Source organism: Ipomoea nil, unplaced genomic scaffold (assembly GCF_001879475.1).
Source record: "Ipomoea nil cultivar Tokyo-kokei standard unplaced genomic scaffold, Asagao_1.1 scaffold0202, whole genome shotgun sequence".
NCBI lineage: Eukaryota > Viridiplantae > Streptophyta > Magnoliopsida > Solanales > Convolvulaceae > Ipomoea > Ipomoea nil.
Genome location: NW_017616630.1, coordinates 1930952 through 2003040, shown reverse-complemented (window position 1 = coordinate 2003040; position 72089 = coordinate 1930952). Strand labels below are relative to the sequence as shown.

At 39.4% G+C, this 72089-nt stretch overlaps 2 protein-coding genes and 1 non-coding gene across 3 annotated transcripts; 1 reads left to right on the top strand and 2 right to left on the bottom strand.

The window, feature by feature from the left end:
• Nucleotides 1–50610: 50610 nt before the first annotated feature.
• On the bottom strand, nucleotides 50611–50684 carry TRNAI-UAU. The gene has a single exon. It is a non-coding gene; the product is annotated as a tRNA-Ile (tRNA).
• A 9135-nt stretch (nucleotides 50685–59819) lies between these two features.
• On the top strand, nucleotides 59820–62732 carry LOC109189477 (protein SYS1 homolog). Its single transcript, XM_019340118.1, has 3 exons — nucleotides 59820–60346; nucleotides 61289–61515; nucleotides 62341–62732. The coding sequence occupies exons 1-3, from the start codon at nucleotides 60123–60125 to the stop codon at nucleotides 62346–62348; spliced, it is 459 nt and encodes a 152-aa protein (XP_019195663.1). The 5' UTR covers nucleotides 59820–60122; the 3' UTR covers nucleotides 62349–62732.
• Nucleotides 62670–65856, bottom strand: LOC109189461 (probable sulfate transporter 3.4). Its single transcript, XM_019340117.1, has 9 exons — nucleotides 65373–65856; nucleotides 65088–65298; nucleotides 64613–64784; nucleotides 64454–64519; nucleotides 64217–64330; nucleotides 63865–64108; nucleotides 63495–63781; nucleotides 63231–63421; nucleotides 62670–63143 (listed from the first exon to the last, which is right to left on the bottom strand). The coding sequence occupies exons 1-9, from the start codon at nucleotides 65794–65796 to the stop codon at nucleotides 62840–62842; spliced, it is 2013 nt and encodes a 670-aa protein (XP_019195662.1). The 5' UTR covers nucleotides 65797–65856; the 3' UTR covers nucleotides 62670–62839.
• Between the last annotated feature and the right edge of the window lie 6233 nt (nucleotides 65857–72089).

Sequence of the window (72089 nt, the reverse complement as noted above, 5' to 3'; positions counted from 1 at the left end):
TAATGAGCAGTAAGTAAAGAGAGAGAGAGAGATTTATAGTGGTTCGGAGATGGTGTAATTCTCCTATTCCACTCTTCCCCTTTCACTCCAAGGAGGGAATTCACTATTCTTCGATCACCCAGATACAATAGTGAATCAGTGCCCGCCGACACTGCCCCGAGTGTTTCGCACAAAGCTACACTCCACCAAGGTTTTTCACAAGCTCCTCTTGTTACTCCGCCTTCCCGAGTACTTCGCACCAAGCGGTACTCCTACACCACGAGAACTACGCACAAAGCTACGCTCTCACAGGGTTTTCACAAGCTCCTCTTGTTACTCTTCCCTTTACAACGAGTGCTACGCTCAAAGCTACACTCTCACAGGGTTTTTCACTCTCACTAGTTACTCTACCCTCTTTCTACACTCAGTAGAAATGTTTACAAGGAAATTACAAAGATTTCTCTCTCAAACTTGAATATTTCTAATTAAGATCTATTTTCCCCCTTTTCTGGCTAATAAAAATATAGCTTGCTTTTCTCGATTAGCCGTTCTTGCTTATTGATTCATGAATCTCTGTTATTAGCCGTCGTGCTTGCCTTCAAGTCTGCTTGGACAATTTATAGCCAATGAAAGTTATTTGTCCGTTGGTCAACTTTCGATCTCGATCGTCCATTTTGAATTGTAGTTGATCAAATAATTGTATCAACTTGATCTGTAACTTTAGGTAGAAGTCATTTCGCTGTTTGTCAGAAGATTTTAATAATCTTGCCATTGCTCTTCATTGATCTGACAAAAGCTTTTCTTGAAATGTGTAGCCTCCAAATTTGAATAATCTCAGGCTTGACTTTTGTTGCATTATTGATCTGATATGCCAAGTTGATCAAATAATTAGCCTGCTGATTCTTTCTTGAGTAATAAAAAGATCTCCTTCGTGAATCAGCTTCTTCGACTCCTTCGGGTTTCTTGGCGCTTAGACTTAGTGCATTGCCTCAGCATGTCTAAAGACATCCTGTCTAAGAATGATGATGATGTCATATCCTGTATCATGTCTAAAGCTTTGCATCCCGTCTAACTTGTAACATGTCTAACCTTGTAGCATGTCTAATCATCATCCTGTCTAACTTCAAAAATTACTTCAAGTATGAGTTAAACCATGTATCATTTGGTTGCTTTACAAGACTTCTTCCAACTCTGCCAGTTAACCCTTTCATAAATCTCATGATTTTAATTCATTTTGTCTCTTCTCTTCGACTTCACATGGACTCCATAACCCGTCTAAAGACATATCATGTCTAATAGTGAAGCTTTGGCTTGATAACACTTCATGTCTAACACCAAAGCTTGATATCACTTCCCGTCTAACACTTCATGTCTAAGAACTTGGCTTGATATCACTTCATGTCTAACACCATAGTTCCCAAAATGCTCTTAATGGAAATCAAACCATAGTTCGTCTGGTATGCTTCTCTTTTCATGTCGTCCATCTTAACCTTTGATGACTCTAATGCTTCAATAATGTGTTAAGCTGTGATCCCGCTTACTTTTATTCTTCCATCAATAAGGTGTTCACGTAGGCTTCATGGCAATGGTGCACCATACTTTGTGAACCAGAACTGACTCAAACAAAATAAAATTTGGGACTACAAAAATACATTTTGGCTCATCAAAACTTTACAATTTATTCCTAACAATTTCCCCATTTTTTATGATGCCGAAACTTATACCCAAGTCAATTGGCTATGTCAAATTTTGAAAAATAAACTTTTGGTCCAATTTTATTACGACTAGCCATTTGATGGGTTTAACACATTTTAAGACTTAGAGATTTTAATTTTGTACGGTCCTAAACGTATATTGAGACTAAGACGCGGGGTTTGCGTATTTATTTTTATCTTTGAATTTTTCTTCCCCCTTAATTTTTATCTTCTCAATTATACGTAGTACATACATTTGCTAAGTCCAATTTTAAAATCTTGAGACACAAAGCAAATAAACAAACAAACTAGACAATTAAGCATAGATAAGCCGTGAGCTAGCAAATATAATACGTACCAAAAGATAGTTTGATCATGCTAGCTAAATTTATACAAACCAAATGAGAATAAAGAGACCATATTTTACCTCTTGCCTATCAAAGCATTCACGTGTGCCCTTAGCTTCTTGAAGTCATGTTCACACTCCTTGAGTTGGTATGGTGCGGTGACTTGCTTGGTTACATAATTTCCATACGCCTCTTGGATATTGTCACCCCGCAACACTCCGGCTTGGTACCATGCAACGCATTCCTCGAATGATCTACCATCAATCATTCCGTTACTTGTGTGCCCAAAAAATGTCTCCAACTCATGTACCAACTTCATTTTAGCTCCATCATAAATTGATCTCGAAGGTGATGATCTTGGGCATTCTTGTGGACTTGGTCCTTCTTGACGTGAACTTCCACCTTGAGAAGCCGTGAGGTACTCCATGATCTTTCCTCCTTGACCTCGACCTTGACTCCTTGGCATAAGAGAGACTCCTCGTGATACTCCTTGAGAACCTGGAGGTCGAATAAGCTCAGCAATTGGACGTTGTGATGATGGTCCAATTAGATGGTTTACCAAATGACTTGGAGCTCCTCTAGCCCTTTCCCCATTTTCGGCAGCAGCAACATAACTTTGAAAACTTGCCGAGGCATTGTTTTGGCTATCGCGAACTCCAACAAGAAGATCGTTATTGTAACACCCCGAAATTTTGAAACTTTTAAAGCTTATATAATAGAGGTGAATTCTCATTAAATCCCAAAATTAACATAAGAGTCCGGGGTGCTATGCCACATCTGAGCTGGAAAACTCAGATGCACAGGCTAAACTAACTAAAGAACCTCAAAGTAATGTCAATACATAATCATGGCACGCAGGCCGAAAGAGAAACTAACTAATCTACGCTCCGGATCTCTAGCGCGCTCCGGTGTCTACTCATCTGTGCCTGAAAGCCAAATATATCTGTTCAGCGAATGATGCTGGTAACCCACTCCAACGCGTTGAAATACAATATAGGTAGATATATATATATATATATATATATATATATATATATATATATATATATATATATATATATATATATATATATATATATATATATATATATATATATATATATATATATATATATATATATATATATGTGTGTGTATTCAAATGAGGACAAGTATATTATAGAGGACTGTGAGGACAGATGTAGTGTGTGCCATTAGCCGGTATGTTGTGTGCATGGCCGAATGTAGTCGTGTGCCACAGTTTGTATGTCGCGTGCTATATTTGTTAATTTATAGAGCCTAGGTTCGAAACCTGATGTTTACATTTATTCTTGTGTGCCATTATGTATTAAGTTGTGTGCTTGGTACTAATTTGTTGTGTGTCCATTATTTGTCCTCACAGTCCTCTATATATTGTTGTCCTCATTTGAACTCAACCCTATATATATATATATATATATATATATATATATATATATATATATATATATATATATATATATATATATATATATACGAAAACCATTTTGAAGCAGGAAGAGATATACTTAGGGGACTCTAGCTTTAAAATCAGGGATTGACTCAGCAAGTAGGGGTAAGCACATTCAATCATGATAAACAGTTATATAGAGACAACATCATAAAGAACATGTATCTAAGGTCACAGTTTACTTTCAAATCATCCACATCATCATTCAATCATCATTCATTCGTCATTCAAGTCATTATTCAAATCATCATCATTCAAATCACACAAGCACATCTTGGTGGCGCCACGGGACCAATCACATGCCCCGAACATGCGGGTTAGTGCTATAGAACTAACATGGCCCCGCAGCACCCTACCTCATACCGCAGCATGAAGGGGTTGATCGCAACTAACCGTACAGACCGCCGAAAGCTCGACGGTGGATCACAACCCTACACACCGCTGACGCTCTCAGTCGGTGGACTGTGATCCTCTTTTGGGGACTACGACCCTACACACTGTTGACGAGCACAGTCGGTGGATCGTAGTGGATCAAGCCCTACACACCGCTGAGGGACTCAGTCGGTGGGCGAAGATCCTCGGAGACTACGACCCTACACACCGCTGACCCTTCACTCGGTGGATCGTAGCCGACCATAGCCCTACACACCGCCTGATCACTCATTCGGTGGGCTATGGTCTTCCTCAGGCTGGTGGCCCTATACACCGCTGGCGCGTCTAGTCGGTGGACCATCCGCACACGAGGCCCGTGGGCTGTAGCCCAAGAAGTGAATCACTGACCGCAGCCAGGAAAATGAACTGCAGCTCATGTAAAACATTTGATCGCAACCAAACAGTGGACCGCAGCCCTATATAATATTTATATACCTGACCGATCGCAACCGGCCTGGTTAACAGTTGGTATGGTTCTCAACCCATCCAACTGCCCGTATAGCCAATTTGATCGCAACCAAATTGGGGAATCATGCATCACATAACACATCGTAACACATATTAGCACATTGGGAAGGGGGAGGTGTATAAATAAACTTATGTGTGATCATTCACATACTAAGAGTAGCCCTAAGGGGTTCATGCATTCTTCTCCTAGGCCAACGGGTTACCGATTCACTAGCATGCAATTCCTAAGACTCTTTTATCCTACGAATGGCACCCGAAACATCAAACTAGACTCAGGCACGACAAACGGGGTCCGTTGGGACACCACGGGGAATGGGGAACATCAAACGGGGAAGCCGAGGACCCGGGGTGGGTAATAGACCAGCGGGTAGCCGGTGGGTGGGGGTCACCCGCCGGCGATGGCCTTCCGGGCAGCGGGTGGCCGGCGGGCAGACCGCTGCCTGGCGGTGATTCTCGGGCAGCGGGTAGGTGGCGGGTACCCCTACCCCCACCTACCCCCCACTGACTCTTTTATCGAGTACGCGTCCTGGGATCCTTTGTGGAACCCGAAACCATGCTTAGACACTTTTAAACGTAAATAACGACACCACGTAGGCAATTAACGGATCAAAACAAGGATCATATTGAATACATCCTAACATGACTTCTAAAAATAAATAACACCCGAACATGCGAATTCCCACCCAAATATAAATCAGGAACATCACAATACAAATTCCCAATCCATCCTAGGGCTCTAATCCCACCCAAATCATTAAAATCATATTTTATCTCTATCATCAAGAAACATCAAGATTTATCAAGAATCATCACATAAATATCAAGAACCTCTTTTTAACATCAAGATCATTAAGATCACACATAAAATCATCACATCAATCAACAAGATTATATCACGAATATCATAAAGAAATTCATCAAGACACAAGTATATAGAGGGAGCCAAAGAAGGAGAATATAGCAAGGAAAATAGGTTTTGTTGAGACATGGGTTACCTCTTAGCCTTAATTAATTTCTTTGGCTATGAAAGGTCTTTCTTTAAGATTTCTTCTTTCTTGATTTCTCCTATGGGAATTCTTGTGTGGTGAGAGTTTATTGTGGTGTGAGTTCTAAATGGCATGGGTTTGCTAATTCTATTTCCTATAGGACTAAGGGATTGGTTTTAGGGATAAGGGCCCATGGGCTTATGGTGGACTCTTCCTAATTAATTAATGAAATTTAATTCTTTCTTTTGGGTAAATGATTAAATAATTAATTGGTTTAGGGGTCGTAACACGGGGTGTTACAGTTATTCACACCGGTTTGATGAAGTAAGGCCTTCAATTGGTTTTCAACTAACCGTAGTCGACTCACAATCGGTTCCTTTCTTTCCCAATTCAAGGAACATCTTCAAGACTTCACGGTTATGTTCTTCTTGCTTATTTGTCATCATGGGCATATCTCCTTTCATTGAGCCTTGTCCTAGAAGCAATGATTCAGCCCTTTCAAATAAACCTTTGTGAAAATCATCCAATTTGGTATCAAGATTGCCAATTCGGTGATTAACATTTCCAAATTCATGAGAAACACTTCCTCTCATTTCTTGAATTTCCCTGCGTACATCCCCGACAATATTTTGCCTCAAAGTCTCACCATCAATAGGATAGGAATGTACCTCGGTGTGTGCCGTAGGTAGTGGTCTCGGCAGTGTAGAATGTACCGGCTCCGATGCATCCACTTGAGGTGTTGCAACAAATTGTAGTGGCTCGGAAACGGTAGTACAAATTGGCTCGGCATAACACAAAAGTAGAGGAGTAGGCGGCAAAACTTGTGTCACTTCTTCTTGAGCATTCTCACAGGTTTCACGAACATTCACACCACCTATCATATCTTCATTGACCAAAGATGTAGGATTACTCAAATTAAGTGTGACTTGATTGCTATTCAAACTTCCTCCATGCACTGAGTTTGTAACCTCTGTGGCTGTGTGTGGATAAGTGCATCAAAACTAAGATTATCTCCTCTGAAATTCGAAGGAAATGCATCCAAATCATTTAAGCTTCCAACATTAGCTTCCCTCAAGATTGATGATTTTCCTGGTGGTCTATGAACTTCCATTCTCCAAACATGCATAGCATGAGAAATATCATCATGAGCAAAACCATCAACGATCTCAACGACATCGGTAGTATCCTGTGCAACTTCCTTTCCTCGACTATTGGCAACTTTCCTCATAAAACACTGATTAATATCCGATAGCCTTGTAGCAATAGAAAGGTCACGTGTACCCAACCAAGCAAGAGCAAATTCCTCTAACTCAAGTGTATTCGGTCCTATAGACGTAGCAATCGAATGATGATCACTCAACCTCCATGACCTCCAAAACTTGACACGGTCAAGCTCCTTCAACAAAACACCGTCTGCTCCGTAAGTTGGAATTCATCAACGCTCCCTATATCATTTTGAACAGCCAATTCGGTTGTGTTTGGGTTCATAGAATTGATGATGGGTGCGGGTAGGGTGACTAAGGGATGGCTACAAGCATCGTCACTAGCTCTCCCGAGATTATTTGATCCTTCAAGACTAGGCTCTCAAATAACAAGGGATTTCTTGGTTAAGGATGCTTTGGGTGGGTTTGATGGTTTTCGCTTTTGGGTGGCTTTTTGTATTGGTTCGGCTGGGGCAAGTGTTCTAAAGATGTAATTTTGGTTTTGGATGGGTCTTGATTTAGACAAGGCAACCCTCTTGGTTTTTAATAGCTCTCCAACAACAAAGCCATAACCGAGATCATGAGGAAACCATCCATTAATTAACGGTTTTGCACTTCCAACCTGTTCAATTAATCTCCCAAGAAGAAAAAATCCCCTGTAAAAAGGGTTTAAAATTGGTTAGGATTCCCTTCAATTAATTAGTATGGTCTACAATCGACCATGGACCCTTATCCTTAAACCAAATCCTTAAATCCTATAAGAAATAAGATTAGTGGACCCTCACCATTCAGACCCTAGTTGGGACTCCTAAATCTATATATAGGGACTTAGGAAGCATTTAGAAACCCTACCACAGTTAATTCTACCACACACCTACAAAGGGACCCCCTGCCACCAAACATAGAGGAATCCACTGGAGGAAAATCTTAGAAAGAAGAACCTTAGTAGCCAAGGATATCGATTAGGGCTAAGAGGTAACCCATGTCTCGATAAAACTTAGTTTCCTTGTTATATCTTATTCATTGGCTACTTTGATATATGATTCTGTGTTTGAGTCTTGATAGAGCTTTGCCTAGGAATGATATCATGTTTGTAACACCCCCCCAAACAAGACCTATATAAAAGCCTTAACACATGCAGATTAAGCGACAAAACTAGCACAGCGGAAGATAAAAACGAAACTGGATAAAAAGAAATCCAACGGGGTGTCACGCCACGTCTACCAAACACGGTAAACGCTACGGCAAACAATCTGCAAGTGTGTACATCTATCCCAAAACATCAGTCTAACTACATCGGCGCACAGGCCACAAAAGCAAGGATAAAGGTGCTAAGCTACCAGGCTCTAAACATCGCGCTCGTCTAAACATCACCTGAAAGATACAAAGATAAACATTGGGACGACGCCCGGTCAGCGAATAATGCTGGTAACCCACCAATACCGTTAAGTATCATAAATAGATAGATATAAGTCATAAAAACCATTTTCGAAACGGAATACATATATATAAGTCAAAACCAAGATCAACTGTCAACACAAGACTCATCGCTCTCAAGGATAACACGGGAACACATCCCAAACCACAAAGGTTAACCACACGCAAGGATAAAGACTCACCCAACGGCAACACATGCCAAAACAACACAAGCCTCCGTGATTACACACGTCACGAGAGAAGATCACACAATGCCGGATTTACAAGCCCTCGCAACATCACCCATCACGAGTTGGTATGCCTTCCTTATGCCCTGTTCCAACCTTATAGCTACCCCCAACCTTGTACCTTCTTTCCAACCATTACCTCCAGGACCCCTGTACTTCTTAGTCCAACCTTATTCCCCCAGGACCGTCGTCCCCCACCAACAACAACCAACGAAAACCACCAATCACGGCAACACATGCCCGGATAACACATGTTATCCCCCAAAAACGTGGACCCATCACTCAGGCCACAACTCCATAATCACGTGCAATCTAGGTAAAGCCACACACGCACCACAACTCAAAAGGAGTCAAACAACGGATCACAACGAAGGTATGAAACATACTCAATCAAGGAACGGGTCACAGCCCAACGACAACAACGATGAATAACACAAGTTATCATCAACCAAACGGAAGGTACAAACAACACACACGCTAGCATTAAGACAACAAACTAGCATGCTTATCAACGGGGAAACTCAAGATAGTTCCGAGGAACACACAAGACACCTCTTGGTCCAACGAAACACAATGTTGAACACTTAGCACGATTCAAGACACCAAAGCCCTACATGGGTACCTACCATATAGTTCTAGACGTACGAAACATCAAGAAGACACTCAAATAGTTCCACAAAAGAACAACGGGAAGCCAAAAGACCAAATACCGAGTCAAACAAATCACGGGGAACAAATCACATCTCAACGCCATCGTGTTCCCCGCGGGTGGACCCACGGGTAGGCTCCCACCCGTGGTTCCGCCCGCGGGTACACTACCCACGAGGCTTATGTTCCCCGCGGGTGGGCGGCGGGTGGAACTCGACCCGTCGTTCCGCCCGCGGGTACATCTACCTGTGCAAAATAATCCCTTCGAGGATTTTCTTCTCCAAACACAAGTTCAAGTCCAAAACATGCCAAATCTCACCAAACACAACAAAATGACTTGAACCATGGAAAATGCCAAGCAATGGCACAAAGGAACCCTAAACACAAGCTCTAGATATGCAATATCACAAGACAAATGCATAAACCCTCACATTTCATAGCAAAACACAAGTAGAATCCAAGAAATCACATATAGGTAAGCAAAATAGGTTTTGTAGAGCATGGGTTACCTCTTGAAGACCAAAAGACTTCACTTTACACCACAACAAGCTCTCTACAAGGCTTACTTTCCAAACCCACTTCAAGATTAAACCAAAAGATTATAAAGATCCTACCTTTAAGAAAAAGACAACTAAGATGGAACCAAAAACACAAGATAAACTTAGATCTTACTCTCCTAGATGCCCAAATAGGTGAAAGGTTGAATCTTGGAAGCAAATCTTGGAATCTTGACAAGGGTCTCAACTTGGCTTGGAGAATAAGCTACACTTCTTTTCTAGAGAGAAGGTAGAACTATTTTCTAGGAATTGTAGGGAATGAAATGAAGAAGTCTTCTAGGTTAGGTTACAATACTAACTCTTGGTGAAAAGACAAGAATACCCTTACTAACCCATAGAAAGTGTAAGGAACCAGGGAACTGCCCTCAAAGCACAAGGTACAACACAACTTAAAGGTTGACTAGTCAAATTCTAGTCCTTGAGTATTAAAAATTAGGATTTTAGGAATTAATTCCTCAAATAAAAATAGGATTAATTACTCAATTAATCCATGGATTGAATGTGGATTTTTGGGGTGTCACATCCTCTCCCCCTTCAAAGAAGCTTCGTCCCCAAAGCTTGGGTACGACGAGTTAAAAGCGAACGGTAAAAAGGAAACGAAATTGTGACAAGAAGTTCAAGAACAACTCTTTTGGTCAAAGACTCCAAAAGAACTCACAAGGATTCCAAAGCAAAGAAGAAGGCATTTCAAATTCCAAGGATTGGCAAGAGGTCAACAAACGGATAGATTGAGCATCAAGAACTCTAACCTCAACACAACCACCAACTTCTAGACAACAACCAAGAACTAAACTACTAACTCCAAACACCACTATCAAACTAGCTAAACAACAAGGCAACAAACAGAACAAGCAAGCACACAAAGCACACAACAACCTATCACCAAGCTAACAACGGCTCAGAAAGAAACAACAAGGAAAAAGCGAACGGGGTTACCGCAACACAAACTAAAACTACTCGCTCTCCGACTCCTCGGCTTCTTCGGACTCCTCTTCGTCTTCGTCCCTGTGGCTAGAACTGGCTTCAATCTGGTCCAGCCTCTGATGCACTGCGACGAACTGCGCCTTCACAAACGCAAAGCCCTCGGCGATCATGCTGTTCTGCTGACGGAGCAAGGTGACGACGTCATGCTCCCTCTGCGTGCGAGCTTCCTTCCTTCTCCGACTTTCCTCACTTTCCGAATCACTTTCTTCAGCTTCGGTGACCTCCGGTGCTCCTACATCTTCTTCTTGGTCTGCTTCCTCCTCAGCTTCTTCATCACCCCCCAAACTCTGGACTACGAGGCTCAACTTCCCGGCATGGATCCCAAGCTCAGCAGCTAACTCCGCCCTCTCATCAGGTGCTTTCCTCGCAACCTCTTCAAGCGTGATGTACTCACCATCATCCAACAGAAACAGATTACAACTCCGGAGATTGGTGGTATCCAACACCATCTTTCCCACGGCCTTCGGGAGGCAACCGTCCACACTAACACCTTTCTTGACCAAGATCCAACTCAACACCATTCCATACGGCAAGCTCTTTCGATTGTGATCCCGGCAAAACACCATGTGTTGCATCATCAAAGCAGGCAGGTTGAACTTAACCATATTCTTCAGACAAAAAGAAAAGGTGCACTCCAACTTACCCAACAAACTGCTCTTGTTGTTATTCGGCAACAAACAATCTGACACCAACATCACCAAGATCCTTTGCTCCGCAGACAACCACTTCCTTTCCGGCCTAGAGGCTTGAGTGAAACCACTCGTACGGCCCAACAGATAGCTCAAGTAGTCACGGTACCCCATGGTATCCGTACTAACCCAAGAATGACCACTGTACTGAGCCACTCCGGTAGCAGACAAACTCAACAACTGAGCCAACCTCTTCTCAGACAACACAACCTTCACACCTCTCACCTTAGAGGTGATCTCCAACTTATCGCCCTCCTTTGTCACAACCATGTGACGATAAAACTCTTTCACCAAACTCGGGTAAGTCTCGGCCGTTATGGCGAGAAACCCATCCAACAGACCTTGATATCTAAGCATATCCAACAAAGAACTAGGAAAAGATTCCGGATCAAAAGCTTTAACTTCAAGAACAAGGTAATGGGTATCCACCCATTCCGCTTTCCTTGCCAAACTTGACCTTCTAGGCATGATTGAAGATGATCCAAAGCTCAACAAAAAGGACCCAAGGCTTCTCCTCTTACTCTTCTCTCTCTCGCTGCTCTCTCTCTCTCGGCGACGGCGACGAGGCGGGCTCCGGCTGCTGCGACGGCGAACGGCAGCGAGGCGGTGGCTCAGCGATGGCGGGGCGACGGGCAGGTTGGTGGTCGCGGGTTGCAGATGGAGCTACGGGGAGGGTTGGGTGCTGGGTGGTTCACGGGTAGGGAAGGAAGAAAGAAAAAGAGAATTTGGGAATTTAGGGATTTGGGTGAAATTGAGGGAAAAGATGATTTAATTTGGGGATTTTGGGTAAAGTGGGAATTTATGGTTTAGATGGGATTAAAATTGGTTAAGTTTCAAGAAAGACAATTGGCTTAAGTGGTTTAGAGGTTGCGTTGACAAAAATTAGGCTTGGGTTCGAAACTTAAAGGTTATAATTAAACATTAGGCTGTAGCTTTTAAGCTACACAAGGAAGGGTTAAATTTAGGAAGTGCACAAGGAATTGTTGTAAGAACAACCAAGTACAAGGGTTGATTGCTAACTTCACAACGAAGCTCATATACCAACTAAAGAAATTACTTAGCAAGAAGAGTCTATACTAAGCCTCAAAAGAATTGCTATCGAAGAAAGCGCACCAAGGATTGCCAAGCAAGAGACAACTATGAAACACAAGGTAACACTCAAGAAGAATTGCTATCGAAGAAAGCGCACCAAGGATTGCCAAGCAAGAGACAACTATGAAACACAAGGTAACACTCAAGATACAACGAACACGATGATTCTGGAGAAACAAACAAGGGTAGGCTAGAAGAAAGGGGTTACCTGCCACTTCATCCTCCATCAAGCCCTCCGACTCAGCCTGAGAACGCGCCATCACAAAAACTCTTCCGGGTGGCCTAAACTCTTCCGGGTGGCCTAGCTCCGACAGCTCCGCGACCTGAACTCCCTCCTGGTGCTCCTCCGGCTCTCGGGGGTGGCGGCAACGCTCTCTGATCGGCAAGCTGGGGACACTCCGCGACTCTGTGACCACGATCCCCGCATCGGAAGCACCTAAACGCCTAGCCATAACAATCATGGCCCGCATGCACCTTCCCACATCTTCGACAACCAACCGACTTAGCTTGATCCTGATGCTCCACTCTGGTAGGTCCTTGAGAAGAAGATGACACGGCCTTGACTTGAAAGCTCGGTCGGGGCTTCTTGAAGGTGGAAGAACCTCCGCTCTCAACTCTCTTCCTAGCTAACTCACACGATCCCTTCTGAAGCTGCTGAACACGATACAGATCCGCGGCACACAGATACGCATCCTTAAGGGAACTGGGCCTACTCACCGTCAACGCTTTTCGTGCCTCATAATTCAGACCGGCAACAAAACGCTCAACCTTGGCAAGCTCTGTAGGCACAAGCATCCTCGCGAAGCGCTCCAACTCTAAGAACTTCTTGTGGTATTCGACCATAGATAAGGATCCTTGCTGGAGATGAAAGAACTCATCAAACATGGCGGCTCGCACATGCGCTGGGTAGAACCTTTCGCGCATTCTGTCCTTGAGCGCGGTCCAACCAAACCCAGGCTCTTCAAGGAAGGTCGGACCTTCGTGGACCCACCACAGATTAGCTTCTTGGCAGAAGTAGAACGTTGCCAGTTCTACTCTCCTTTCTTCAGGGCAACCCACTACGATGAAGATCTTATCAAACACCCGTAGCCACTCTTCTAGGACTACAGGGTCTTCCTCGCCAGCAAAGGTTGGCGGCCGATGCCCCGACACCAAACGACCTACATCGCGATGTCCAGCAGGGGGAGGAGGCGGCACAGCTTGATTGTTGTTCAGCAAGGCTTCACTGAGCGTCTGCGTCAGCTGATGGAGATTCTGAGCGAGCTGCTCGTTGGTCGGGATCTCCGGGGTGCGAGCGCGGGGACGAGGAGGCATCGCAAACTTCTACAACAACAACGAGATTACCAAAAAAGAGCAAACAAGCGAGACAGAAAGCAACATACATCTCACCGCGCAACCTAGAGTCTTAAGCCTAACACTTAGCTTCTTAAGGTCGCTTAGAGGTCTCAAAACACACTTAACCACTTAGAAAGTCTAGACTTAACTCTTACTAGGCTTAAACCTAGGCTCTGATACCAACTGTAACACCCCCCCCCCCCAAACAAGACCTATATAAAAGCCTTAACACATGCAGATTAAGCGACAAAACTAGCACAGCGGAAGATAAAAATGAAACTGGATAAAAAGAAATCCAACGGGGTGTCACGCCACGTCTACCAAACACGGTAAACGCTACGGCAAACAATCTGCAAGTGTGTACATCTATCCCAAAACATCAGTCTAACTACATCGGCGCACAGGCCACAAAAGCAAGGATAAAGGTGCTAAGCTACCAGGCTCTAGACATCGCGCTCGTCTAAACATCACCTGAAAGATACAAAGATAAACATTGGGACGACGCCCGGTCAGCGAATAATGCTGGTAACCCACCAATACCGTTAAGTATCATAAATAGATAGATATAAGTCATAAAAACCATTTTCGAAACGGAATACATATATATAAGTCAAAACCAAGATCAACTGTCAACACAAGACTCATCGCTCTCAAGGATAACACGGGAACACATCCCAAACCACAAAGGTTAACCACACGCAAGGATAAAGACTCACCCAACGGCAACACATGCCAAAACAACACAAGCCTCCATGACTACACACGTCACGAGAGAAGATCACACAATGCCGGATTTACAAGCCCTCGCAACATCACCCATCACGAGTTGGTATGCCTTCCTTATGCCCTATTCCAACCTTATGGCTACCCCCAACCTTGTACCTTCTTTCCAACCATTACCTCCAGGACCCCTGTACTTCTTAGTCCAACCTTATTCCCCCGGGACCGTCGTCCCCCACCAACAACCACCAACGAAAACCACCAATCACGGCAACACATGCCCGGATAACACATGTTATCCCCCAAAAACGTGGACCCATCACTCAGGCCACAACTCCATAATCACGTCACGGCCACCACAAGGACCGCTGCAATACCTTGGTGACTAGTGTCCCATACCACTAATCGTGCAATCTAGGTAAAGCCACACACGCACCACAACTCAACAAGAGTCGACAACGGATCACAACGAAGGTATGAAACATACTCAATCAAGGAACGGGTCACAGCCCAACGACAACAACGATGAATAACACAAGTTATCATCAACCAAACGGAAGGTACAAACAACACACACGCTAGCATTAAGACAACAAACTAGCATGCTTATCAACGGGGAAACTCAAGATAGTTCCGAGGAACACACAAGACACCTCTTGGTCCAACGAAACACAATGTTGAACACTTAGCACGATTCAAGACACCAAAGCCCTACATGGGTACCTACCATATATTTCTAGACGTACGAAACATCAAGAAGACACTCAAATAGTTCCACAAAAGAACAACGGGAAGCCAAAAGACCAAATACCGAGTCAAACAAATCACGGGGAACAAATCACATCTCAACGCCATCGTGTTCCCCGCGGGTGGACCCACGGGTAGGCTCCCACCTGTGGTTCCGCTCGCGGGTACACTACCCACGAGGCTTATGTTCCCCGCGGGTGGGCGGCGGGTGGAGCTCGACCCGTCGTTCCGCCGCGGGTACATCTACCTGTGCAAAATAATCCATTCGGGGATTTTCTTCTCCAAACACAAGTTCAAGTCCAAAACATGCCAAATCTCACCAAACACAACAAAATGACTTGAACCATGGAAAATGCCAAGCAATGGCACAAAGGAACCCTAAACACAAGCTCTAGATATGCAATATCACAAGACAAATGCATAAACCCTCACATTTCATAGCAAAACACAAGTAGAATCCAAGAAATCACATATAGGTAAGCAAAATAGGTTTTGTAGAGCATGGGTTACCTCTTGAAGACCAAAAGACTTCACTTTACACCACAACAAGCTCTCTACAAGGCTTACTTTCCAAACCCACTTCAAGATTAAACCAAAAGATTATAAAGATCCTACCTTTAAGAAAAAGAAAACTAAGATGGAACCAAAAACACAAGATAAACTTAGACCTTACCCTCCTAGATGCCCAAATAGGTGAAAGGTTGAATCTTGGAAGCAAATCTTGGAATCTTGACAAGGGTCTCAACTTGGCTTGGAGAATAAGCTACACTTCTTTTCTAGAGAGAAGGTAGAACTATTTTCTAGGAATTGTAGGGAATGAAATGAAGAAGTCTTCTAGGTTAGGTTACAATACTAACTCTTGGTGAAAAGACAAGAATACCCTTACTAACCCATAGAAAGTGTAAGGAACCAGGGAACTGCCCTCAAAGCACAAGGTACAACACAACTTAAAGGTTGACTAGTCAAATTCTAGTCCTTGAGTATTAAAAATTAGGATTTTAGGAATTAATTCCTCAAATAAAAATAGGATTAATTACTCAATTAATCCATGGATTGAATGTGGATTTTTGGGGTGTCACAATGTTTATGTGACAATCTTGATGTTTATGTGATAATCTTGATGTTCTTGATATTATGATCGATTATATGAATGATCTTGTATTTTGATAATGTCTAGAGCCCTAGGGTTATATCGTGAATTTTGTATTATGATGTTCTTGGTATATTTGGGTGGGATTATGCATGATCGGGTGTTGAGTCTAGCTTAGGACTTGTGTTTAGGACTTTGCATATAGATTTCTTGATATTCTTGTGGTTCCGGATGCTCCTGGACCGTTATATGATTTATGTTGGGTCTTGGTATGTTTAGGAATCGTGTTAGAATGTATTTGGTGTGATTCTTGGTTTAATTCCGCTAATTGAATACGTGGTGTTGTCGTTATGTGTTTTAATGTGTTTGGACATGGTTTCGGGTTCCACGAGAGATTCCGGGACCGAAAGTTGCCTGTGTATCAGAGGGGGTAGGTGGGGGGACTGGCCACCCGCTGCCCGTGTCACTGTTCCAGCGGGCAGCCGGCGGGCAGTGGTCTGCCCGCCGGCCACCCGCTGGAGTGGCGTGAGGCCGACTGTAACACCCCGCGTTAAGGCCCATAAACCAATTAATTAATTACCCAGAAAGAAAGATTAAAATCTCATTAACTAGGAAAGGCCCACCATAAGCCCATGGAACCTTATCCCTAAATCCAACCCTTAGTCCCATAGGAAATAGAAGTAGCCAATTATATAAATAGGGGCATAGGAGGCACCTAGAATTCACACCACAAATAATCCCTCACCACACAAGAAAGTTCTAAGAACTCCCTTAGGAGAAATCAAGAAAGGAGAAATCTTAAAGAAAGACCCTTCATAGCCAAGGAAATTAATTAAGGCTAAGAGGTAACCCATGTCTCAACAAAACCTATTTTCTTCGCTATAATCTCTTTCCTTAGCCTCCCTCTATATTCTTGTGTCTTGATTGAATTCTTCTATGATAATTATGTTATGTTCTTGATGATTGATAAGATGACTTATATGCTTTCTTGAGAATCTTGATGACCTTGATGTTAAAAAGAAGTTCTTGATTATGATATGAGGATTCTTGACGAATCTTGATATTTTCTTGATGTTAAGAATAAAATATGTTCTTGATGATTTGGGTGGGATTAGAGCCCTAGATTGGATTGGGAATTTGTATTGAGGATGTTCTTGATTTATATTTCGGTGGGAATTCGCATGTTCGGGTGTTGTTTATATTTAGAAGCCGTAATAGGATAAGTCCTACATGATTCTTGCTTTTGATCCGTTAATTGCTTATGTGATGTCGTTATTCGCGTTTAAAAGTGTCCAAGCATGGTTTCAGGTTCCACAAATGATCCTGGGGCGAATTTATGATGAATGAGTCAGTGGGGGGTAGGTGGGGGTGGGGGAACCCACCACCTACCCGCTGCCCAAAAAGGGCACTGCCCGGCAGCGGGCAGCCACCGGGCAGCCGGCTGCCTGCCGGCTACCCGCTGCCCGGAACAACGCCCACCGGTGGGCAGACGGCGGGTGACCCCCACCCACCGGCTACCCGCTGGTCCATGTCCCACCTCGGGTCCCCTGCTTCCCCGTTTGATGTTCCCCGTTCCCCATGGTGTCCCAACGGACCCCGTTTGTCGTGTCTGAGTCTAGTTTGGAATTTCGGGTACCATTCGTAGGTTAAACGAGTCTTAGGAATTGCATGCTAGTTGAATTGGTAACCCGTGGACCTAGGTAGAAGTTATATGAGCTCTTAGGAATTATTCTTAGTATGTGAATGATCACATGTAAGCTTAATTATATGTCTCCCCCTTCCCTATGTGAATTATGTGCTATTATGTGCTATTGTGTGTTACGTGATGCATGACCCCAAATTGGTTAAGATCAATTGGGCTATACGGGCAGTTGAATGGGCTGAGAACCATTCCAACTGTTAACCAGGCCGGTTAAGATCGGTCAGGGATATTAATATGATATAGGACTGAGGTCCACTATACGGGCATTTGAATGGGCTGAGAATCATCCCAACTGTTAACCAGGCTGGTAGGGACCGGTCAGGTATATAAAGATTATGTATAGGACTGAAGGTCCACATGGGCCTCGGTGATATGACCCACCGACCTGGACGCGCCAGGCGGTGTGTAGGGCCAACAAGCCGAGGAAGGCTGTAGTCCACCGACCTGAGTAATCAGGTGGTGTGTAGGGCTACGGCTGGCTGCGATCCACCGAGTGGTGGGACATCGGTATGTAGGATCGTAGTCTCCGAGGATCTTTGCCCACCGACTGAGTTTAGCTCAGCGGTGTGTCGGGCTTGATTCGCTACGGCCTACCAATTGTGCGCATCAACGGTGTGTAGGGTCGTAATTCCCCTCTTGTAAAGGGGATCGCGGTCCACCGACTGGGCGCGTCAGCGGTGTGTAGGATCGCGGTCCGACGCTGAGTTCGTCAGCGGTTCTCAAAGGGTTGGTTGCGATCAACTCCCCTCATACCGCGGTACTGAGGTGGGGTGCTGCGGGGCCGTGTTAATGCTATAAGCATTAACCCTCATGTTCAGGGCATGCGATTGGTCCCGTGGCGCCATCAATGATTATGTGATATGAATGATGATTGGATGATGATGTGGATTGGAATTGAGAAGTGGCTTGTGACCGTAGATGCGTATTCCTTATGATGTTATTTCTGCTTTACTGCTTATTGTTGTCTGATGTGCTTGTCCCTAATTGCTGAGTCTATTCCTGGTTTTAAAACTAGTGTCTCTTAAGTATATATCTTCCTGCTTCGAAATGATTTTTGTATATCTATATATATATATATATATATATATATATATATATATATAATATATATATATATATATATATTATATATATATATATATATATATATATATATATATATATATATATATATATATATATATATATATTATATATATATATATATATATATATATATATATATATATATATACACTATATTTCAACGCGTTGGAGTGGGTTACCAGCATCTCTCGCTGAACAGATATATTTGGCGTTCAGGCACAGAGGAGTAGACACCGGAGCGCGCTAGAGATTTGGAGCGTAGAGTAGATAGTTTCCCTTTCGACCTGCGTGCCATGCTTATGTATTTACATTATTGAGGATATTAGTTAGTTAGCCTGTGCACCTGAGTTCTCTAGCTCAGGTGTGGCATAGCACCCCGTACTCTATTATATTATGTTTTGGGATTTAATGAGAATTTACCTTTATTATATAAGTCTTAAAAGTTGAAAAATTTCGGGGTGTTACAGTTGGTATCAGAGCCTAAGTTTGACCCTATGATAAGACTCTTAAGACCAAGACCTTAGGACAATAGGCTTAAAACAACGGACCCCGATTGTCGTGCCTGAGTCTAGTTTGGAATTTCGGGTACCATTCGTAGGTTAAACGAGTGTTAGGAATTGCATGCTAGTTGAATTGGTAACCCGTGGACCTAGGTGGAAGTTATATGAGCCCTTAGGAATTATTCTTAGTATGTGAATGATCACATGTAAGCTTAATTATATGTCTCCCCCTTCCCTATGTGAATTATGTGTTATTATGTGCTATTATGTGTTACGTGATGCATGAGTCCAACTTGGTTAAGATCAATTGAGCTATACGGGCAGTTGAATGGGCTGAGAACCATCCCAACTGTTAACCAGGCCGGTTAAGATCGGTCGAGGATATTAATATGATATAGGACTGAGGTCCACTATACGGGCAGTTGAATGGGCTGAGAACCATCCCAACAGTTAACCAGGCTGGTAGAGACCGGTGAGGTATATAAAGATTATGTATAGGACGGAAGGTCCACATGGGCCTCGGTGATATGACCCACCGACCTGGACGCGCCAGGCGGTGTGTAGGGCCAACAAGCCGAGGAAGGCTGTAGTCCACCGACCTGAGTAATCAGGCGGTGTGTAGGGCTACGGCTGGCTGCGATCCACCGAGTGGTGGGACATCGGTATGTAGGACCGTAGTCTCCGAGGATCTTTGCCCACCGACTGATTTTAGCTCAGCGGTGTGTCGGGCTTGATCCGCTACGGCCCACCGATTGTGCGCATCAACGGTGTGTAGGGTCGTAAGTCCCCCCTTGTAAAGGGGATCGCGGTCCACCGACTGGGCGCGTCAGCGGTTTGTCGGATCGCGGTCCGACGCTGAGTTCGTCAGTGGTTAAAGGGTTGGTTACGATCAACTCCCCTCGTACCGCGGTACTGAGGTGGGGTGCTGCGGGGCCGTGTTAATGCTATAAGCATTAACCCTCATGTTCGGAGCATGGGATTGGTCCCGTGGTGCCATCCATGATTATGTGATATGAATGATGATTGGATGATGATGTGGATTGGAATTGAGAAGTGGCTTGTGACCGTAGATGTGTATTCCTTATGATGTTATTTCTACTTTACTGCTTATTGTTGTCTGATGTGCTTGTCCCTAATTGCTGAGTCTATTCCTGGTTTTAAAACTAGTGTCTCTTAAGTATATATCTTCCTGCTTCGAAATGATTTTTGTATCTCTCTCTATATATATATATATATATATATATATATATATATATATATATATATATATATATATATATATATATATACACTATATTTCAACGCGTTGGAGTGGGTTACCAGCATCTCTCGCTGAACAGATATATTTGGCTTTCAGGCACAGAGGAGTAGACACCGGAGCGCGCTAGAGATTTGGAGCGTAGAGTAGATAGTTTCCCTTTCCGCCTGCGTGCCATGCTTATGTATTTACATTATTGAGGATATTAGTTAGTTAGCCTGTGCACCTAAGTTCTCTAGCTCAGGTGTGGCATAGCACCCCGTACTCTATTATATTATGTTTTGGGATTTAATGAGAATTTATCTTTATTATATATGTCTTGAAATTTGAAAAATTTCGGGGTGTTACAGTTGGTATCAGAGCCTAAGTTTGACCCTAGGATAAGACTCTTAAGACCAAGACCTTAGGACAATAGGCTTAAAACATTAAAAGTTTTGTAAGATAGGATTTGCGGAATCATAGGACGCGTGGTGAGATCGTGAGACCTTACACTTCCTTCACACCAACTAACACATAATTTAAATAAACTTCCTCTACATCCATAGCATCAAGGTAAGGATGCAAAATAATATCAACCTATGAACCCCAGGATGACATCAAAGAGGAAGCAGACAAAGGCACCGAAACTTCCCACACAGGAATTCTTGACTCAAAATCTACAACGTCTGGCCCAAATTGCCCAGGCATTAAACAATGCAGTCCCCCAACCATCACCACCAAACAGAAACTTGGAAATCCACCGCCAAGTCTCGGAACACCAACCGCCCACCTTCTCCGGGGACGAAAATCCCACGATCCTCGAAGATTGGATCAGAACCTTCGACAAAATATTAAGGGCAACGGGATGCCCAGAAAACCACCAAGTAGAGGCGGCCTCCTTCTACTTCAGGCACGGGGCCGACACCTGGTGGGTCCACGAGAAACCCAATTGCGAACAAAGCCCCGGGTTCAACTGGGAAGCCCTAAAAACGCGACTACGAGAACAATTCTACCCCAGTCACCTGAAAGCAACCATATACGAGGAATTCCTCCACCTAAAACAGGGAGCAACCCCAATCACAGAATACTAGCGGCAGTTCCTTAAGCTAGCTCGCCTCACTCCCGAACTAGTACCTACAGAGACAATCAAAATCAAGAAATTCATAAAGGGCCTCAACCCCGCAAACCAGAAGGCCCTAACTATACAAGAGCCGAGAACCCTCGAAGATGCCTATGCCAAGGCATCCCAACTACAACAAATCCCAGACGAACCACAGGAAATGCACCTGGGACACAAAAGAAAGTTTGAAGGGAACCACACAAACCCCCTCCGGGAGCCTAAAACCGCCAGGGCCACCTTACCCCACCAAGCCGTGACACCGGCCACTCAAGGAAGAATCCTTACCATAAGCAAAGCCAAAATTGGAGATAGCAACATAGTCTCCGGAACCTTCCTTGTACACACCACCCCCGCCACCGTACTATTTGATTCAGGGGCTACCAACTCATTTATAGCAACCGAATTCGCCACTCAACTCGGTCTTAACACCAACACCAAAGTACAACTCCAGGTCAAAGTAGCCTCCGGTGAAATCATAAGATGTGACCGCATGTACAAAAACATAATAATCACCATCAAAGGAGTGGAATTCCCTAGCAACCTAATACAATTCAGACTAGATGGAGTACAAGTGATCTTGGGCATGGACTGGCTAGGGAAATTCTAGGCACAAATCTTATGCGGCGAACAAAAAGTGGTCTTACGGGGACCAAACGGCAAAAGGGTATCCTACCACAGAACCCACAAGGATCCGGAAATCAAATTAGTAAACATGATAAAAATGAAGAAATATCTAACCCAAGGAAATGAAGCCTTCCTATGCTCGGTCAAGGACCTCAACACCGAGATAACCGAACCCCAAACCATCCCAGTGGTAAACGAATTCACCGACGTCTTCCCAGACGAAATCCCCGAAGCACCCCCAACTAGAGAAGTCGAGTTCACGATAGACCTAATACCAGGCGCTGCCCCGATCTCTAAACCACCCTACAGGCTGGCACCAAAGGAAATGAAGGAACTGAAAACACAACTTCAAGAACTACTAGATAAAGGATACATCCGCCCCAGCACCTCACCATGGGGAGCACCAGTATTATTCGTTAAAAAGAAAGATGGGAGCATGCGCCTGTGTATCGACTACAGGGAACTAAACCAAGTTACAATAAAGAATAAATACCCTCTTCCCCGAATCGACGACATATTCGGCCAACTTAAAGGAGCAGGGGTGTTCTCGAAAATTGATTTAAGATCCGGATACCATCAGATAAAAGTAGCCAACCCAGATATCCAGAAAACAGTCTTTCGAACACGCTACGGCCATTACGAATTCACGGTGATGCCCTTCGGACTCACCAATGCACCCGCTATATTCATGGACCTCATGAATCGAGTATTCCGGCCCCACCTAGATGACTTCGTCATTGTATTCATCGACGACATCCTGGTCTACTCCCGAAACGAGGAAGAACATGAAAAGCACCTCCGCACAACCCTACAAACCCTGAGAGAACATCAACTATACGCCAAGTTCTCCAAGTGTGAATTCTGGAAGGACAACGTAGCCTTCCTGGGTCACGTGATAACCAAAGAAGGAATCAAGGTGGACCCCACCAAGATTCACGCCGTCAAGGAATGGCCCACACCATAATCGCTTTCGGAGGTCAGAAGCTTCCTAGGATTAGCTGGCTATTATAGGAGGTTTGTACCCGATTTTACCAAAATTGCTCAGCCTCTCACCAAGCTCATGAAAAAGGAAACCCCCTTTCGTTGGGACAACAACTGCACCACAGCCTTTCAAGAATTGAAAGAGAAACTAACCACGGCACCCGTCCTAACCCTCCCCTCCGGGGTGGAAGGATTCGAAGTCTTCAGCGACGCCTCCAAAAAGGGGCTGGGATGCGTACTGATGCAAAAGGGGAAGGTAATAGCATACGCATCTAGACAACTCAAAACCCACGAAGAAAATTACCCCACACACGACCTCGAGCTAGCTGCCATCGTGTTCGCCCTGAAAATTTGGAGACATTACCTATACGGAGTACAATGCAAGATTTATACGGATCACAAAAGCCTAAAGTACATCTTCACCCAGAAAGATCTAAACATGCGACAACGAAGGTGGCTGGAACTCATAAAAGATTACGACCTAGATATCCAATACCACGAAGGCAAGGCTAACGTTGTGGCAGACGCCCTAAGCCGAGATCCGCCTATTCAATGCCAGAGTCATACCCACACTATTCGAAGAAATCAAGGTCGGACAGCATCAAGACCCGGAACTAAGTAAAATTCGGCTCGACCTAACTCAGGGAAAGGAAGGACCCTTCGAAATATGCGAAGATGGTAGCCTCCGCTATCAAGGGAGGTGGTGCGTTCCCACAACACACCCCCACCTGAAGCAACAAATCCTGAGAGAAGGACACAACTCCCATACTCAGTACACCCCGGAGGCGACAAACTATACCAAGATGTGAAAAAGATATTTTGGTGGCCCAACATGAAAAAGGAAGTCGCAGACTTCGTGGGCAAATGTCTGAACTGCCAAAGGGTAAAAGCCGAACGATGCAAGCCCAAAGGACTCGTACAGCCCCTTGAAATACCACATGGGAAGTGGGACTCCATATCCATGGATTTTGTCGGAGGGTTACCCACAACACCAACCGGCAAGGATAAGATCTGGGTAATAGTGGACCGGCTAACCAAAACAGCACGGTTCATTGCTATGAAAGAAACGTGGACAATGACGCAACTAGCCCGGGCCTACCTAAACCGAGTAGTAAAATACCACGGGATCCCCCGAAACATTGTGTCCGATAGGGATCACAGGTTCCTCTCACAATTCTGGAAGTCTCTACAAACAGCCTTGGGGACACAACTGAACCTGAGCACTGCCTTCCACCCCACTACTGACGGCCAAACCGAGAGGACCATTCAGACTCTCGAAGACATGCTAAGAGCCTGCATGTTGGACTTCCAAGGGACATGGGAGGAACATCTAGACCTCATCGAATTCTCTTACAACAACAGCTACCACGCAAGTATCCGCATGGCCCCCTACGAAGCTCTGTACGGTCAAAAATGTAGAACCCCCTTATGTTGGGAAGACATGGTCGGCCCAGTAACACTAGGACCCCAATACTTACAAGATACCATAGCTAAAGTCAAGCACATACAAGAAAGAATGAAGGCCGCCCAAGACCGCCAAAAATCCTACGCCAACCAAGGAAGGAAACAAGCCGAGTTCACCCCCGGGGACAAAGTCTGGTTAAGAATCTCACCCACACGAGGGGTAATGAGGTTCAGAAGAAAAGGAAAACTCAGCCCCCGGTTTATCGGCCCCTATGAAATCATAGAAAGAGTCGGGAACCTGGCCTACCGCCTCGCCCTACCCATTGAACTGGAACGGGTACACAACGTATTCCACATATCCCAACTAAAGAAATATGTACACGACCCGAGCCACGTACTACAACCCGAGACCGTGGACCTTGACGATGCACTAGTGTAACACCCCATGTTACGACCCCTAAAATCAATTAAATCATTTAGCCAATTACCCAAAAGAAAGAATTAAATCACAATAATTAATTAGGAAAGGCCCACCATAGTCCACGGGCCCTTATCCCTAAACCCAATCCTTAGTCCCAAAGGAATAGAATTAGCAAGCCTATAATATTAGTTCCTAATTAGGACTCATAAATATATAAATAGGGGACTTAAGAGGCACCTAGAAACCCCCCACCACAATAACGCCCCACCACCCCAAAGAGCTCCAAGAATCTCCTTAGAAGAAAGCAAGAAAGCTTAAAGAAAGACCCTTCATAGCCAAGGAATTAATTAAGGCTAAGAGGTAACCCATGTCTCAACAAAACCTATTTTCATAGCTACGATTCCCCCTTAGGATCCCCCATATTATTGTGTGTTAATGATTCGTTATATTGATAATTGGTGTTATGATTCCATTGATGGTCTTGATGATCTTGACAATGATGGGTTCTTGATAATTATGATGTTCTTGATGTATATGTGGTGTTCTTGATGATTACATGATATTCTTGTTAATGGCATGATATTCTTGATGTTTATGAGATATTCCTACCGAATCATGATTTGTGTTCTTGTCGATTTAAAAGCAATTAGAACCCTAGGTTGTATCGTAAAACTCGTATGGTGATATTCTTGATATATTGGGCGGGAATTCACATGATTGGGTGTTAATTGTATTAGAAAAGCATGATAGGATATGTGCCGTATGTTTCTTGATTTCGGTCCGTTAATTGTCTATGTGTTGTTGTCGATTGCGTTTGAAAGTGTCTAAGCATGGTTCCGGGTTCCACGAAGGTTCCCGGGGCGTTTTGTGATGAAAAGAGTCAGTGGGGGGTAGGTGGGGGTAGGGGACCCGCCACCTACCCGCGGCCTATTTGGGCATCGCCGGCAGCGGGCAGCCGGCGGGCGGGCAGCTGCCCGCCGGGCACCCGTTGCCCGGAACAGTTGCCGCCGGCGGGTGAACCCTCACCCACCGGCTACCCGCTGGTTTACACCCTACCTCGGGATTCCGGCTTCCCCGTTTGATGTTTCCCCGACCCCCGTGGTGTCCCAACGGACTCCGTCTATCGTGCCTATGTCTAGTTTGATATTTCGAGTATCGTTCGTAGGTTGTATAAGTCTTATATATTGCATGCTAGTTGAATTGGTATCCCGTTGACCTAGGTATAAGAAGTATGAACCCCTTAGGAGTATTCTTAGTTGTGGATGACCACGCATAGGTTTCGTTATACGTTTTCCCCCTTCCCAATGTGTTAATATGGGTTGCATGTGCTTGCTATGTGTTATGTGTGCATGTTACCCCGATTTGGTTGAGATCAATCGGGCTATACGGGCAGTCGGATGGGCTGAGAACCATACCGGCTGTTAACCAGGCTGGTAAAGACCGGTCAGGTATATAAATATTATATAGGACAAAGGTCCACTATACGGGCAATCGGATGGGCTGAGAACCATACCGGCTGTTAACCAGGCTGGTAAAGACCGGTCAGGTATATAAATATTATATAGGACAAAGGTCCACTATACGGGCAGTTGAATGGGTTGAGAACCATCCCAACTGTTAACCAGGCTGGTAAAGACCGGTCAGGTATATAAATATTATATAGAACTGCGGTTCATCAGTCGGTTGCGATCGACTCCTCCGTATTGTGAGACGGGGCAGGGTGCTGCGGGGCCGTGTCAGAGCTATATGCGCTGACCCTCATGTATGGGCATGCGATTGGTCCTGTGGCGCCAACAAAGTGTGCTACGTGATGAGATGAGAAGAATTGATGATATGGCTGTTATAGAAACGTGACCATAGGGCTCTTACTAGTAATGCTTAATTGTGATTATTGATTGCACTTATCTATAACTGTTCCCTATGTGAGAATTGTATATGCTTGATTATGACTGTTGATTGTGTGTACCCCTATCTGTCGAGTCGGTTCCCTGCTTTGAAAGCTAGAGTCTCTTAGGATATATCTTCATGCTTCGAAATGACTTTTCGTATATCTATGTATATATCTATATGTATTGTATTTCAACGCGTTGGAGTGGGTTACCAGCATCTCTCGCTGAACAGATATATTTGGCTTTCAGGCACAGAAGAATAAGTCACTGGAGCGCGCTAGAACTTGGAACGTAGAAGTAGATAGTTTCCCTTTCGGCCTACGTGCCATATTTATGCATTTACATTATTGAGGATATTAGTTGGTTAGCCTGTGCACCTGAGTTCTTTAGCTCAGGTGTGGCATAGCACCCCATACTCTTGTACTATGTTTCGGATTTAATGGGATTTCACCTTTATTTTATAAGTTTTAAATTTCTTGAAAATCTGGGGTGTTACAACTAGCTTACGAAGAGAAACCCGTAAGAATCCTGGACACCAAGACAAGAACCACCCGCCGACGAGCCATAGAAATGGTAAAAGTCCTCTGGACCAACCATGGGACCGAAGAAGCAACATGGGAACTCAAAGACACAATGAAAGAACGCTACCCGAACTCTTCACACCAGGTAACCAAGACGAAAGCATATGATAAGGGAAGAAGTTACTCAGCAAGGACCAAAGCTTCGGGGACGAAGCTTCCCGTTAAGGGGGGAGAGTGTAACACCCCGCGTTACGGCCCATAAACCAATTAATTAATTACCCAGAAAGAAAGATTAAAATCTCATTAACTAGGAAAGGCCCACCATAAGCCCATGGACCCTTATCCCTAAATCCAACCCTTAGTCCCATAGGAAATAAAAGTAGACAATTATATAAATAGGGGCATAGGAGGCACCTAGAATTCACACCACAAATAATCCCTCACCACACAAGAAAGTTCTAAGAACTCCCTTAGGAGAAATCAAGAAAGGAGAAATCTTAAAGAAAGACCCCTCATAGCCAAGGAAATTAATTAAGGCTAAGAGGTAACCCATGTCTCAACAAAACCTATTTTCTTCGTTATAATCTCTTTCCTTGGCCTCCCTCTATATTCTTGTGTCTTGATTAAATTCTTCTATGATAATTATGTTATGTTCTTGATGATTGATAAGATGACTTATATGCTTTCTTGAGAATCTTGATGACCTTGATGTTAAAAAGAAGTTCTTGATTATGATATGAGGATTCTTGACGAATCTTGATATTTTCTTGATGTTAAGAATAAAATATGTTCTTGATGATTTGGGTGGGATTAGAGCCCTAGGTTGGATTGGGAATTTGTATTGAGGATGTTCTTGATTTAAATTTGGGTGGGAATTCGCATGTTCGGGTGTTGTTTATATTTAGAAGTCGTAATAGGATAAGTCCTACATGATTCTTGCTTTTGATCCGTTAATTGCTTATGTGATGTCGTTATTCGCGTTTAAAAGTGTCCAAGCATGGTTTCGGGTTCCACAAAGGATCCCAGGGGCGAATTTATGATGAATGAGTCAGTGGGGGGTAGCTGGGGGTGGGGGAACCCACCACCTATCCGCTGCCCAAAAAGGGCACTGCCCGGCAGCGGGCAGCCACCGAGCAGCCGGCTGCCCGCCGGCTACCCACCGGCGGGTGACCCCCACCCACCGGCTACCCGCTGGTCCATGCCCCACCTCGGGTCTCCGGCTTCCCCGTTTGATGTTCCCCGTTCCCCATGGTGTCCAAACGGACCCTGTTTGTCGTGCCTGAGTCTAGTTTGGAATTTCGTGTACCATTCGTAGGTTAAACAAGTCTTAGGAATTGCATTCTAGTTGAATTGGTAACCCGTGGACCTAGGTGGAAGTTATATGAGCCCTTAGGAATTATTCTTAGTATGTGAATGATCACATGTAAGCTTAATTATATATCTCCCCCTTCCCTATGCGAATTATGTGTTATTATGTGCTATTGTGTGTTACGTGATGCATGACCCCAACTTGGTTAAGATCAATTGGGCTATACAGGCAGTTGAATGGGCTGAGAACCATCCCAACTATTAACCAGGCCGGTTAAGATCGGTCAGGGATATTAATATGATATAGGACTGAGGTCGTCCACTATACGGGCAGTTGAATGGGCTGAGAACCATCCCAACTGTTAACCAGGCTGGTAGGGACCGGTCAGGTATATAAAGATTATGTATAGGACTGAAGGTCCACATGGGCGTCGATAATATGACCACCGACCTGGACGCGCCAGGCGGTGTGTAGGGCCAACAAGCCGAGGAAGGCTGTAGTCCACAAACCTGAGTAATCAGGCGGTGTGTAGGGCTACGACTGGCTGCGATCCACCGAGTGGTGGGACATCGGTATGTAGGACCGTAGTCTCCGAGGATCTTTGCCCACCGACTGAGTTTAGCTCAGCAGTGTGTCGGGCTTGATCCGCTACGGCCCACCGATTGTGCGCATCAACGGTGTGTAGGGTCGTAAGTCCCCCCTTGTAAAGGGGATCGCAGTCCACTGACTAGGCGCGTCAGCAGTGTGTCGGATCGCGGTCCGACGCTGAGTTCGTCAGCGGTTCTCAAAGGGTTGGTTGCGATCAACTCCCCTCGTACCACGGTACTGAGGTAGGGTGCTGTGGGGCCGTGTTAATGCTATAAGCATTAACCCTCATGTTCGGGGCATGCGATTGGTCCCGTGGCGCCATCAATGATATTGTGATATGAATGATGATTGGATGATGATGTGGATTGGAATTGAGAAGTGGCTTGTGACCGTAGATGCGTATTCCTTATGATGTTATTTCTTCTTTACTGCTTATTGTTGTCTGATGTGCTTGTCCCTAATTGCTGAGTCTATTCCTGGTTTTAAAACTAGTGTCTCTTAATTATATATCTTCCTACTTCGAAATGATTTTTGTATATATATATATATATATATATATATATATATATATATATATATATACACTATATTTCAACGCGTTGGAGTGGGTTACCAGCATCTCTCGCTGAACAGATATATTTGGCTTTCTTGCACAGAGGAGTAGACACCGGAGCGCGCTAGAGATTTGGAGCGTAGAGTAGATAGTTTCCCTTTCGGCCTGCGTGTCATGCTTATGTATTTACATTATTGAGGATATTAGTTAGTTAGCCTGTGCACCTGAGTTCTCTAGCTCAGGTGTGGCATAGCACCCCGTACTCAATTATATTATGTTTTGGGATTTAATGAGAATTTACCTTTATTATATTAGTCTTAAATGTTGAAAAATTTCGGGGTGTTACACCGCCGGCGGGTGGTCACCCACCCGCTGGAAACCGGTCCAGGTTCATGATGTTTTCCCCCGTTTGTTGTTTCCCCGTGTCCCGTTGTACCCCGTTTGTCGTATACGAGTCTCGTTTGGTGTTTTAGGGATCGTTATAGGAATTTATGTGTAATACATGTCATTGTTGTTGTGTCTTGATTGTGTTGTGATTATGTGTTGATTGATTGAATGGTGGTGAGTATCGTGGTCATTGCGCAATGGCTGGTGTGAATGATGATGATGATGAGATTGTGATTGGTGGAAATGAATTGTTGGTGGTTGGCACCACTTGTGCCCGGTCATTGTACTAAAGGTACAGGCCATAGCAGTGACTGTGATAAAGGCACACACCCACCTTATACTTGCTTGCCGTTGAGCATGGGTCTGGTTATAAGTGTTGTGATGTCATGTTAGAGTTATATGCGCTAACCCCTTGATAGTGGCACTTGAGGTGCGGATCATTGAATGGCACTGTGGTACCATCTTGATATGTTGGTGATTGATAGGTGGTTTGTCGGTGGGGGCATGTAGTTGCCCGGAGGCATAAGGGGTGGTGATATAAGGGTGGCATGGAGGTATAGGTTGGAACTGATATAAGGATGGAGGGGAGCTACAAGGTTGGAACTTGGTATAAGGTTGGAGGATGAATTGTGTGCTTTGATGACTACTTTCTAATTGATTGTATTGAATGCCTCTGCCTGTCATGTCTTGTATTGCCTACTTAGGGTGCCTGTTAGTTCTTATGATTATTCTATGATATTGAGTCTGTTAATATGCCTTTAGTCTTAATCTTGGATTTAAACTAGAGTCTCATAAGTATATATGTATTCCAGTTTCAAAATGAGTTTCTTATATCTTCCTATATTATACATAACGCGTTGGAGTTGGTTACCAGCATTATTCGCTGACGGTTGTTATATCAAATGTTTTTCAGGTGATGAGCATTAGCTTCGGAGCGCGCTAGTCAAAGCTATGGACTTAGCTTAATTAGCCTTAGCTTAGTAGCTGGCCTGCGTGCCTTGGGATTGTATTTGAATATCGTATTAAGGATTTATTATGCTTAGTTAGCTTAAGCCTGTGCACCTAGGTTCCCAAACCTAGGTGTGGCATAGCACCCCGACACTTATGATTAGCTTTATGCTCTGTTTGGGAATTAGTCAATGGATTTGCCTTTATTTTATAAGTTTTAAATATCTCGGAATTTCGGAGTGTTATAGTTGGTATCAGAGCCTAAGTTCGACCCTAGGACAATGCATTTAGGATAAGACTTTGGGACATTAAGCTTGAACTCTAGGTACTTACATACTTGGGATGTTAAGAATTAGACTTTAAGAATCTAGGCTACAGCTAGGATGGTACTCTAAGTTTAAGACTTTAGGATGCTAAGCTTTAACTCTAGGTGTTTAAATACCTAGGACTTAGGAATCTTAGGATGCGCGGTGAGACTGTGAGTCACCTATCATTATCTGCTTAACTTCTCCTTACTCAATTCTGTGCTTAGCTAAAAGATTCCCCATAAGTATAGCATCAAGGTAAGGATGTGAACCCCTAACTTACCATTACAATCGATATGGGCCCTGTAGAACACCAGAATGGCGCCAACAAGGAGTCAGTCAAGGACCCCTGAACCCTATGCTCACGAATCATTAGCTCAGAATCTACAACAACTGACTCAGGTTGCCTAGACACTAAGCAACGCTATCCTCCATAAAACAATAACCAACCACCACCCCCGCCAAACGGAAACTCAGATGTAGCTCGCCAAGTCTCGAACCATCGCCCACCTATCTTCTCAGGAGAAGAGGATCCCACAACCCTTGAAGAATGGATTCGAACCTTCGACAAGATCTTCGAGGTAGTAGAATGCCCGGAGGGACGCCGTGTAGAGATAGCATCATTCTACTTCGGACACGAAGCCGATCTTTGGTGGGTCCACGAAGGACCTGCTTGTAGGCAAGAACTGGGGTTCAACTGGGAATCCCTAAAAGTACGACTACGGGGACGGTTCTATCCTGCGCACATAAGGGCAGCCATGTACGATGAATTCCTCCACCTAAAACAGGGAATGGCCACAGTCATGGAGTACCACAAACGATTTCTTGAACTAGCTCATTTCGCGCCTGAATTGGTGCCTACAGAGACGACCAAGATAGAGAAGTTTGTGATGGGCCTCAACTTCGAAGCTCGGAAGGCTCTAATCGTAAGTAAACCCAGAACCCTTAACGAGGCTTACACCAGCGCCGCCGACCTCTACCGGATCCAACTTCTACAACGAGGAATTCAGGAACATATCCGCAAGAGGAATACCGGAAGTGGGGGACCGCCTGTGAAAAGAGCAAGGAACGACTCTAACACAAGGACGGTTAACTCACCTAATCAAGGATCGTCTATGAGGAACAACGAAACCAACGCAAGACCATTCCTTTGCAGAAGATGCAATAAGGATCATAGGGGCAAGGACTGCCTCGGAGACACCTTGCGATGCTTCAACTGTGAGGGAGAAGGACATAAGACCTTCCAGTGCACTCAACCCCCAAGTGCACGACCCACGGCCATGACCCAACAAGGAAACACGAACAATCGAGGGAATTACGGGGCACCTAGAAAGGTGTTCGTCATTAGCCGTACCCAGGCCAACCTCGAAGCCGAAGCCAAGATCGACGCAGAGAACGTAGCTCTAGGGGATGAGGACCCCACGAATCAACTGGAAGAAAATCCGGAAGAAGAATTCTGTCTAGGATAGACTACAAACCCTTGTAAACTACTTTTAAGTATAATCGCTTATTTAGTTCGGTTATTTAGAAGTTCTCATACCTTTAAATAAAAGACAAAGTTAATTAATTCAATCAGCTTAATTTCCCCTGACTTCCACCCCTCGTGAAACCAAAAGGTCCGACAAGAAGATCTAATCGGAGCACTTGCCACCCCGGATTAAACGAATAATAGGAAGCCCTCAAAAGCATGGAAGAGGTGCACTAAAAGACTAATGCAACAAAAAAGAATGGAACCTTGAACCTCTTACTTACAAAACCAAAGCCTTAACCATCAGACCATGAGTGTTTTTTGAAACCCTAAGGGGACACAACCTTCTTAACCCCCTCCAAATCCCTAAAACCCAAAATCCCCAAATCAAAAACCCTTCTCCTTCTTCTTCCTCCCACTTTCCCTCTCTCTCTCTCTCCATCTCCCTCCTCTCTCTCGAAAAAACACCGCTGTCACCACCCAAAGCCCTCAACCTCCTGCCGTCGCGCCACCATCGACCGCTCAGCAGTCGCCCGGCCAGCGCCCGCCGGAGACCCGCTGCCTCCACTCCTCGCCGCAACGCCGGCCACCTGGGCAGGGCGCCACTGCCGCCGTGACACGCTGACACAAGAGACGCCACTACAGCCGCAGCCGGACTTCACGCCACCACCAACCGGCGCAACCTCGGCACCTCACCGTCGACGCCACGCCGCACCACCCCGTCGCCCAGCTCGCCGGAATTCCCGCCGGAAGATCGCCGGAAAAGCCGTTGGGAAAGCCACCCCCCCCCCCCCCCAACCGTAACCATTCCAAGTAATGCCAAAGAAGCCCGTCGATACCCGAGTCTCGGAATGGAACGACGCCGACTACATGGTGATCGGGGTAAAGCACTCGAACCCGACCAATTCTCTCCGGAGTTGGTTAGTATGCTTAGATTCCAAGGTCTTTTGGATACCTATCTCACGATTAAAGGAGATACGTACCCCGAATTGGTAAAGGATTTCTATTGTCATTTGGTGGCTACTAAACAGGGGGACAAGTTGGAGATCACCTCCAAGGCCCGGGGTAAGGAGATAGTGCTCTCCGAGAACCGCTTGGCTAAGCTCCTGAAATTGACCACCACGGGTGTATCAGACTATGACCGAAAAGCATGGGTCAGTACCCGAGACACGGGGTACACAGACTACCTCGGGTATTTATTGGGAAGAGAAGACGGTTTTTCTTCGACCACAAGGCCAATCAAGAAGTTGTTAACCGCCAAGCAGAAACTGCTAATTATGATTGTGTCTAACAGCTTGTTGCCCACCAACAACAAGAGCAAGGATGTGGGGAGCTTGGAATGTACCTTTGCCTATTTCCTTAGGCATAAGGTCAAGTTCAATTTACCCGCCCTTATGTTGAAGCACATGGAATTCTGTAAATCTAGCAACCGGCTTAGCTTACCCTACGGGATGATCCTAAGTTGGATTATGGAAAAGAAGGGAGTGGACCTAAGCCGGACTGAAGCCAGACCCATGAGTGGAATGGTTTTCAATGCCCAAAACCTCCGCCGCAACGACATCTACCACGTCGAAGAGGGACAGTACATCACCCTCGAGGAGGTTTGCCTGAAATCCCCAGAAGATTGACGGATGTTAGTGGATCAGTTGGACATCTCCAACTACAAAATGAGACGGGCAATGCAAGAAAGCGAAGAGCAGGAGCAGGAAGAAGAGAGCGAGCCTAGCCAACCTGAACCCGCACAAGGAAGGGAAAGCGCGGAGGACCGAGACGAGAGGTCCACCAATGAGCGCATCCTCGCGCAACTCATGAGGCAGAATCGGATCATGGATGAGGGATTCTCATCCTTGATTCTCGCAACGAGCTCATTGGACAAGAGAGTGGCGACAATGGAAACCATGTTAGGCACGCGTGGAGCTTCAAGCTCGGGAAGGGGAAACCAAGGTATATTCGAAATCTCAAACCGTACTTACCACCGACCTAATCAAACCCCACTCTACACTCGTTAAATGACAAATTTGAGCCACATATCCTTAATCAGGAGACCAAATTGCATGACATCTAGGAATAAGGGGAGTGATCTGTGCCTGAGCTTCGGGGACGAAGCTCCTTGTAAGGGGGGAAGGGTGTAACACCCCGTGTTACGGCCTTTAATCCTGGATTAATTATTTAATTAATTCTGTAATAATAACTAGCAATGATTTAATTTAGTTAGGATTCCCTTTAATTAATTAATATGGTCCACCATGGATCGTGGACCCGAGTCTTAAGCCTATTAGGAATAAAGAGGGTAGACCTTTCACCAGTCAGATTCTAATTAGGAATCTTAGGTCTACAAACCTGTTAGGAATAGAACATAGGACTTTACTATTCAGACTCTGATTAAGATTCCTAAATCTATAAATAGGGGATTAGAAAGCAATTAGAACCCTTACAACCCATAATTGTATTACACGAGATTATTCCTAGGAGATTCCCCACCACCAAGCCTAGCGAGACCAATCGGAGAGAAATCTCAGAGAAGAAGCTTAATAGCCAAGGGAGGGTTAATTAAGGTTAGAGGTAACCCATGTCTCGGCAAAACCTATTTTCCTTGCTATATCTTATTCATTGGCTCCTTTGATATGTGATTCTGTGTTTGAGTCTTGATAGAGCTTTGCCTAGGGTTTATATTGTGTTTATGTGATAATCTTGATGTTCTTGACATTGTAATTGATTATATGCATGATCTTGAATTTTGATTGTGTCTAGAGCCCTAGGGTTTATATCGTGAATTTCGTGTTATGATGTTCTTGGTATAATTGGGTGGGATTATGCATGATCGGGTGTTGAGTCTAGCCTATGACTTGTGTTTAGGACTTTGCATATAGACTTCTTGATATTCTTGTGGTTTCGAATGCTCCTGAACCATTATATGATTAATGTTAGGTCTTGGCATGTTTAGGAGTCATGTTAGAACGTATTTGGTGTGATTCTTGATTTAATTCTATTAATTAAATCCGTGGTGTTGTCGTTATGTGTTCGAATGTGTCTGGACATGGTTTCGAGTTCCACGAGAGACCCCGGGACCAAAAATTTGCCGGTGAGTCAGTGGGGGATAGGTGGGGGCAGGGGTGCCAGCCACCTACCCGCTGCCCGTGTTTACTTTTCCAGCGGGCAGGCGACTGCCCGCCGGGCACCCGCTGGAATGGTGTGTCGCCGCCGGCGGGTGGTCCTCCACCCGCCACCCACCCGCTGGAAACTCGGCGTGGTTCGTGGTGTTTTTTTCCGTTTGATGTTTCCCCGTGTCCCGTTGTACCCGGTTTGTCGTGTATGAGTCTCGTTTGGTGTTTCGGGCATCATTCTATGAATTTATGTGTAATACGTGTCATTGTTGTTGTGTCTTGATTGTTATTTGATTATGTGTTAATTGATTGAATGGTGATGAGTATCGTGGTTATTGCGCAATGGCCGGTGTGAATAATGATGATGATGATGATGAGATTGTGATTGGTGGAAATGAATTGTTGGAGGTTGGCACCACTTGTGCCCGGTCATTGTTTTAAAGGTACAGGCCATAGCGGTTAGTGTGTTGAAGGCACAAACCCACCTTAGACTTGCTTGCCAATGAGCATGGGTCAGGTTATAAGTGCTGCGGTGTCATGTTAGAGCTATATGCGCTAACCCCTTGATATTGGCACTAGAGGTGCGGATCATGTGAATGGCCTGGAGGTATAGGTTGGAACTGATATAAGGACGGAGGGGAGCTACAAGGTTGGAGGATGAATTGTGTTCCTTGATGACTACTTGCTAATTGATTGTCTTGAATGCCTTCGTTGCCTCTAATTGTTATTTATATGCCTAGCTGCCTGTCATGTCTTGTATTGCGTTCTTAGGATGCATGTTAGTTCTTATGAGTATTCTATACTGTTGAGTCTGTTAATGTGTCTTGAGCCTTGATCTTGGATTTAAATTAGAGTCTTGTAAGTATATATGTATTCCAGTTTCAAAATGAGTTTCTTATATCTACCTATATTGTACTTAACGCGTTGGAGTGGGTTACCAGCATTATTCGCTGACGGTTGTTATACCGAATGTTTTTCAGGTGATGAGCATTAGCTTCGGAGCGCGCTAGTCAGAACCTTGTACTTAGCTTAAATAGCCTTAGCATAGTAGTTGGCCTGCGTGCCTTGGTTTGTATTTGAATATTGATTTGCGGATTAATTATGCTTGGTTAGTTTAGCCTCTGCATCTAGGTTCTCAAACTTAGGTGTGACATAGCACCCCGACACTTATGGATAGCTTTATGCTCTGTTTGGGATTTAATTGTTAGATTTGCCTTATTTTATAGGTTTTAAATATCTCAAAATTTAGGGGTGTTACAATCTCATTGGCTCCCTGGCCGACCAGTATCCGTTTTGCAGCCGGGCCCTCAACATGGGTCTCACCGGGCCATTTGACGCCAGCCTGGCGAGGAGAGGAAGTGGCAATTGGATCGGGAGTAGCTGATCACCTCCACATGATATTTGCGGCGGACCGGGCTGCGACTGCCAGTGAACCTTCGATGACTAGAGGACCCGGGCTACGTGCAGCTTGCAGTTGGGTGGAGTCTACGGAAGTGGCTGCGCCCTTGCCTTTGTTGGCGACGGTCAGACGGGCCCGACCGGATGCGCGGAGGATATAACAACGGTTAGCCATTGACGCATCGGAGAGTTCTTCTAGGGGTGCTTCAATAGGGGCGGGTGCAGCAGCTGGCGCTTCCTCTTCGCCCTACTCATCCTCCTCTAACTCCTTCGAAGACGGCTCGGTGTCATTGTTCCCTACAAGAAAAGGAGAAGTCTAAGTTTGAGCGTCTAAGTAAACAGGTAGGCAGTCAGTACGAAGAAGGCAAATCTGTCTGGGGAGCGCCATCCGGCAACAGACCATCCCTCATAATGGCCGCCAGTTGTGACTATTGCCGAGCAAAGATGAGCTCGCCCCCGGTGATCCATTCGACCTGATCAACCAAGTCAGCCTTCCGTCGAGGCGATAGTACGACGTCTACCAAGCAATCGAGAAGTCGATGGTAGGTAAGTGGTCGACCAGGCGGACGAAGAGGAACTCCTCCTTCCAACCTTTATGGGAGGAGACCAGTTTGTTTAAGAATTTACGGCCATCCGGAGAACGCACATCTCCCGGGGCGACCGTGCCGACCGCGGTCAGGAAGAAAAGCTGATGGAACAAAGGAAGGGTGGCTGGTGAGCTGTCGTAGGCTCCCAAATTAAAACCTTACAAACGTAGTAGCGGGAGTAAGGATCGATCCCACGAGGAGTAACTAGTTTAAAATATGTGCTCAAATTAAAGGAAGGGGGTTTGGAATATATCGAGAATAAAGATAAATTAAAAGAGAATTTAAATAAATAAGTAATTTAACTGAACGAATAAAGCAATGAAAATAATATATCGAAAACACTTATAATAAGAAACCTTGGTTAGTAAAGATCCACCATCGGAATTTAACACTGGTCATTGATTTATAAAGTAATTAATATGCAATTGAATATTTGTCGTGAAATTATTTCATTTCCGTTTTCCCTTAGTTGTAGGTAACTAAAGCACACGCGGTTTAATTACCCCTAACTACTAAATAACCTAAGACAAGCGCTATAGATTTAATTTAATAGCAGCAATAGGAACTAGGAAAACCGACAAACTAAATAACACAAGCACAAGCGGTTGCATTTAATTTAGGAAAATATTCTACCCGAGTCCAATTATCACTAAGCCGTCAATAATTAATCCAGTTGCTACTGAATATTAGAATAATTTGTAGCACAACATTATCTAATATAGCAAATAATTATATCAAGTAAATAACTAGTAGGCCTCCCTAGCAATTAAATGATAAAACTATTCAAATAACTTAGAAGAATATTTAATACCCAAATGCATAAAAATTATATAATAAAAAGGGAAAATGACACTTTTTCCCCTGAGTTATATACTTATAGCATTTTTTTCCCCTGAATTATTTAAGTGGCTCTTTTTCCCCCTAAAATGTTAAATAGACATATTTACCCTTAAAATAAATATTTAAAATAAATACTTCATTTATTTTTATTCTCCAACAAATTAATATTATAATTTGGTTCAAACCAAACAGATACTATAGCAATCAAACCAAAATATTCCAATTACAATTTATAATCAAAACGCGATATTTAGAGTTTATTAAAATCGCAAACCGGAATGGTCGATTCATGTTTCGAACTGAAAAAATAAAATACATTTATTGTTGAATTTAGACTATTTTAAAATAAAGACGGTTCAAAATCGCGAACCGGATCCGGAACCGCCGGTTCACGGTTCATGATCTAGTTTTTTTTTTAATTCTTAAATTTAATAAATTGAAATCCAAATATTGGGTTCTAGATCTGAATCATAACCGAAAACTTTTAATTCGATTGCTATAGTGTCTGGTTAAGTTCGAACCGAACCGTGGTAATCGCTACATATACGCAATAATTTGTTGGAGAAGTAAAATAAATAAAATGTTTACTTTAAGGGTAGAAATGTCAATTTAATATATTAGGGGAACAAACCACCACTTTTAAAATAATTGAGGGGGCTAATGTGCTTACATAAATAATTGAGGGGGAAAAAGTGCTATAAATATATAACTTAGGGGGAAAAAGTGTCATTTTCCCTAATAAAAATAAATAAATAATCTTACAGCATAATCAATTCCGGGGCTTCAATTCACTAAACCAAGCTAAAGAAATTAGCAATGAATGGACATTGATAACTTTACAGAATAATCGAGAGGGGAAGAATGAACATTTTACAATAGGAAACTCCTACTATTTATAGCATTCTAAAAATAGGTTCAATGAACCTCAACCATCCAATTTTCCTCTTTTTGTGCCGTGTTCCGTATCTTTCGATGTTGTCCATGAGCTGCGAAAGAAACTTGCGAATTGTATTTGACAAATTCAATCTTCATGCTTCTTTATCCTATGCTCTGTACGAAAGAAAGAAAAGAAGTATTTAATATTTTATTTAATTTGTTTTGTCTTATGTTATTGGGCCTAACAAAATTTAGGATAATGCTTAATATAAAATTAATGTAAAGATTTTTTTAAAAGCTTTTGGGTTTAAAATACATTATTAATTAGATAAAATACTTATTTAGGTCATTAATTATTAAGTTCTAAAAAGAAATAATTATTAAATAATATTGAATAATGAATGTAAAATTATTATAAAGATGTACCTAAAATATGAGTGTAAAATATGCCTATCAAATTCCCCCACACTAAAACGTTTGCTTGTCCCCAAGCAAAAAATATTATTTGCGAAGTAAATAAATAAAATCCCCAAAACTCATAACATATCATGAACGACAATCTGAAGCATCCTGCAATTAATAAGATAGCACCCCTGTCTGGAAATGGAGAGAACTAAATAAGTAAGCCCTCACATGAATATCACTCATCACTCAAGTGTTTGATGGATATAAATTTCACTCAAGTTCATTCCTATAAAATTGCTCTACCATAGGCTTGCATATCTTCTCAATCACCACTACAAGAGTCATGCATGACACAAATCATAAGGACTTCCCACAGGTTGTAATGGAGCTAGGGTTAAGGTAGAGAATATTTAGGAAAGTAGCTTAAACAAAAGCTTTCAAACTAGAGGAGCAAATAAATACAAATAATCTAACACCCTTGCTCATCAACACCCTCAGTTTTTCATTCAAAGCATTTCCTATTGACATTTCAACCCAATTATCATTCTCAGAAATATAGAATTCTTCCTCAAAATTACAAGTACTTCCCCTTGCTTCATTTATTTAGGAGTGGCTTCAACTCAAAACTAATTGCTGATTCTTTCTCATTTTTCTCATAAATTTCAGCAACATTTTTTTTCAACATACATTCTCCCATTTCTTCATTTTTTTCAGTCTCCATATTTTTTTGGAATCATGAATTGTCTTTGTTTTCTTTTTCATAGAAGACCAACGACAATTCATATTAACAAAGGTAAGTGATTTTTCCACACTTATTCTTCACAACCTCACGTAGATTACAAGAATAATTCAAAATTTGCTCCACTAGTTATTCAGCTGGGTGAAGGCATTATTTTTAGATATAAAAGGCTTGTAATGTGGTTCAAAATAAAAAAAAATAAAAAATAAAAAAAGAATGGCCATAAAGCTCAAAGTGGTTAACAAGGGGAAATAAATCATAGGACAAATCAGTTATTTGGCTAGTGAGGCTCAAGATCAAATAATGGCCTTAATCACACTTGAATCATGCATGGTCTAATTAGCTTTAAAAGAGAATCAAGGCAAGTTCTAGAGAACAAAATTATGGAAGAAATCGCACAATAGAAAGAAAATAAGATCGAAGTGTCAGTCAATGGCTCAAAACACTCACAGGTTTATTGCTTACTTAATCTAGCCACTACATGTCAAACAGGAAATGCTAACAAACTAATCACATTTTGCCGAACTATTTATTCAATTACATTATGAATTTTAGGAAAGGAAAATATACTTTTTTTTTTCAAAATAATACTTATTTTGCATAAAATGCTAGTAAAATATTTTTTTGAAAATTATGAAATAAGAAAACAATTAATAATAAAACTAAATTCCCTCCCCCACACTTATTATCAACATTGTCCCCAATGTTGAATAAAAAAGCACAGAAAAAGGATTATTGAATGAGAATATGGAATATAAGAAAAAAAAAATGGAACAAACACACCTTAGGTTGCCTCCCAAGCAACGCCTTTGTTTATCGTCGTTGGCTCGACTTATGATATTTCTTTAAATTTCCATCGTCTTTTTGAGTACCTTCGATGATTATGAATATTCAAAGAAACAGTCCCTTCATGCAGATTAGTACTCAAAGATGAATTATTATTTTTTCCTTTTTCATTCGAAGCAATTTCATCAAATGTAACAAAGTTCAAAGAATCAACAAAAATTGCAAAATTATCATCACTAGGAGATTTCATGGTATCATAAATATTAAAAGTCACAAGTTTACCATTAGACTCCATAGTAAGCATACCACTATGAATATCAATTTTTGTTTTTGCAGTTTTTAAGAATGGCCTTCCTAACAAAATATGAGAAATTTTATTATTATTTTCCATATCAAGCACATAAAAATCAGCAGGAAAAACCAAATTATTAACTTCAACAAGCAAATCCTCAACCACACCCCTAGGATATGTAGTAGATCCATCAGCCAATTGAATTACTATAGTAGATTTACTCAGGGGTCCAAGATTTAACGATTTATAAACAGAATATGGCATCACATTAATAGAAGCTCCTAAATCTAACATAGCATTTTCAAGTTTCACACCACTTATCATGCACGGAATAGTAAACATACCTGGATCTTTGCACTTTTCAGGAAGATTGCCTTGACTAGCCATAGAGACATTCTCGTGCACTTTCACTTCATCAATTCCTTTATTTTGTTTATTTTTCAATGTGCATACCTCTTTTAGAAAATTTACATAGCGAGGTACCTTTTTCATAGAATCTAAAAATGGTTTATTGCTCTCACATTCACGAAAGGTCTCATATAAATCGTTATTTGAGTTTCCTCTTATTGGTTCTAAAGGAGTTTGAGGAAATGGGGGTACTGGTTCATAATCAGAAAAAGAAGAAAGCTTACCATGGGACGTCTCTTTATTATTGGCAATGATTCCTGCACTTATTTCCTTATTCAAATCAACATTCTTTTCCATCGACATACTTTCAACATTAATTGCACTTACATTCTCTTTAGGATTAACAACTGTTTGAGAGGGTAGTTTGCCAGAACTCTGTGCTTCCAACCGACTAACCGTAGTTGCTAGTTGGCCCATTTGTCTTTCCAAGTTTTGAATACTAGCCTTTGTTTCTTGAATACTAGCTCTTGTCTCTTGTTGGAATAGTTGTGTTTCTTGTTGAAACTGCAAGGTGTTAGTAGCAAGAGATTTAACAATATCTTCTAGATTCGTACCTGAGCTAAAGTTTTGGGTCGGTTGTTGTCTTGAAGGAAATGGTTGTCTATACTGTTGAAAATTAGAACGATTCTGAACAAACTGGTTCCCTTTGGAGTTCCCATAGCTAAGGTTTGGGTGATCCCTCCATCCAGGATTATATGTATTGGAAAATGGATCATACTTACCTTGAGGTTGTCCAGGAAAACCTCCAGCCATGTTAACTTGTTCAATAGGTTCTTCTTGAAGAGTTGGGCAGGCATCAGTTTGATGCCCAACTACCGAGCAAATTCCACATGCTTTTACAGTTTGCATATTGCCTACTGCTAATTGACGGACAAGAGTAGTTAAACCAGAAATTTGTTGTTCAAGAGCAGAAATATTTACCTCATTCACATGCTTAGACGGTTGGACAAGTCTATTGCCAAACTGTTGAGAATTTGCAGCCATGTTTGCAATTAAATTTATTGCAGCGTCTGGTGTTTTGTCAACTAAAGCACCACCGCTTGCAGCATCAATCATGCTTCTATCCATTGGAAAAAGTCTTTCATAAAAGTACTGAATGAGTAATTGATCACTAATTTGATGGTGTGGGCAGCTTGCACATAGTTTCTTGAAACGCTCCCAATATTCATACAATGACTCTCCATTGTTTTGCCTTATACCACAGATTTCCTTTCTAATGTTGGTTGCCCTTGAAGCTGGAAAATATTTTTCAAGGAACATTGTCTTTCAAGTTATTCCATGTGGTGATGCTCCCAGAAGGTAGATAGTATAGTCAATCATTCGCTGAATCTTTCAACGAAAAGGGAAAGGCTCTCAACTTAATTTGTTCTTCAGTAACCCCTGTGGGCTTCATACTTGAACACACCACATGGAATTCCTTTAAGTGTTTGTGGGGATCTTCACCTGCAAGTCCATGAAAAGAAGGCAAAAGATAAATTAATCCAGATTTCAGTTCGAATTGTACATTAGCATCCAGAGCAGGGAAAGTGATGCATAAAGGTTGCTGATCCAAATTTGGAGAGTCTGATTTTGAGCCATGGGTTCCTCTTCTAAATCAGAGTTGGCAGAATCGGTAGCCAGATCACTAAACTCTAATTTCCTCAAAGCTTGTTTCCTCCACCTGCGTACAGTTCTTTCAATTTCTGGATTGTATGGCAAGACTTCTTTGTTAGCAGATCGAGTTATAGGCATAAACCGTTAAAGATAGTGTAGCAATTATGTAAAAGTAACGAAAGAAAAGAAAATTATATTTTTGATGATTTTTTTTTGGGACAAATTAACGAGAAAAACAAACAAACAAACAAATAAATAAATAAACAAACACAAAATAAGCTAGAAAATCTCCCCGGCAACGGCACCAAAATTTGGTGAGCTGTCGTAGGCTCCCAAATTAAAACCTTACAAACGTAGTAGCGGGAGTAAGGATCGATCCCACGAGGAGTAACTAGTTTAAAATATGTGCTCAAATTAAAGGAAGGGGGGTTTGGAATATATCGAGAATAAAAATAAATTAAAAGAGAATTTAAATAAATAAGTAATTTAACTGAACGAATAAAGCAATGAAAATAATATATCGAAAACACTTATAATAAGAAACCTTGGTTAGTAAAGATCCACCACCGGAATTTAACACTGGTCATTGATTTATAAAGTAATTAATATGCAATTGAATATTTGTCGTGAAATTATTTCATTTCCGTTTTCCCTTAGTTGTAGGTAACTAAAGCACACGCGGTTTAATTACCCCTAACTACTAAATAACCTAAGACAAGCGCTATAGATTTAATTTAATAGCAGCAATAGGAACTAGGAAAACTGACAAACTAAATAACACAAGCACAAGCGGTTGCATTTAATTTAGGAAAATATTCTACCCGAGTCCAATTATCACTAAGTCGTCAATAATTAACCCAGTTGCTACTGAATATTAGAATAATTTGTAGCACAACATTATCTAATATAGCAAATAATTATATCAAGTAAATAACTAGTAGGCCTCCCTAGCAATTAAATGATACAACTATTCAAATAACTTAGAAGAATATTTAATACCCAAATGCATAAAAATTATATAATAAAAATAAATAAATAATCTTACAGCATAATCAATTCCTGGGCTTCAATTCACTAAACCAAGCTAAAGAAATTAGCAATGAATGGACATTGATAACTTTACAGAATAATCGAGAGGGGAAGAATGAACATTTTACAATAGGAAACTCCTACTATTTATAGCATTCTAAAAATAGGTTCAATGAACCTCAACCATCCAATTTTCCTCTTTTTGTGCCGTGTTCCGTATCTTTCGATGTTGTCCATGAGCTGCGAAAGAAACTTGTGAATTGTATTTGACAAATTCAATCTTCATGCTTCTTTATCCTATGCTCTGTACGAAAGAAAGAAAAGAAGTATTTAATATTTTATTTAATTTGTTTTGTCTTATGTTATTGGGCCTAACAAAATTTAGGATAATGCTTAATATAAAATTAATGTAAAGATTTTGTTAAAAGCTTTTTGGGTTTAAAATACATTATTAATTAGATAAAATACTTATTTAGGTCATTAATTATTAAGTTCTAAAAAGAAATAATTATTAAATAATATTGAATAATGAATTTAAACTTATTATAAAGATGTACCTAAAATATGAGTGTAAAATATGCCTATCAGTGGTCTCCACCTCAAGGCGGTGGCAATATGTGAGGAAGGCGGTCAGAAGGCTGTATGCGTGATACGCATTATTTTTATTGTTATTTTTTAATAATATATTTATAGTTAATTTGCAATAATTAACTACTTTTATATTTATATTTATTTATTATTGGTATATTTATTTTTATTAATATTATTTAATTTTGGGGTTGTTTTTGTTACTAATTTAGTTTTGTTATAAGAATTATCAGCCCAATATATTATTGACTTCATTTTATTTTATTATTATTATTATTATTATTATTATTATTATTATTATTATTTTATAATATTATTATTAGCCCTATTAATAAATTTCTTAAGTCAAAAATCCCTACGAGAAAGGTGCAGAGCTCAGCGAACTGCCGCTGCCAACCATTCGTTAGAACCGACCAAACGAAAAAGGAGATCTTGGAGCCTTGTTCGGCTATGGAAGCGACGTAGAGTGGTAGTCCGTCACGGAAGAGCAGGGAAGCGATTGAAGCCTAAGCAGTATAAAAGATGGCGACTCTGAAGAGGTAGGATCATTAATCTCTTCACCACAAGCCGGAGATTTCCGGAGGGCGGTGTAAAATTGGTTACGATGGACGGATTCGTTTCTGGGTTCGGTGTGGCTTGATTTCTGACGGTGGAGAGTTGATTTCTGGCGGTGGCAATATCAACTTTTGGGCAGCAGCTAATTGCTTTGTACGGTAGAGAAAATTGAAGAAGACGTTAGAAGCATTTTGGCATAAGATTTCTATTCTTGTCCTTCTTTTGCTTGCCTAGCATCTCAAATTCAAACAAATTGTTACTAGGTTTAAATTAATTGTTGATCTTGAATTATTACAATAGGTACAACACTGCAATTTGAGTTAATTTTCTTTAACAATTCTTAATGATGTTGCTTGAAGGGATAATTGCTATTAATTTCTCAATGTTACTGGTAGATACCCTAAATCGGGCACCCAGTCTAGTAAGAATGGAAGGGCAGTCAGGTCCGAGCAAAGCATAACACTTGGCAAATTCAAGGAAATGGGTTACGTCCACTGTCCCCGCTTTCCACGTGGAGCACCTGGGAGACAAGACCAGCAGATGAGCGCGTACCCGGACGAATGTTGGCTGGCTCAAGTTAAGCGACCAGACTCTGCAGCTTGCACTTCCCCGACTGGGTGCACTCAGTGGGTTCGAATGGACGACTAGCCTCGGTAGCCGGTGTGTCCTCGACCAGGTTCTTTCTCGAGCTTGAGACGGGCGACCAGACCCAGTAGGCGGCGTGTCCTCGCCCGAGTTCCCTCTGAGGACTTGGATGGGCGACCAAGCTCAGTGGTCGGTGCGTCCTTACCTGAGTGCCACAGCCTCCCCAGCCAGGTTACCTCATTAGGTGGCCGGTGCATCCCGACAGAGTGCACGCCCAGAGACGGTGAACGACGGATTCTACGGAGATTCCTTTCCTTATTTGGCCAGCAGCTTCCTTCCTCGGTCCAAACACTTATTACAATGATTACGACGGATCTCCTAGCAGATTCGGCCCCATCTTTACCTTACTTTCCTTGTAGGAAGCTTATTCCTTTTGTATAAATACCCCCACGGGGTCACCATGTAAAGGGTCTAATTTTTGACTACTTAATAAGAAATCCCGTTACGCTGCCAAACTCTTTTTTGGCAATCTTTCTTTTCTTTTCGCCACAATCCTAGTATTTTACGGTAGTGTTGGTCCGCCGAACGGCTACCTCTAGGCCGTAAAACGAACATTGGCACCGTATGGCGATCGAAACTAAAGGTCCCATTTTTAAGCTTTGTTAATGGCACAAACAAGACGTAGAAACCGCAATAAGGGACAAAACGTTGTCGCTCCGACAGGAAACAGACATGTCATTGTCATTGCGAACGCGGAGGAACAACCCGCCGATAGTCGTGCCTTCGTAGGTACCTAAGGGAGCAACTAAACCATCATGCCTCTGGTGAACGGTCGGCAGCACGTCCTGAGCGTACTGTCGCGCCAACCCAAGAGACCTTGGGAGGCAACCCCCCACCGCCTATCGCTCAGGCCCAGCCAACTCTCGCGGAGTTGTTGGCACATGCCCTTGATTCATACGCGCATGGAGGAGGCCAGGTGCCCCACGTTGCTCATCCTCAACCGGCACAATCGGTTCCCGTCAACCCTAACGTTCCGGCTTCAGAGCATTCGGTGCGCTCGGAAGGGCGCTTGCCACGGAACCCCCGCGCGGCCCATTCCGTGCACTCGTGGCTTGGCCCTTTAGCTCCCGTCCAGTCGGTCTTGGATCGGTTGGGAGGTCGAGCCATGCAACGCTCCCCCGATCGATCAGTCGGGAGGGGAAGAAAGCGGCCTGAGGGAGAGCCGCCACGAGTAATCATTCAGAGAAGGATAGCCGCGAGGCGCAGGTAGGAGGCCATCGAAGGCACTGGAGAATCGCTCTTACTCCTAGAGCAGCCCGCCCTTGGGATGGCCGACTTGATGGCTGCCGTTCAGGAACTGCTGTAGAAGATAGAGGAGAGAGATCGGTCGGCTACTGAGAGCCTATTGACCGCATCCCCCATTTCGGCGGAAGTACAAGCGTATAGGGCCCAGTCGGGTTTAAGCTACCCGACCACCCTACTTACGATGGATGGGGAGACCCGTGTGACCATGTAATCAGTTTCGAGGCCAAGATGCAAGTGATTGGGGCAGATGGTACGATGATTTGCCGAGCATTCTTCCCCACTCTAGTCGGACCTAGGGGTGTGCAAACTTCAGAGAATTTTCGATTAACCGACCGAACTAACAAAGTTCGGTTAACCGTTTTTTAACCGAACTTTTTCGATTCGGTTAATGGTTAAAGGAATTTCAAAACTTCGGTTAACGATTAATTCGGTTCGAAAGAGTCGATTAACCGAAGTTTTTAATATATATATATATATATATATATATATATATATATATATATATATATATATATATATATATATATATATAGTAATTGTGTAATACTAATATGAATATATAATGGACTATCGATGTTTAGACTTTGGATTTTTGATTGATGATTTGAAGTTAGGCATGAATTTATTATGATATGTATTTTATTTTAATTGGATCTATTAGTTTAGGTGATTTTTAGGATTTTAAATTTTAGCAATAAAAGGTTCGGGTAATCGGTTAACCGATCGATTAATCGAAAAAAATTCGATTCGGTTAATTCGGTAACAAAAATACCTAAAAATATGTAAAATACAATTGGGAAGGTGTTTTCGTGCTAAACTGTGTTTTTTAGGACAATTTACTCTAAAAAGCAAGACCTTTAGGCCAAAACATGCACAAAACTCCTTCAAAAGGCTCCTAAAAACTAGCATATTTTGACGTTTATCAGACACAATATCTCAAGTATCTCAATCAATCAAATGGAGGCAGCTCTAACTTCAAAAGTGTATATAACTGACTTGTCGCACCGAGATTGTGGATCGACCAAGTACGGAGTAGCTCTCGGTTTGCACAGTCGTCTAGGGACCCGCCCGAAATCTAGATCCAGGTACTAGAAGGAAAAAAAAAAAAAAGTTCAATATAATGCTAAGTATTTTTTTTTTTTTTAGCACGATAGTAAGACACACATGTACTTGTAGACATGAAATTGAACACTTGAAGGCATAAAGAGGGTCACTAGAAGTCAAGGGGAAAAAAAAAACACTAAAAGGAAAAATTCGAAGAAAATTAATTGTGCCCTCTAAGAAAAAAAAAACATGCACTTAAAGGCCAAATTTTGCACTCAAAAGAAAAAGGAATAAGGTTCAAATTGGCCATTGAACGTAACCTGAAAATGCAATTAGGCCACTGTACGAAAAAAAGATGCAATTAGACCACTGAACATTCAAAAACGTGCAATTAGGCCACTGAACATTCCAAATGTATGCAATTTCACCGGATAGTAGGTTACCATCAATTTTAGCACGTTACCTTCAATTTTAGCAGGTTACCTGCTTACGTGGCGGCTGAGTTGGCATTTTTAATAATTTTTAAATAATTTGTAATAACTTTTAATAATAAATTTTAAAAAAATTGAAAATAAATAAATAAATAATTTTTTTTAAAAAAAATTAAATTTGTTTTAAATAAATTTTTTTAAAAAATTATTATTAAACTTTATTAAAAATTATTAAAAATGCCAACTCAGCTGCCACGTAAGTAGGTAACCTGCTAAAATTGATGGTAACCTGCTATCAGGTGAAATTGCATACATTTGGAGTGTTCAGTGGTCTAATTACACTTTTTTTTCGTTCAGTGACCTAATTGCATTTTCAGGTTACGTTCAGTGGCCAATTTGAACCTTATTCCAAAGAAAAACTATGTACGGAAACAAATTAATACAGATGCACTCGGAGAAGAGAAATATGCACTTGAAGAAGGAAACATGTGCACTCGAAGAAGAAAAAAATATGCACTCGAATACAAAGACAATCTGACTTACTTAAAATTACAATAATACCACTGCGCACGTTTATTAATTAACCTTCAATCTGAACTGTTAATTTGGACTAGATCTATGGTTGATAGTTTTTTTACCTAAAATATTCATTCGCATTTGATCCTTAATATATATATATATATATATATATATATATATATATATATATTAAGGAATACAATAATAATAAAATAATTACATGTTACAAACGTTACAAAACTAAATTATAATGTCCACAATAAATATAATATTTATAACATTTTTCAAATAGTTTGGGCTTAATATTGAACTGTACAAGCCGTATTGTGTTAAATTGATTCGAAGTGTACAAGACATATTTTGTTAAATTAATTAAAATTATGGTCCCGGCGGGGCTCGAACCCGCGACCTTCGGCTCATAAGACCAACGCTCTAACCAACTGAGCTACGGGACCTCCTGTTAAAGTTTATGAGTTTCTTTTATTTAACAAAACTGTCTAGGGCGCTTTTAAATGTTAGAGACAAAGCACCAATTTAAGCAATTTAAAATTAGAATTTTCATAATTTTAAAATTATAAAATAATTACTAGGGCGCTCAGTTTAGTTAAAGAATGAATATATATATATATATATATATGTATATACTAGTTACCACACGTGCTTTGCGCGATTAACCAATGCCCAATATGTATTTTTTTAAATTACTGTTCCTTAATTGGTTAAAGTATTCATATAATAATGATAGAGATAAAAATGTTAAAATCTATAATACTACAAATGTTGCAGTTCAAATGATAGTAGGGTATGAGTGTGAATCATGATACAAAAATTTTGTACTTTTAGTTGACACATTATGTACCTACAGTTAATAGTTCATGTACATGTAAACAATAACTTGATAATTAACGTTAGGTTATTTTTGGACCAAGGTCTACAATGCGGCAAATTATACCATGGACCAGGATCTACCTTGCATTGTAGACCCTGATCCAAAAATAACTTTCAAATTCTGTATATATATTTGACACATTTTGTACTTACAGTTGATTGTTTCTTTGCATGTAGCTATCATATTATGTGTAAGCAATTATCCAAAAATAACTATTAGATTATGTATCTATAATTGACACATTCTGTACCTACAGTAATTGTTTGAGGCAAATCGGCCTGACGAGATGGAGAAAAGGTACTAATAATTAAGGGTAAATTAGAAAAATTAGCTAAAAATATTTAAACAAAAATAATATCAACCATTCATTTGAATAAATAAGTATACCGACATTTATTTATTCCCGTTAAGGTCCTAACTTTATTGACTCTTATTAAGATGGTCTGACGAGATGAATATAGATCTTTCTTGTAATCTCCAAAGTACTTGAACAAAAAAAGTTTTATTGGTGAAAAAAAAAATAAAAAAAATCAACAATTCAGTTGAATTTTTTGTCAGACATTATAATTGAATATTTAATCATACAACTTTGCACCTTTTCTTCTAGCATCATCCATACTCAAGCAAATTTAGGAAGAAAATAAAGGAGAAATTATCACAAACAAGAACCTAGGTTAATAATATAATTAAGAGATACGGAGGGTGAAGTTAACGACTTAACGGAGGCAAACAAAAATTAACGGAGCAAGGGGTTATTTAAGAGAAAAGGTATTAATAATTAAGGGTAAATTAAAAAAATTAGCTAAAAATATTTAAACAAAAATAATATCAATCATTCATTTGAATAAATAAGTATATCGATATTTTTGTATTCTCGTTAAGGGCCTAACTTTATTGACTCTTATTAAGATTGTAGATATATATATATATATATATATATATATATATATATATATATATATATATATATATATATATATATATATATATCTTAATAAGAGCTAATAATGTTAGGCCCTTAACTGGAACAAAAAAAAAATGTCGGTATAACTGTTTCTTAAAATGAATAGTTCATATTATTTTGATTTTAGCATTATTTAATGATTTTCCTTATTTGTCCTATATTATATTCTTTTGTTCCCTTAAATAATCCTAAATTTCGTTAGTATAAACTTTAGTAACGGAATATTCCGTTAACTAGGGATACACTCAGGTGCGAATAAGTGCCCAGGAGGGAATATGTGAACGAATCCGCGTGCGACACGTGTCCAGATCTAATAGTTTAAAAAAATGTGATGGTATTTTCGACTTTTCGTAAATAATTGAACATCGAAGTGCAAGTAAAATCACTTACAAGTGCACCTACTTTGACCTATAAGTGCATGTAATTTTGTCTTGTTAACATTCACTTCCCACAAACATTCATGCACCTGGGTGCACCTATTTATAACTATAGGTGCAACTATTTATAACTATAGGTGCAACTACTTATAACTATAGGTGCACCCACTTTCACCTATAAGTACATGTAATTTTGCCTTGTTAACATTCATTGATCTGAGTTCAGCGGGTAATAATACCCCTGAAAACCACCTGCAAACATTCATGCACCTAGGTGCAACTACTTATAACTATATGTGCAACTACTTAGAACTATACGTGCAACTACTTATAACTATAGGTGCACTTAGTATTGATGCTCAGTGTAAATTTTTACTTGCACCTATAATACATTTTACATGCACTTGTAATACATTTTACTTGCACTTCGATATTCAATTATTTATGAAAATGACACCGCGCTTTTAAAAAAAAATCAATGTTTCTCATCCATTAGATCTGGACACGTGGACGGACAAAATTCATTCTTATTTCGCGCCTAGGCGAAGCATTCGCATGTGAGTGCGATTCCCGTTAACTATTTATTATTCTAACTTACTCATTAATTTATATAAAAAGGTCTTAGGTTCGAACCTCATCCCAATTAAAGTTGGCATAATTTTTAAACATATACTATGAGAGCAAGAGATATAGTTTCCAACTTTAAAAATGAAAACAACTTGGACTCGTATTTGTACAATGAAAACATGCACTTGGACTCTAAAACAGTAGGATCATTTTCTAACGAATTGACAATGTTGACATCTCATTGGCTCCAATTGAACAAATTTACATCAGAATTTTATCAATGCATGAAAACTTCTAAAGAAATTTATAAGTTAATTTTTACTATATCAGTATAACAATATCTGTTGTGACCATATATTTTGAATTATTTATTATCAATTGACAGCAATTGTCATTGACAAACTCTCAAAACAATTTGTCTCAACAACGAATGAAAATTAAAAAAAAAATAAAAATCAATGATTTCATTAGTGTTGATGAAAAGTATGTAGGTCACTTTATTACTCTTATTAAATTAAATAAATTAGTAGCTACAACAAAAAATAATACATATGCATTTAATTAATTTAGAATTAGATGTCTATAATGCCTTTATTTTAAAAAATTATTCATTATAAAAAAATTTAAAAAGAGATATAATTTCATTAGTTATATTATCTTTATTTTCTACAATTCAAAGATTCCTTACCTTCAATTTTATTAATTTATTATCTTCACTACATTATCCATTGCCTTCTTTTTATATTATCTTGTAATTTTTTTTTTTGAATGCTATTTTTTTTTTTAAATATCAAAGTTATTATAATACAAATATGTTATATATATTTATTTACCAAGTATTTTATACAAATATAATAAATATTAATATTTTGTTCAATTCTTTCACATGATAACCTACAATACACATCTCATAGCACATGAAACATGTAGAGAAAAAATTATCACTACCAAATATCAATAAGTGCTTGTAATATAAATAATTCATAGTACAACTAAGATCATAGTTATATACATAGCAAGGCAAATCTAAAGCTTCCTAAACTACTATAATCTCATTGCACGATGTATCCCTCTATGCTATGCAAATTATGCTATGAAACGATGTCCACCTTGCAAGGTGGACACGGTTCCAAAACTGTTCATAATTATGAATATATAGTTCAAAAATTATGAACATATAATTCTATAGTTATGAACATAGAGTTGTGAACATAATTATGAACATATAGTTTGTAATTATGAATATAGAGATTCAATAATTGTGAATATGAAGTTCAAAAATTGTGAATATATAGCTTTATAATTATGAACATATAATTCAGTAATTATGAACATAGAGTTCTGTAATTATGAATATAGAGTTCAAAAATTATGAATATATAACTTTATAATTATGAACATATAATTCAGTAATTATGAACATAGAACCGTGTCCACCTTGCAAGGTGGACACAGTTCCACAACATAACGATTGTCTATGCTACCACCGGTAACCCAATTGCACATGACACATTACCAATAAAAAAAAAAAAAACGAAAACAAAAAAGAGGACATATACTCAAGATGAAGATAATGATAATGCTACCTAAAAGAGAACTAAGAAGAATTAGAGAAATTTAAATCGAAAATAGTATTTATTATTTATTTAGACTATCGCTTTTAGATTAAGTATTTAGACTAGCGTTATTACAAAATTGCAAACATTTATTTTAATGACAATTATAATCAATCTCTCATATATTATCTCGCATTTATACACTTTAAATTACTGATTTAGATAAACAAATTCAACACTTATTTACCTATGCATGAACATCTCCTATCTAATATTGCATTGGTATACTTTAAAATATTTATTTAAAAATAATTATTGGACATTATCCCATTGGCGCAAACGCGTAAAAAAAACTAGTATATATATATATATATATATATATATATATATATATATATATATATATATATATATATATATATATATATACATATATACATATACATACACACACACAAAAGTATTTCAGACACTTTCTAACAAAATTAATCGATAATACAAAAAATTAAATGTTAAAATTGTTAACTAAAAGTAAAAATATTTCAATTAAAATGATTAATTAAAGATATCTTTATCTTTGTAATGCTCTCTCACTTTCAAATATAGATCCTACTTCCATAACTTCATATTTGCGATTCCTCGCTAGTTTCTCTACTTCCCTACAATTTTAACTGACATTCAATTCATAATTTTACATCCCTATAATTTCAATTCATTTTTAATAATAAATAAATAAATAAAAACACAAAACAATGACAAAAGATGTACACGTTTGCAAGCTTGCAATACAAGTGGCATAACAAAAATAATTTTAAAAAATTACAAACCTTTGCCATATAGAGTTACAAGTGTTCCCATTTAAGGAGTTGGGGTAGCCTAATAGAATTTTGTTAGTTGAGTTGGTTAACAGATTGTCTATCAAAATTTAAAAATCTCAAGAGGTCGTTTACCAACTTGAAAAAATAGAGAATTTTTTGAAGAAAAAAAAAAAAGAATTGGAGAAGTAGAAAAATGAAAATTGGAAACATATTTAATGTTTGATGAACTATGGACTTTGGAGTTGTGACTGGTTTAATGTTTGATGAACTATGTACTTTGAACTTTATACTTATTGTTATGTATTATCAATTATGTAATGTCTAATGTTTAATAAATTATGTTTTATGTATTTATCGATTTATGATAAATTTAGCAAAGCAATAGCCAAATAGCCAATAAGTTAACATTAAAAAAAAAAAAAAAAAGGTTTTGGGGCGGGGGCTCGCCTAGCCCGCGGGCTGAAGACGGGGCGGTTCGGGCCAGCAAAATCCACGCCTGTCACGGAGCAGGCTTTTTTTGCCTGCCCCGTTTAGGCCCTCGGCCCGCCCCGCCCACTAGCTCGTATTGACAGCACTACTACTCATAAGGAGATTTGCACGATCCTTTAGTAAAAAGAAGATCACTCAATCCTTGAACACAAAGCTAGACTTGAGTATCTAGGTTTTTCTACTCCGAAAGTTTACTCCGCCTCTTTCTACTTCTACCGAGTAGAGATACAAGTGTTTGAAGATAAAGATTCTTAATCTTCAACTATGAGACCTTGGTTTCTTGGATCTGAATCTTGAACTCCTTTTGATCAGCGTAAGTCTCTAAAAACTAGATATATCTTTTGAGCTTTTGTCTCTCTCATTGATCACGCTTGAATAATTTCTTAGAACGTTTGAATGCTTGTAAATTTTTTCCTTGAATTGACCAACACTTTCTAGGTCTTTGAATGAAGGTACTAATAGGCATTTAGAAATGTGTCCATTTGAGGGAAACCCATTTCGAACGACTATTGACCAACGTGTAATTCAGAGGGTACTATTGCGTGCCAGACTTTCCAGCCGTTAGACCATCCTTTTTGCGGTGAACATATCTTTTTGCTCTGCATAAATGTCTAGGCTTTTTAAGGAAAATCGTTCTTGGGATGTGAACCTAGGACTCACTTTGCCTTGGTCACATTTACTCATAAAAGCATTAGTGTTTTAAGGTTTCGAACTTTTAGCTTAGAGAACGTCTCGAGCAATCCTTTTCGAATGGTTAATCATCACTATTCGAGTTAACATTTTGAATCTTTAATATACGCAACTTTCTGGTTTCGAATAGTTGTCCTTACTATTCGAGCTTCTTCTCAAATCCCCTTCTACTCGAAAGGTATGCCCTTCCACCACTCGACCTTTGCAATATTTCGGTCTTGAAGTCTTATACTCTTCGACTCTTCGTCTCTTCGTCTCCATCTCTTATGATCTTCCATCCTTCGAAGCTAGTTTCTGGCTATCTGAAACGTAACCATTCGATTTAACATTCGGACCATTCAAATTTGAGAGTAGAGTTCCTAAGCTAGAATAAAATAAATTTGGAGACTAAAATTCTTAACTTTTGGTATCATCAAAATCTAAATTACAAGTGTTCCTAACAATTCCTCATTTGTGCAACACAAGCTTTATCGTCCTCATATAGGACATTGGGGGTAAGAATGTAAGACATAACATAACCAATTTGAGACTTGGCATCATGGGATCAAACAAAATAACTAGTATCCAAGTAGCCCAATAAAATCATATATTGGTTTATCGTGTAAATGTCAATATCTTTTGTAACTCGAATATAGTGGATGCTGTGTTAAACACTATTCCCATATTTTTATACCTATATATTTTTATATTTACAATATAACCAGAATTATATATAATTACTAAACCCTAACTAATCGTCCACCTCCAAAATCTCATTCTAAATTCTGATTCAACTATAAACATTGTTGTTAATCCTACTATAAATGTTCATATTTTTAATTGTTTATTACTTGTTCTTACTGTTATAATATTTAATGAAGTTCCACGACTTTTAACTATGTGAGTTGATTGTTAACTAGTTATGAGATTATATAGGATGAGAATAAATAATACAATTGAATTTATTCATATACAAGTTAACAAGCATGTTGAAGTCGTGACTTGTTTTATTTTATTTTATGTTTTAATGTTATTATGTTTGCATTGTGGTGATATATTAATTTTTTTTAATATGTATATATTTCTTAAATTATTTAGAAATACTTATTAAAGTTTTTAGGGAAAATGACACTTTTTCCCCCTAAGTTATATACTTATAGCACTTTTTCCCCCTGAATTATTTAAGTGGCTTTTTTTTCCCCTGAAATATTAAATGGACATATTTACCTTTAAAATAAATATTTCATTTATTTTTCTTCTCTAACAAATTATTACTATAATTTGGTTCAAACTAAAGAGATACTATAGCAACCAAACCAAAATATTCCAATTACAATTTAGAATCAAACGCGATACTTAGAGTTTATTAAAATCGCGAGCCGGAATGACCGGCTCATGTTCCGAACTGAAAAAATAAAATACATTTTTTGTTGAATTTAGAATATTTTAAAATAAAAAATAAAATTTTAAAATAAAGACGGTTCAAAATCGTGAACCGGATCCGGAACCACCGGTTCACGGTTCAGGGTCCAGTTTTTTTTATTCATAAATTTAATAAATAGAAATCTAAATATTGGGTTTTAGATCTGAATCATAACCGAAAACTTTTAATTCGATTACTATAGTGTCCGGTTCAGTTCGAACCAAACCGTGGTCATCGCTACATATACACAATAATTTGTTGGAGAAGTAAAATAAATAAAATGTTTACTTTAAGGGTAGAAATGTCAATTTAATATATCAGGGGGAAAACCCACTACTTTTAAAATAATTGAGGGGGCTATTGTGCTTACATAAATAATTGAGGGGGAAAAAATGCTATAAGTATATAACTTAGGGGAAAAAAGTGTCATTTTCCCAAGTTTTTAAAAAAGACTTAACATGTAGGTTTTAAATAAACTCAAAGCGGAACTTACTTTGAAACATTTTTAATGGCCTACATATTAAACAAACTTTTAAAAAGATTTCAGGCAAGGCCGCTCAGGCTTGAGCCACAAAAAGCCTACATACAGGCTCAGCCCCAAGCCCAAACCTTAGATTTTCGTAACAGGCCTAGACATAATATTCTAAAGCACAGCTCGACTCGGCTTATTTCCATCCCTAATAATAAATAACTTAGAAGTTAACGTGCATAAGTTCGACACTTAAGTGCATCAGTTCAAAACTTAAGGTGCATCAGTTCGACACTTAAGGTGCATCAGTTTGAAGAAACGTAAGGTGCATAAATTCGACACTTAAAGTGCATCAATTCGAAACTTAAGGTGCATAAGTTTGACACTTAAGGTGTATTAGTTCGAAACGTAAGGTGTATCAGTTTGAAACTTAGGATGCATCAGTTCGAACCTTAAGGTGAATAAGTTCAAAACGTAAGACGTATAAGTTCGAAACATGAGGTGCATAAGTTCAAGACTTAAGGTGCATCAGTTTGAACCTTAAGGAACATCAATTCGAAACTTAAGGAACATCAATTCGAAACTTAAGGTGCAACAATTTGAAATGTAAGGTGCATAAGTTCGACACTTAAGGTGCATCAATTCTAAACTTAAGGTGTATAAGTTTGAAACTTAAAATGCATAAGTTCGTACCTTAAGGTGCATCAGTTCAACAATGGTGGGTGGAGATCATTCGCAGCTAGTTGCCAGGAAACACGTTTTTTTTTTTTTTTTTTTTTTTTTTTTTTTTTTTTTTTTTTTTTTAAATTCTAAAATTGTCCTTCATTATGAGCCGTTGATTTAGATTATATCAATGACTCAGATCTCATCACATTTTTCACCTGGGAGTTCCTTCACACGTAAACCATCCCCTATATATATATATATATATATATATATATATATATATATATATATATATATATAAACACACACACTTGAATTGAAATTTTCATTTTATCCCTATACTATTCATTTCACATGAAAATTGCAATTTCTTTTCATTCTAATTTTCTATTGGAAAAATAACATTTCTACTTTTAACTTTTATTCTATCACACAAGGATTTGATGCAGACAATTTTCTTGAGACTCATAGAATGAAAATAATTAATCATCAATTATCACATTAAAGAATAAAAGTGAAAAAATAGAAATAAAATTTACATGTAGTAAAACTCATTTTCATTGCAATAAAAAGCCCTTGTAAAAGCTTTTAGTACGGAGTAAATTTAATAATTTATTAATGGTTTGACACAATTATGTATATTTGAATTATTATTTTAAGTAGAGAGTAAAAAATGAAAATAAGAAGAAGAGAAAAAAGAGTTTCTGCGGTGATGTGAAACCGGAGGTCATCAATGCGATCCATCGGTTGCCATTAGCTGTCATCTTCACATCTTTGTATTTCTTTTTGATTGTTCTGTGTGAATATTCCTCCTTCGTCGGTTAAATCTCACTAACTGCGCAATCTATTTGTGGAAGGCTTCTAAAATTCACATTTCCATTAGCTTCTTCAATTCTCTGTTAGGGTTTCCGTTTCATGTGATCTCAATTTCCAATTTCGATTCAATTTTGTGTAGAACTAGGTTTCCTAATATTTAGGGGATAATTTTTTGAGTTGTTGAGTAGAGATGTTCTATGGATCGGTGGTGTGGGATCCTTGGCTCATTGTTGCACAAATCGTGTGCCTTCAGTGCCTCTACTACTTGATTCTGGGGATATTCATGGGCGTTCTAGTCGGAACTCGAGTCTCCCGAATGAGCCTTGTTTATTTCTTTGATTACGCCAGTATTACTGCCGCCACTGTCACCGGGTGGTGTGTCATTGCTTCGTTTATTCTAAGCTCAATTGTGGGGTAAGCTTTCGACTTTATCTAGTGTTCGACCATTTGAAGAGTCGTGTTGTGTGCTTAGTTTAAGTTTTTTGATTGATATAATGGCGGCTGCAGTTATAGATTTAATGTACTGTGACTTATTTTTGATGTTCTAGAGCTTCTCCTCTAGGTTCACATATAAGTTGAGCTAGTCATGATATTAGTAAACTGGAAATAATCACTCAAAATATGATGCTTTTAGAGAATTCTGTACAATTGAGTATGGTTTTATGTGGAAAAGGCACATTTTAGTTTTGATGCTTTATTTGATTGGATCTATGACTTGATCACTCTATCATTTCCCTTTGCTTTAACATTTTTCTCCTTATTTGATAAGTTCTTCCTTAGCTTTGCTTATTAGCATTCAAACTAGAGAGAAAAATGTGTCCATGAGAGGCTAGGGGAGGCTATTAGTGTACTCCTGTTATATGTGGTTGTAATGTGAAGTTGAGAACTAATAATTCTTGTCTGTGAGGAATTAGGCCTTTAGATTTCCCTTTCTTCATTTGAATATTTCTCAGATGCTTTGGATTAGATGAGATGGCAATGAGAAGTTGTGGGTTGTGAGTTTTATCTGTTTGAGTCTCACACATTTATCTGAGCTCTCTTGATTTGATTTCTTATTTATCCCTCCTTTATCCCTCTCTCTCTCTCTCTCTCCTTTTATTTCTGGGTTTCTCAGTGCAAGTGTTTGAGTTGGAAGTTGCTAAAAGTTACTAGGAAGCCAACTTAGTTGTTTGATAACTGGCTAAATTCTCTTTTCTTTTAATCATGCATGATGCATCTTATACTTGTTTGATTTTACAAACTTTTAAGGTATTATAGTTCATACTGAATTTTAAACTTGAGTAAGTTAAATGATTATGTTTTTAAAACTAATGTCTTAACCTTCATAATTCATTCCTTTCCTCTTCCCCAAAGCAGGGCTGGCTTCTTAGTCTATCTGATTGAGAGAGCAAAGAAGTGCTTGGATTTTTCTGCCACCTTATACATCCTTCATCTTTTTATATGCATTGTGTATGGAGGTTGGCCTTCCTCATTAGCATGGTGGGTTGTGAATGTTACTGGGTTTGCAATAATGGCCTTGTTAGGTGAATACCTGTGCATAAAGCGTGAATTGCGAGAAATTCCAATAGCAAGATACCGTCCAAGTAAGGGCCCTTTTTGTACTCATGCATATAACTATATATTTTGTGAGATTATTTTATGTTTTCACTTCAATTGATATAAACAAGATGACCTCCCAACCCTGCCTCAAAAGAAAAATGTTGCAATATTACCAGCATATCTATCTTTTTTTTTTTTGAAACCACCAGCATATCTATCTAATTTCCCTTCAGAAATATGTACTTGGGTAATGCTTTTGTTCTTACTGATTTGGCAGGAGTTTGAATGGTAGTGCTTTAGTGTTGAGAATATTTCAATCTGCAGTCATACTTTGTCTTTAACTATGAGATAAATACAGAGTACTATATGAAGTAAAAAAATTTCCCCCTCTTTGGAGAATGATGAACTTTAACCAGAGGGATAGAAACTAGGTGGAATCTATGTCAAGTTTCACATTTAAAGCTTTTATCTTGGGAATTTATCAAGTAAAATATCTATAGAGATATTAATAGCTAATAGTAAGCTCATTTGAGGCAATATATTATCTGGTACACTCAATAGTGTGGTATGCCTTGCTCAATGACGATTTGAATGTGTTCTGTCATCTTACTTTGTAACCATTCAAAGGCAAAACTCATTATTTGATTTGTTATTTTCTTGTGTTTATAGTAACAACTTACCATTGACCAAATATTTAAATTAAATTTGACAACTTAACTAAGTATTCACCATCACTGGAGTGGCTTGTCTTTAAAGCTTGTGCATTTCTGTAGAAGGTTGGTTGGAATGTGAATGCTGTGTAACCATGAGTTGGTGAAATGTACTATTATTTTCCTAGCTCTGATGTCTAACTTTTTGAATCCATGCAGATGTTTGATTCCATAGGTGTTGACTCACAGGCAATGAACAAATTACGTGTTTAGTTTGTGCTGGCAGCTTTTGTTTCCAATGGAGATGATCCTGCATGAAGCTTGTGAAATGTTTTGCAGCTTTTGTACATGATATGTTTTCCACACTGGAAGGCTGTGTCAAAGCATAACACACACACTTGGTTAAAGACAAGGAAAAAGAAAGTGCGTGACGAAGTAGAACTTAGACATTTGATGAATACAGTTAGAGAATGTTGGGAAAGGGTGGATAGATTTCAAGTACTTAACGATTTTTTTGATGCCTTGCTGCAAGTTGGAGTTATGTGTTGTAAACTCAAATTGGCAATTGCCCTTTGCTCAGAATTACATATTACTTTCATTGTCAACAGTTACAACTTGTCTAGTTCTTGTAAACATCAAAACCGCTTCTCTTCTTAGAAGAGCTTAGGAAGGATTTAAAACTCTTTTCCAACTAAAATTCCTCCGATGATCCATTGTTTTAAGGCTTCCCATTAGAGTTAGAGATGTCGGCCACAGCCTCTGCAACTGTCAAATATAATCCGCTACAGCCAAGCTCTTCCAGAACGTTGGAGCTCTGCAACTTTTCCATAACACTCCCCAAAGGGTTTACCAATACAAGCTTAAGCGACCTCCTCTCCAACGCTTTTCTCAGTTCACGGACTGTATCTATACCACTTGTGTCTATGGCTGTCACAGCTGACATGTCTATGACTACGCATTTGATCGTGCTTTCATTATTGTCCATGGCCCTCTCTTCCTCTTCCCGGATCCATCTCAGTAGTCTGCAGTCATTTGATTATCATCATTATACTTACTTGTACACTCACAAATCATTTTATTATATTATTATTATTTAAACCCAAACTTACCTTTCTTGTAAGTAGGTGGAATTTGCAAAATATATAGGAGCCTCCACTGAGAGTACAATGAAAGAGGGAATCCTAATTGCTGTTCTGTATCTGTTTAGGCTTTGATATACTTGAGTTCCAGGAATGTTTCCCAGAACACAAGTGTTTGGTCTTGTAACATTCAACAGAATCTTGAACACTGAAACTCCAACCTAAATAAAAATATTATTATTGTGTGTTGGATTGAGATTTGAGAGTATAGAGTATAGAAGAGGAGAAGTTTACTGCAATGGCTAGCCCAAGAGGCACTGAGATGAAAAGAACACCAAAAAAGGAGCACATGCAAGCCAGGAAATCAAGTTTGTCTACTTTCCAAAGCCGAAAAGCAGCCTGATAATCAATTAGCCCAATCACGGCAGAGATGATAATCGCTGCTAGGATGAGGTTGGGTGTGTAATAGAAGAGCGGCATGAGAAACAAGAGGGTGATGAGCACAGTTGTTGCCATTATTATGTTGGAAACCACTGTCTGTGCTCCGGCATTGTAGTTGACAGCAGAGCGCGAAAATGATCCTGCAACATTAAATTGAAATTGGTGGTAAGTTCTGAATCTGATCACTGTGGTTGGTTAAGTTTAATTTGAGCAAGCAACCGACCTGTTGTAACATAGCAGGAAGAACATGAACCAGCGATGTTCATGAGACCAATAGCCATCATTTCTTTGTTGCCATCAACTTGGTAGTTGTTCAAAGCGGCAAATGTCCTGCCAACTGCAATTCCTTCAGTGAGAGATAAGATTCCAGTTACAATGCCAGTCTTGATGGCAAGCGGCAAATAAGCGCCATGGAAGTAGAGCATATTGGCAGAAGGTGGATTCAAACCCTTTGCCAGGTGCCCAATCTGCACGCACAAATTAAACAACCTTTAATTTGTATCACATCATATCTTCTATCATATCCATCCCGCATTATATATATATATATATATATATATTGCTTGCTTGCTTACAGTCTGAATCCCGTGCGCCTTTGAATTGAGAATTGCAACTATGGCAGTCGACACCATAACTGATAGTAGCGGCGCAGCTGCTGAAATCCAAAACAATTTCGGTTTCCTCATGCTCTGCACCATTATATTAACAAACAACCTTAGCTTCATTATTAAAGAATTAAATTAAAGTTAGGTCGTTTTAATTTATTACTTATATATATATAGCATGCTGTTTTGTAGATGAGATGGACTCACAATGTGCCTTGCTATCAACAGGAAGGTGAGAAAACACACACCCATCACAATAGTTTGCCAAGACCACTGAAAACAAACATTAATTAATTATATTATTAGTACATAGAAATTAAGGTTTGGTAGGCAGGCAATTCAATCTACTCATGTATGTTACCTTACCTCATGTGTGTGATGGAAAACAGAGGACAAAACAGGAAGAATTTGCATGTTGTTAGTGAAGTGGACAATCCCAAGTAACCCTTTCAGTTGTTGCAAAGAAACAATAACTGCTGCTCCACCCATGAACCCAACCAGAGTTGCCTTTGATAAAAAATCTATTATGAATCCTAACCTGCATTCCATTTTATTTTTAAAATCAGTCATCACCTTTCTATACCACTACCTACCTTTATAAAAATATAAAATATAAAAGGAATTTTAATTTATGGTGCATGCAATGCTGCAATTGAGTCAAAGTATATATTCACTATCCTATCAACAGCTTGTTGACTCTAGCCGTACTACTAAAACTTTATAGTTACCAAGTCCCTTGTTAGAGATATAATAATCTCATCAGTCCCTTGTTAGAGATATAATAAAGAGATGGAGGAGGAGAGTATATATAGATTTTATCCCAAAATAAATAAATAAATACCTGAAGAAACCCAAAGAAGCTTGAAAAATTCCGGCGACAAATGTGGCAGTGAAAGCCAATTGAAGGTAAAGGGTGGGGTGTTGAGTATAAGGAAGAGCCGCCTCGCTAAGCATTGTGCCCATCACCAGAGAAGCTATGGACACCGGCCCTACGGCCAGATGCCGGGAACTCCCAAGAACTGAATATATCAACGCCGGGACAAAACTGGAATCTGCGCCCGGCATATATATTATATTATATTAATATTAATGCAAAAAAAATAAATAAATGACAGTTTGTACTTACAGAGTCCGATAATAGGCGGCAAATTTGCGAGTTTAGCGTAGCTGATGCCCTGAGGGATAGCGAGGCTAGCGATGGTGAGACCGGAGACGACGTCGGCCCGGAGAAGGGCGAGACTGTAATTTGGGCCCCACTCAAGAACCGGGAAAAAAAACTGCACACACACAACCAACTTCTTAACCCACGTTTGGTTCTTCAACCTGTGGACAGGATCGTCCGGGAAGAAGATCTCTCCCAGTCTCTGCCGCAGTTTCTGGACGGTGCTTCTCTGCGGCGGCATGCAAACTTTGTGCATTTCCAGCGGTTGCGCCGCCTCCTCGTTGGGGATGCTTAAGACGGCGTCGTTGCATGCACCATTTCCATTTCCATTTGCATTTGCATGCTGATCGCAAAAATCTTCCACCCTGTTATTACAGTTTATCCCCATGGCCGGTTTCAACTTTGAAGGAAGAAGAAAGAAGAAAGAAGAAAGAAGAAAGGGTTTTCAGTTGTTTTTGTGGGGTGGAATTGAAGGAGCCAGGTTCTTCCCATTTATAGGCCAAAACCAACCCACTTTTCCCATTTAACACTACTATTCTTCTCTCTCTCTCTCATCTTTCTTTTCTTTTCTATTATAGAATATCATTTACTTTTTACTATTTTAGCACTCTTCATGTCCGTTCAATTACCCAGGTTTGACTCATATTAAATTTTTTTTTTATATATTTAAATTTTACCAAAAAAATTAAAGTACATACTATTAAACAGTTAAAAAAAAAAATTTAAAAATATTTATTGAAAAAGTATTGTGACCACCTATTTGGAAAAGTAACAAATGTGCCATCACACTACACTACGTATATAATAGTTGGCACCCACTATATTTATTACAAACTTAATCCTTCTTTCTTTGGTTATTTTTAAAAAACATTTTTTTCATAATTGTTAAATTTAATTTTTGTATTTTGTATTAGTACTTTTGATGTTTTATACTTTTATACCTTAATACTAAATTAAATGGTATAAAAAATTGAATTATAAATAATTTTGGGATCGTCAAGTTTTTTTTTTTTTTTTTTTTTTTTTTTTTTTTTTAATTGAACTACACACATAAAATGAGACACGGAATAATTTAAGGATTCTATTTTTTTTTTTTTGAAAAAAATTAGAAAATTAAGTAATGAAAAATATTTACTTACACCGTTTCAATTTTAAAAAACTGAAAAATTATTCCAAATAGATTGTTATCTATTTGATAATACTTTTTCAAATAAACTTCATAAAACTTTTGAAAAACATTTTTTTTTTCTTATTTCCTAAATAAAACATACACATAATCTCATCCATAGTCATCATTATTATTATCTACAAATTTCTATATGATATTTTTATCTAAACATACCACCAAATCACCAACACGGCCACCCCTATCGCTTGCCTAAGCTACATATTTATCTACCTTATCTCACCCTTATCTTTATCTACTTATTTATCTACTTACCGGTATGAATAAATTTGTTGCTATATTTTCTTACTTTATTGAGTTTATTCCAAGGCCATCTTCTATTTTTTCTATTTATGATATATTTATCCTAATATAACATATTTTCTTATATTTAGGGTTAACATTATTCATATTATATAATTAAAACTTAAGTTTGAACCGATTTTAAAAGTTTGAGAGAACATCATAAGTTATTAGTTTGAGTATATATAATCACTCAAACTGAACAATGCATGTTTGAATACCGTGTCTAAAAAGTTTGAATTTGTGATTAATTTGAGTATGTATGCACACATAACGTAACACCATATATACCAATTATAAAAATTGATATAAAATATATAAAAAAATACTCCTTCTGTCCTATTTTATCTGACCTACCTACTATTTATTGGTAAAACCAATTCTTTCTTCTTTATTTATTTTTTTTTAGTATTTTTTACTTGTTTTTAAATTTGATTTTTTTTTTTTTTTTTTTTTTTTTGTGTTTAATACTCCGTAGTACTTTTAGTATAATTTCAAAATATATAAATTTTGTATACTAATATTAAATTTAATATTATGAAAAATTGAATTAAAATTAACTTCAGTCAAGTCTCGTTAATCGAACCAGATACATAAAATGGGATGGAGGGATAATTATATTTCATTACATACACAATTGTAGGTCTTACAAAATGTAATTATATATGTGAGGGCTAAAGTGGTAAGGATTGGAAGGTGTATGAAATGAAGTTAGTGGTTGATCGAATGGACATAAGAAATAGTGTGACATGCCTGAAACCAAACAAAGCTAGCTAAGATAACATGCATTGCATATATATAAATATAAATATATATATGTATATATATATATATATATATATATATATATATATATATATATATATGTATATGTATGTATATATACTTCCTCTGTTTAATTTTATTTGTCCTACTTACTATTCAATGGTCAAACAAATTCTTTCTTCTTTATTTATTTTGTTTAGTATTATTTATTTATTTTTAAATTTGATTTTTTGTTTTTTGTTTTTTGTTTTGTTTTTGTGTGTTTAATAGTACTTTTAGTGTAGTTTCTAAATATATAAATTTTTTATACTAATACTAAATTTAATATCATGAAAAATAACTTCAGTCAAGACTCGTTAACCGAACTAGACACATAAAATGGGACGAAGAGAGTATATATATATATATATATATATATATATATATATATATATATATATATATATATATATATATATATATATATATATATATATATATATGTATAGAATCGCACTCAGGTGCGAATGCTTCGCCCAGGCGCGAAATAGGAATGAATTCTGTTCGTCCACGTGTCCAGATCTAATGGATGAGAACATGGTTGCAGTAGGCGCTGGGCGCTAGTCGGGCGCCCGGGCAGCGCATAGCGCCTAAGCGGCCTAGTCGGCGCCTAGGTGGAATCTAGGCGGCGCTAGGTGGTCGCCAAAAAAAACAGTAGCAGACTTGCAATTTGACAATTTTAATGAGGCTGTTTTCAACATTCAATCAAATAACACATCCAAATAAATGGCATAATGACAATTCATAAGTCATAACATCAAAAGAATATTAAAAAAAAAAAAAACTCAAATGAAATACCCAAATACTTCAATCATCCAAAGATTGAAAGTATCAAACTAGTCTACGAGTGTATATATATATATATATATATATATATATATATATATATATATATATATATATATATATATATATATATATATATATATATATAAATGAAAAAAATTAGCAAGGTCGAGTCGGTCAGGTTAACTCGACTAACTCGACAGAAATTGACGAGTTAACTCGGCGTAATCGGACGAGTTAGGCGCTAGGCGGCTGAATTAGGCGCTAGGCGGGCGCCTAAGCGCCGATTACTCGGAGCCTAGGCGGGATTTTTACAACCGTGGATGAGAAACACTGATTTTTTAAAAAAACGCGGTAGCATTTTCGTAAATAATTGAACATCGAAGTGCAAGTAAAATGTATTACAAGTGCATGTAAAATGTATTATAGGTGCAAGTAAAAATTTACACTGAGCATCAATACTTAGTTGCACCTATAGTTCTAAGTAGGTGCACCTATAGTTCTAAGTAGTTGAACACATAGTTATAAGTAGTTGCACCTAGGTGTATGAATGTTTGCGAGTGGTTTTCAGGGGTATTACTACCCGCTGAACTCAGATTAATGAATGTTAACAAGGCAAAATTACATGCACTTATAGGTGAAAGTAGGTGCACCTATAGTTATAAGTCGTTGCACCTATAGTTATAAATAGTTGCACATATAGTTATAAGCACACCCAGGTGCATGAATGTTTGCGGAAAGTGAATGCTAACAAGACAAAATTACATGCACTTATAGGTGAAAGTAGGTGCACCTATAGTTATAAGTAGTTGCACCTCTAGTTATAAATAGTTGCACATATAGTTATAAGCACACCCAGGTGCATGAATGTTTGCGGAAAGTGAATGCTAACAAGGCAAAATTACATGCACTTATAGGTGAAAGTAGGTGCACTTGTAAGCGATTTTACTTGCACTTCGATGTTCAATTATTTACGAAAATGCCACTGCATTTTTTTAAGTTATTAGATCTGGACACGTGTCGCGCGCTGATTCGTTCGCATTTCCCTCCTGAGCACATATTCGCACCTGAGTGCATCCCTATATATATATATATATATATATATATATATATATATATATAACAACACTTATATTTTTTTAAGTTATTAGATCTGGACACGTGTCGCGCGCTGATTCGTTCGCATTTCCCTCCTGAGCACATATTCGCACCTGAGTGCATCCCTATATATATATATAACAACACTTATATTGGCGTGCTGAGTGCATCCCTATATATATATATATATATATATATATATATATATATATATATATATATATATATATAACAACACTTATATTGGCGTGTTTGGTTCGATCACAAATTTTTTCTGAAGGAATATGATTAGTTTTTTTTTTGAATGCTACTAGCTCTATTACATTGTAGTATCTGTTCATATACTTTCTCAACCTACTGAAACACAAAGAGCTAATAACGCCAACACTGAGGCTCGAACCACTACTGGAAATTATGGAATTTGTGACCATCTGAAAGTGATCTTAAATCAAATTGAAAGCAAAAAGTGGTCGGAAATAGCATCAAAGGTTTTTCCGGATACCAAAAGTGGTCGGAAACAAGGCTTTCAACTTAATTTAAGATCACTTTCAGGTGGTCGGAAATTTCAGAATTTCCAGTAGTGAACTCACAACCTTCCAAATGGAAGTCCAACCCGGATACCATTGGACCACATAGTCCTGGTCAAGGAATATGATTAGTTCAATTCGGCTATATATATTATTGTAATTGTAATTGTAATTCCGATCCTCTACCTATTTGGTTCCTTTTAAAACTTACAAACACATTATTATTCAGGGTAAAATTTGTGTGAGATCGTCTCATGGGTCTCAATCCGTGAGATAAGTCAGATATTTGGTTAATGAGTCAAATCTGTGTCCTTATTAATCAAAGATCCGACCCGTCTCATGAATTGAGACCTGTGAGACGGTCTTACACAAGTTTTTGCTATTTTTTTCAGTAGCATTGATAATTTAGTTACACTCGAAACAAATGGAGGGAACCAAAATGAAGCTAATTAAGGTTGTTGACACTACTTAGCTTGGAGAAGCAAGACATTAAGGTTTATTAACCTAAAAATATAATATATTTGAGATGGACATGCAAGCTAAGCTAATTAAGAGCAGTGTTATTGGAAGCTAAGGGAATTGAAGTAGTCGTGTGAGGAAGTTAACTGGGCGGGCCGGGGATGGAAGCAATGGCCACCATTAAATTAGCTAGCTAGCGTGATGCCATCATTCCAGGCCAGTCAATTAGATGCCTTTGCAACTCGATCATGTCACTCCCTTAGCTTCAAATTCCGTTTTCAAATTGTGTGTGTTCTATCTACTTTTTAGCCATAGATTTTGCTTTTCTTTTATTGAATGCAAAATTAAAGTCCACAGTTCGTTGCTACCAGAAAATACATGTATATATGCCTTTTTTTTAAGCTTGTATTGTGATCCTATCCGGTAAAAGACCACTATGACATAATTCATTAGTATATATAGGTTGACGTACCGGAGACTCATAGCTTGATAACTAATTCTCAAGGGATCAGAGTTGGACTTAAAAACCTTGTATGTAATTATCAAGCTAAGCCAACTGTCTAATTAACTTTGTTTGGTTAGCAGGAAATTGTTTTTTTTTTTTTTAATTATATTATTTGAAATATGTGAGAATTGAAATTGGGGTGTAATAAGTTGAGCACAAAATTAAAGGTGATAGTACAAAGAGGGTATAGTGTCCAGTTAGTTGCTTTTGTGTTGAATTGTGCTGGCTGTTCAGTTCCTCCTACCTTTTAGAACAGAATGTGCCATGGCATAAACCTCCCATTCAACTAATATACAACTGTTAAAAAGGAAACCCTAAAAAAAAGTGTCCCATGTTATTAGCTGCGCTGCTTTATATTTGCAGTGTTTCATATTGGAATTGAAGTCTTCCCATGATTAATTAATTACTTTGCTCTGATATGATCAACTGCTGAGTACATCATATCCATACTAATTCAAACAACTAACAAATGGAACAAACTTTTTACTAAAATCTTTAGCTGTTTAATGGGACAATTTATGATTTGTGTTTTTTAATACATGACATACTAGATGAGGTCGACCAATTCATGATAACTACTTAGTAATAAATAAATAAAGTATTGCACATCAATGTTTTGGTGGAAAAAATTGGTCCCGGTAGTTTTATCCCAGACAAATACATTGAGGGTGTGTTTGGTTCGCACATGAGAATCGAAATCGGAATGGAAATTAAATACTTGGTAATGATATGAGTTTTGGTGAAAGTATTTTGCATGTTTGGTAGTAGGGTGGAATTGAAATGATTATCAACATTTATGTTTGGTTATGTATGACCCTATAATGGGAATAAAGGTTTTAAACATACAAAAACAAAAAATCAAGACAATTGATCCTAATATAATGACATCCAAAGCACCAATATGAAAAAAAAAAAAAATCTAAAAGCACTAATTCAAACTTAAAAATCATATTACCAATAAGATCGAATGACACATTTTTTAATTAGGAAATGTGTTTTTAATTGAAAAGATAATCAAATCTCATAGTTGTGTT

Coding starts and splice junctions, on each gene's coding strand:
- LOC109189477 (XM_019340118.1), top strand. CDS start 60,123: ATGTTCTATGGATCGGTGGTGTGGGATCCTTGGCTCATTGTTGCACAA. Junction 60,347..61,288: donor ATTCTAAGCTCAATTGTGGG/GTAAGCTTTCGA, acceptor TCCCCAAAGCAG/GGCTGGCTTCTTAGTCTATC.
- LOC109189461 (XM_019340117.1), bottom strand. CDS start 65,796: ATGGGGATAAACTGTAATAACAGGGTGGAAGATTTTTGCGATCAGCAT. Junction 65,299..65,372: donor GCCGCCTATTATCGGACTCT/GTAAGTACAAAC, acceptor TGCCGGGCGCAG/ATTCCAGTTTTGTCCCGGCG. Junction 64,109..64,216: donor AGGCGCACGGGATTCAGACT/GTAAGCAAGCAA, acceptor TTGTGCGTGCAG/ATTGGGCACCTGGCAAAGGG.